Source organism: Chiloscyllium punctatum, chromosome 43 (genome assembly GCF_047496795.1).
Source record: "Chiloscyllium punctatum isolate Juve2018m chromosome 43, sChiPun1.3, whole genome shotgun sequence".
Lineage (NCBI taxonomy): Eukaryota > Metazoa > Chordata > Chondrichthyes > Orectolobiformes > Hemiscylliidae > Chiloscyllium > Chiloscyllium punctatum.
In genome coordinates, this window is record NC_092781.1 from 18,237,673 (window position 1) to 18,309,761 (window position 72,089).

Genomic DNA, 72,089 nt, shown 5'->3' on the forward strand with positions numbered 1-72,089 from the left:
AGCTAGCGGAAAATTCTCCGACATCTTCAAACTCTCTCTTCTACAAGCTGAAGTCCCAACCTGCGTCAAGAAGACCACCATCATCTTTGTAAGTGAGGAAACAAAACTCATGCATTGTTCCTTAATGAATGCAGACCAGTGACCTGAGCACAATAATCATGAAGTGCTTCGAAAAGCTGGTGAAGGCCCACATCAACTCCATTCTCCCAGCCTGCCTCAGTCACTTAAAATTTGCCGATTAAAGAAGCAGGTCCACAGTGGGTGAAATATCTCTAGCCCTGCACCCCTTGAACATTTGCTCAAGGACACTTTTAACAGAATCTTGCTCATTGACTACCCCTCTGCCTTCAATACTTTTATACTCTCCGAATTGAACTGAAAATCCTGTGACATTGGTCAGGATTCTATCCTCTGCAACTGTATCCGCAGCTGTCTGACCCACAGATACCAATCATTGAAGATCGGCAACTGCACCTTCTCCCGAATAACCTTCACCACTTGCGTCCCCAAATAATGAATGCTCAACCAGTTACTGTACTCCCTTTACACCCACGATTTCCGAAAGAACACCATCTACACATTCACAGACGACAGCATTGTAGCAGGAGGGAAATTTGACAACGATGAATGAGAAGAGAGAAGGGAGATAGAGGGAACATTGACGTGATGCAATGAGAATACTTTCTCTCTCTCTCTCTCTCTCTCAATTTCGGTAAAATTAAAGAACACATAATTGACTTCAGAATGAAAGGAGAACAAAACGCTTCCATCTACATCAATGGGAATACGGTTGAGTGAATGGAAAATGTCGAATTTCCTAGACTGACCATAATGGACAAACTTTCCGGAACATACCATGTGTTTGTGCCGTTGGAAAATATACAACAATGCCTCTTCTTCCTCAGAGAGCTCGGATATTTTGGCATGTGCACAAGGACACTCACTATCTTCGACAGTTAGACCTTTGAGCGCATACTGTCTGGGTCCAGAAGGTCAGGTGTGGCAACTGCGAAGCTCAGGGTCATAACAAACTTCTGAAGGTTGTGTGCGAGTCCCAGACCATATGGAATCGAATCCGCTATCTATGAACTCTACTTACACATCTCGCTGCCATGAAACGGCAGGCAACATCATCAAGGACCTATCTCACCCCGGTAGTGTACCCCTTACATGCATTCCGTCAGGTATAAGATACTGAAGCTTTAACACATCCACCAGCAGGTGCAGGAACAGCTTTTCCCCAGATGTGATTAGACGGTTCTGAGACTCTCTAGCTCAAATCATACTGATCTTCCTGACATTGAATTTGCCTTGTGTCCACTCTCTACAATGTACCATTTGTCCAAGTCTTTTGTGATCTCCTCATCCTCGCATACGATCATGTGCCTCTATTGCTCATAAACAAAGGGTTTCACTATTGTTCGCGACACGTTTCAATACATAAATCAAATCAAATCCGAACCCAGTCACACCGATGTTCACAGATTCCGTGTAATTCTGATAAACCTGAAAAGACATTTAGACTAAGAGCATTAGTGTGAGACGGTGTTCCAAATGAATGTAGATGCAAACTGGCTATCGTTTTTCGATCAATATGATTTAATGTGGTTATATTTCTGTCAACACTAGGGTCAATGTTCTTCTTCCTGGGCTTTCAGTGCAACTGGTAGCATAGAAGGACAGTGGGCAAAAAGGCATGGAAACCTGGTTTCTCTCAGTGAACAGAATCTGATTGATTGTCAGGAACCACATATTGGATGCTATGGTGGAACCGCATTGCACGGCTTTGAACAAGTGATTCGATTTCAAGGCATCAACTCTGAGGAAACTTACCCTTATATAGGAAAGGTAAATCCCCAAGACTTCTAGTAAGATTGTGGTGGAGTCTGGGTTCATTCTCATTTCATTTTATTTCATTTCTTCGGTCCTGTCTGCGTTCACTTGTAAGTTTTCTCGGAGGTTATTTTAATTACCTCTTGGTGAAGAGCAACGCTACCTGTGAGTGTGTCGAGCAGCATGGAATCACAACTGAGAGAGCCTAGAGAGTTTGGGTTCCTGACGGCTCCTGTCCTGACGCCAATTCATGGCTGCTCAGGCGGTGATGAGTCTAGGTCCCCGGCAGTGTCCATATCCAGTACAATTTCGTGCAGACAGAAGATGAGCTCTGTTTTTGTTCAAGGCAATATCTGTACCTATCTTAGATTCACAAAACTAGCTCTGCAGGTGAGTCTTGGATTTTGGCAGCATCTGCATCCAGCACACATTCATGGAGGTAGGGTGCAAGTGGGTTAGTTTTCTGTTAGTGTCTGTATCCAGCAGAGGTTCAGGGAGGCAGAGAGGAGGTGAGTTTTGTTTCCTGTCAGTATCTGTATCCAGCTCGGATTCATGGAGGCAGAAAAGGTGAGTTTGGTTTCCTGTCATTACTGCATCCATCATCGATTAATTGAGGCAGATTGAAGATTAGTTTGGGTTCTGTCAGTGTCGCTATCCAGCGCAGATTAGTGGAGGGAGGGGAAAGGAGTTTTCAGATTCCTGTCATGATCTGTATCCAGCACAGATTCATGGAGATGGGGTCAAGGTGAGTTTGGGTACCTGTCATTGCAGGACACCATCACAGATTCATGGAGGCAGCAATGGAGCTTAGGCCCAGTCCGAGATCCGGCAGCAACTGCAGTGACTGCATTAGACAGCGATATCTAAAGCAGCCTCCTGGTAACAACAGAATCGTGTTTGGACCAATGTCATGCCCAGCAGCATCAGTGCCAACTACTTTCCTGAGGTCCATCAAGACCTCCTTGTGACCAAGGCATCAGCGGAGTCAAGATGCTGCCAAAGATTGGGCGACTTTCCTTCCGACGGTGATAGAGAAGGGGACACATGCCTGACCAGCATGTCCATGATGGAGCACTTAGCAAGGACTATGAAGTTGGACATTCTCTTTATTTCTCCATTTCTTTCTCCTTTATTTTGTATGTTGTGATATCAAATGTGTTTTGAGATGGTGCTGCAGCGTGGCAACACTAGACAACACATTTCCCTATATGTGCAAAGAATATGCACGTGACACTAAATAACTCAAATGAAAATTCTTCGGTGCTTTTCAGAAGCACGGACTTTTTCCAACATCCATGGTGTTAGACCCTGAAACGCAATGCTTTTCAAATGGGAGCTGCCATCCTGGATCTGTGTCAGTCCTTCCCTAAGAGTCTGCCCTCAGGTTTCTGAAATTGTCACTGTATAAGCACCATTAAGGAGGCTGAGAGAATAAAATCTTTCAGCACTCCCACTCATCTGAACCTTATCTTGGAAAGCTCTCCTGCATCTTGACACAACACCTCGTACCCTCAGACAATGTGTCTGAGGAGTTAAGAATACTTCACTTTCTGTGAATTAATGCTCACCATTCCCACAGTTCAAAGATGTGGAGGTTAGGGGGATTGTCTATGTTACCTAACCATAGTGCGCAGGGAATTATAGGTTAGGTGTTTAAGCCATGGGAGATGCAGGGTTACAGGGATAAGGTAGGGCCGAATGGGCATTTTCTATACTCTGGGAATTCTATCATACTGTGAGTTAGCATCTGGATGTGACGTTCGGCTGAATCAACGGAACATTCAGCATATTCTGTCCTTCAGACTGGGACGTGCGCCATCCACTATAACAGTTAACATCCTAACACAGCGATGGACAGATCTGAAGAGTCAGGAATGTCTGTCTGCTTCTCCCATATGCCCCAACGGGCTGGTCAGTCACTCTCATATAATCTGCAATTTTACATGAAAAGGAATGTGAATATGTTGATTTGTTAAGAGAGGCGTTTACTCTTTAGGAATGTCATTTACCATGCGACTTGCTGGGTTGACATTTGGCATATTGTGGTGTAATTAAGAAACTTGGCTTGAATCGATACTCAGGAGACGTTTTTGCGTAAATTGCTTTACAGTTGATGTTGTTCCTCCAGAAGCCGTTGTTGTCTGTCGACACGTCACAATTGCCCCGAGTCTTGGATTTGATTGGGATCAGCCTCTTGCGTGCAAATCCCAGCTCTTTGTCTCAGTGTAACACAGTTTCACCTTGTTCTTCAGTTCATTCTTCAAGTCCTTACCCCAGCTCTTCCACACTCTCATGTCTGGACTCATCGTAGATGACTTGCGCGTTATTATGCAGGACAGCAATTGCTTTTGTTTTAGGTTTGTGTCAACACTGTTTAATTGTTCCTGTGGTAATGTGAGACCACAAGCAACGCAAAATTTAAGTTCATTGTCTGCCCATGCTCTCTGCTTTCCAAAATCCAGCGTTTCATTGGCCAAAGAAACAACTGAATGAAAGAAACACTCTCGTCATATGACAGGCGTACATGATCTGGTGACTGGGCATCACTCTACACTAAACCTATTCTCTGGCTATGTTTTATGGAGGTGATGACCTCTCACGCACTGGCTGGCGAGTCAACATTAACAGAGTCTCCTCTTTTCATGAAGCTCCAGTGTAGGAATTGTCACTCAGGCACGAGCTGGACGAGAGAAGGGCTTTGCACAAATGACAGCGCCAAGGAGTGGTCATTACCAGACAAAGGCCAGTGGCGCTGCTCATCATGAAGGCAGTAACATTCAGTACAACAACCTGAGGGCTGGTATTGATCTTGGGTAACAGACCAACAGTAAGTGACTGAGTGAGAGGAGTGGAGGTGACGATCACAACACAGCTTTGAGGAGGGGTGTGTTTGGCTGGGTGGGGTGTGGTGCAGTGGGGTCTGATAACAGCAGGGGTACCCTTTCTCAACTGGTACTTGATATTTTCCCGACCCCTAAATCTACAATCAATGCAGAACACATTTGCATGTCGTTGTCGTCTCATGTTGATCACCTCATTCACCCCTGAATGAATTATATTGGCATTGGGATCAGAACTGCTCAGTATGATAAATTGCCAATTTGGCAGCCTCAGTTTGGACTCCAGCACGAATACTCGGCTTGTGATTCATTACAACTTTAGTCCCTAATTTACACTCCATAGTTGGGGAAACGACCTGATATCAAGCGTAAAAGCGAGAATGACACCCCTTTCCATTCAGGCGTGACGTGACGTCAAGGAGCCCAAGAAAATCTGGAGTGAATGGAAATTGGAAGAAAAAAATCTTTTGGTTGTAATTATATCGAACACACTGGAAGGTGTTTGCAGTTATTTGATGGCTTTCTGCTCGGGACATGTCGATCGGAGTTCCTCAGTGTAGCCTTCTTGGTACAGCCACCTTCAGCTGCTTCGTCAGTGGCCTTCTATCCAAAAGGTAAGCAGGGGGAATATCTACACGATTGTCAGCACCATTTGAATTTATCACATTTTGAAGAAATCTGTGTCCAATGCGGCAAGGTGTGGACAATATCTCCACTTGCGAAGATAAATAACAAATGACATTCTCACCAGACAAGTGCCAGGCAATGACATAATCCAACAAGTGAGGTAATTTAATCATCACTGAGTCTCACATTTTCAACATCTTTGAAGCCTTTCCATCAACTAAACAAAAGGCAAGGATATGGTGGAATACTTCATCATCCCTGGATGACTACAGCTCCGACAACAAAGAAAGAAACAGTTATTTTATTGGTTGTCTACTATAGACATTGGACAGATTGGACAGTAGATCTTGGAAACGTGCAGATATAACAGAATTGCTGATAAGGGTGATTTGAAATTCCCCAATATTAATTGGAACGTCTGTGGTGAAGATTATCTGGATGGAGATGATTTTGTTGGGTCTTTCCAGGAAGTATTCCTGATACAATAAATAGATAGGCCGACTGGAAGAGGCCATATTGGATTTGGTGCGAGACAATTCGCCAGGCCAGGTGTTAGATATCTCGATGGGAGAGCATTTCGGTGACAGAAAGCATAAATGCCACAAATGTGCAGTCGCCGTGGGTAGGAATAGAAACGGACTGTATGAGAGGGAAGCCGAAAATGTGTTGCTGGAAAAGCGCAGCAGGTCAGGGAGCATCCAAGCAGCAGGAGAGTCGATGTTTCGTGCATGAGCCCGTCTTCAGGAAGAAGGGCTCATGCCTGAAACGTCGATTCTCCTGCTCCCTGGATGCTGCCTGACATGCTGTGCTTTTCCAGCAACATATTTTCTGCTCTGATCTCCAGTATCTGCAGTACTCACTTTCTCCTTTATGAGAGGGAATTTAATCTGGGGACGGAATGTTTTACTACTCTTCGACAGGTCCCGTGGAGTGTAAATTAGGAATAATTCTTCTATGGAAATGCACAATTAATAGAAATGTGTAGCATTTTTTTACTGTGTTGAATAACTTTGTCCCAATGAGACTAGTGCGGAATTGTAAAGGAAATGAGCCCTGAATGACAAGAGCAGAAGAACGGGATCTGGCGAAAATTTTGTCGATTACAGCGTCGAAAGGAAAGAACTCAAAACTGGACGAAGGAAAACTGGTTGGGGGCATGAGAAAGCCATGGCGAGAAGGATTTGAAAATATCCGAATGTTTTGCACACGTACATTAGGAATAAGAGAATGATCTGCGAGAGTCTAAGCTGGATCCAAGCCAATGGAGGGAACTTAAGCATCGAGCGTGGCGAGATAGAGAAGGATCAAAATGAGTTTTTTTTTTGCTGTAGTAGTCGTGAGAGAGAGGGAGCTTGATGATAGCGAGAATACTGGGGAAGAGCTTAATAGGCTTGAACTGATTGATATTTAGAATGTGGATATGGTATAAATTGTGAAAAGCGTGAGTATGATTCAATCTCGAGGGCAGGATTAGATATATCCACATTTCCTACGAGAAGTGAGAAATGAGATTGCTGCACCTCTGGCAATGATCTTTGAATCCAAGATCTTCACAGGAGTAGTTCGTTATGTTTGGAGGGAGGAATATATTGTAATTCTCTTCAAGGAATTAAATAGAGAAAAAAAAAACTGGGAATTATTGTCTAAGTAGGTTTACGTCTGTGGTCAGCAAGGTACTGGCAAAAGTTCGCAGATATAGGATTTTGGATTGTTTAGATAATGATTTTTGATTAAGGAAAATCAATATGGCTTTTTGATGAGCATGTCATGCATCACAATTCGTATGCGTTCTTTGAGGATGTGCTGAGACAGGTTGATGAAGGTCGAGCAGTGGATAGGATGTATATTGATTTCAGTAAGGTATTTGATGGGTTCCCCACGGCAGGCTCATTCAGCAAGTTAGGAGGTTATAGGATCTACTGAAATTTGGCTGCCTATATACGGAATTGGCTTGCCAAGAGAAGACAGGAAATGGTCGTGGATGGGATGTCATTCATTTGAAGGTCGGAGACCAGTGATCTCCTACAGGGATCTGTTCTTGGGCCTTTGCTCTTTGTTTTTTTTTATATAAATGGCTTGGATAAAGAAATGGAAGGTAACCAGAGACGTTTATCCAGGAAAAAGGCTGTCACGAGAGGTCATACAGTTATGGTCACTGGAGAAAGTAAAGGGAAGATACCAGAGGTAGGTTGTTTCCGCAGATGCTTTGATGCGTGGACTCCACTGCTAGCTTTGGAAGTAAAGTTAGAGACATTCACACCATTTAAGCGACTGCTGGTCAAGCACATGCACGGCAACAATTGGAGAGGTGTGTATTTAGGTTGATCTTAGATGAAGATAAATATTTGTCCCAACATTGGGGTCCGAATGGCCTGCAATTTGCTGCACTGTTCAGTGTTCTATGTTTTGACACTGAGTAGGTTTGACACCATCCAGGACATTCACTCAATTTGTCTGGCATCAAATCCACAAATATTAATTCCCTCCAATATCATCACAAAGTGACAGCAGTATATACAATTCACGACCTACAGCTGTGAAGTTGACTGATGGACTGTAGACAGAATCTTCCAAACCGAAGGCCACTTCCGCCAAGGAGGGCAGGAGATACAATTAACACCACTCCCTGCAACATCCCCTCAAATCAGTCACCATCCGGACTCAGATATTTATTGTCATTCCGTCACCGACTTTGGGTCATAAGCCTTGAACTCCCTCTCGAACAGAATAGTACCAATCAAAAATTCTGGAAATGTTCTGGAAGGCAGCTCATCACACCTTCTCCAAGCCAAGTTTGAATGAACGTTGACACAGTCTGCCACAACTACATTTTATGCCACCTTGGAATTAAACCTAGGTGAATGTGGCAATCCCTCCTGCTACACACAGACACCCATTCCAATATCACTCCCAGTATCAATCTCACCCCAGAATTGGCATCATGTTCTTCCCTGTGTCCTGAAGCTGAAGTATCTGCAACATTGATGAGAAGTAATTGAAAATTATTGACCAGAATCTTCACTCCATCAGACAGTAGCAACACTCTGAAAAGTCACCACATTTATAATTTTCCAATTTTCGTTAAAACACGGGCATGGTGGCCATACTTTAGACAATCAATATACTCCATCATTTCCAACATGCAGGAATTTACAGAGAGGCCAAGTGTGCAGGTGCATAATTCCTTGGAAGTGGAGCTGAGGATAGATAGGATGGTGAAGGAGGCACTTGGCACAGTTACCTTCATTGTTCAAATCATTGGTACAGGTATTGCGACGTCATATTGCAGCTGTACAGGACATCGACGAGGCCACATTTGTAAAACTCTACACAAGTTTTGTTGCTCTGTTAAAGGGACGATTTTTTAAACTTTCACAGGGTGCAGAAAATATTGATGAGGATGTTGCTGGGATTGGGTTTCAGTTATCGGGAGAGACTGAATAGGCGGGGCTTTTCTCCCAGCGGAGGAACAGAGGCTGAGGGGTGATATTATTGATGTTTATAAAATCATGAAGTACATGGATCGGGTGAAGAGCCGAATGGTTTAGCCATGGGATCGGCGTTCAAACCTAGAGAGCAGAGCCTTAAGGTGAAAGGGGAAATATTTGAATAGGCTCTGAGACTAATACTAATTAGTTGTAAACCAATGACTCTAATGTTGCAAGTATTGACGGTTTGGGAAACGTTTATCTGCATGTGAAGATTTGAGTTTACTAAAGGACGATCACAATTTTCAGATGAGTCGACCGAAAACACTGAAGAGGCTTAACTCTTTCTAGTCTAGTTTCGCTATGAGCTAACGAGGGAGTGAGCTTGATTGGGATATTGAATTGTTAAGACAAAGAACAATGTTCTTCATGTACTCACATTTCAATTCATTTGCAATACCATTGCTTGGTCTCAGTGTAGAATATTTCGAATACATTTAGCAATAAATATTAATTTTGACACAAGAAAACCCTAAAAATGATCTGATTTGTGATTGTTTCGCGCCAAGGCTCATGTATGTATGGAATGACCTGCCTGAACAAGTGGTGGAGTCTGGGGCAATTACAAAATTTAAAAGGTACCCAGATGGGTATATGGATTGGAAGTGTTCAGGGCCAAATGGTCGCGAATAGGACGACAATACGTCAGGATATATGATCGTGGACGTGTTGGAACAAACGGCTTGTTTTCATGCTAAGTCACTATAAATGTATATTTTTCGAAAAAAAAGTGAACAAATATCACACAGATTTGGTAAAATAAGTTGGCTGCCAAAGTAGGAATGCAGAAAAGTATCAAGAAAAGAAAAAATAGCTTTATTATGAACTTAATGAGCGTTCCTTTTCAACATTTTATTTAAACTATAGGATGGCGGCTTCTGCAGATTTCAACGAGATAAAATTGCTGCTAAAATCACTGACTACAAATGGGTTTGGGGAGGCGAGGTAGCATTGGAACAAGCAGTGAGAGAGATAGGACCGATGTCTGTTGTGATTAATGCAAGTCTGAAATCCTTTCAACATTATAAAGGAGGTAAGTCGCAGAGCACTGAATGATGTATTTGAATCAGATTATCGACTGTTCAAGAAAAGGTATTAGAAATCATAAATCTACAGACACATTTACTGTCACTATTTTGGTATTAATATTACTGCAAAGTTCACCATGGACCATGACCCTTCCCCTTGTTCCTCCCTACACCCCTCCCGTGTTACATGCCGTCCAGTTCTGTCAGATATCATCTAGTTAAAGCTAGACTATGCTACAAGGTGAGCTCATGAATGGTAATGACAAATGGACCTGCTCCCATTCGGAGTGATGCAAATAGCTCAAAACATTGTGCTATAGCTAAGAGAACTGACGGTGAGGTGTAACTGTCCTGATGTGCTGCTGAGTACCTGCACATGTCAGCGTTTTATTAATTGTAAACTGAAGACGTGACAGTCACTGTATCTGGATTAAGAGGAAGGGCGAGAGCTTCGACTTGAAATCTCTTGGCCTCGTGCTGAGAGTCCTTCACTCTCTGCTCCACCTCTTCTCTCAGCAGCTGTTTCTATTCTGTTCTTGATCTCCTCTCGTGTGGCGACTCGAGATGACTTGCAAAGATGGTGGTCTGAACAGGGAGGTGGACGCCTGCACAGCTTCCTTGTGATGATGACACAGGTCGTCTCCATGTGCAGAACTATTCCCTATTGACTCCGTCGACATTTCAAATCACAAAGCACTTCTACTGTACAACCCACAATTGGAGACAAACCCGAAAAATACTGAATGCAGAGTGGAGCTCCTTCATTACCCCAGGTGTAGGATTTTGTACGTTAACAGAATGTGTTAACACACATGGCAGCAAACCGATATTCCACACGGTCAGGTACCATGGTCAGTGTCTTCTGCACATGTCTGGGAAATTATTTCTACACCGAAAATAATTTCAGCAAGATATAAAAACAACAGCAAAAATTATTAAAAAATGGAAGAATGTAATCAAGGTCGGACCTTCAATTGGAAAACAGATAGTCTGTGATTAGGTGGAACAAGGGAATTAAATAAGAAAAGGGATGGTGGTCCAGTGCCAGCCGGAATGGACAGGAGACAATTAAAGAAAGTAAATAAATGTATGCAGAAAGTTTCAGGGCCTGAGGGAGTGTTATTTTTAAAAAAAAGAGACCTCGGGGCCCGCGTGCATAATTCCATGATTTTGGAGACACACGTCGACAGGGGAGTGAAAGCAGCATTTGTCAGTACATTGAGTATATGCTTTGCGATGTCATGTTCCAGCTGCAAAGGACATTGGTAAGGCCAGTTTCAGAATTTTATGTTAAAGTCTGGACTTTCTGCTGTAAGAAATATGTTGTGAAATTTGAAAGGATCCAGAAAATATTTACAAGGACTTAGCAAGGGTTGAAGCATTTGAGGGTTAGAGTGAGGCTGAATTGAGTCTAGCTTAGAGTTTTGCTGGAGAAGCACAGCAGCACAGGCAGCATTTGAAGAGGAGGAAAATCAAGTTTTGGGCAACAGCTCTTCCTGATGAAGTCGATTTTCCTCCCTCCTCAGATCCTGCCTGACCTGCTGTGCATTTCCAGCATAAGTCTAATCTGGACTCTGATTTCCAGCATCTGTACTCCTCACTTTCGCCCGAGGCCGAGAAGGCTGCAGCCTTGTTCGCTGGTACGACAGAGATTTAAGGGTGAGCTTGTGGAGGTTCATGAACAATAATGGGTATGGGACGAATAAAGAGGAGGAGAGTCCAAAACTAGAGACCGTACATTTAAGGTGAGAAGGAAAAGATTTAAACGTTAACTGAGGAGCAATGTTTTCACACAGAGCATGGTACATGTCTGGAATGAAATACCAGAGGAAGTGGTGGAGAGTGATACAAATACAACATTAGAAAAGGCATCTGGATGGGTAGATGCATAGGAATGGTTTACAGGGATATTGGCCAAGTGCTGGAAAATAGGACTAGATTGGTTGAGGATATGTGCTCAGCATGGACGATTTCCATCGAAGCATCGAAGCATTTCTACACTAAAAAGGTCTATGACTCTGAAGGATGTGCCGAGAGGAAGTGAGAATGGCAGAGGCGATGTCATTGGGAAACATTGATTAAAGTCAACAGACGTAAAGGTGAGGAGTGAGGACGATCAATTTGAAGACAGTTAGTAAAAACAGACATGTCAGTGTTCATTAATCAAAGCTAAATTAACACTAATTAAATATTTCACAGATAAACCATGTAATATGTTTCTCCTTACAGGAGTTTACTATGATGAAAATTGCAATGGATATGTAACTAATGACGTGCTGGTGGTTGGTTTTGGAATTGAGGATGGAATGAGATATTGGCTGGTTAAAAACAGGTCCGTACTCTTTGAAATAACAAACACCTGATCACAGACGGAGAAGGGACAGTGGCATGGAATGAATTTCCTGTCTCTATGCTGCAACTTTTGTATCTGTTCAGCGAGCACGTAACTCTGTGTTTATCTGGAATTGAATGCTTAATGGTTGTGCTGTCTGAGATGATATCTAAAAAAAAAGTCAGAGGCAGGTCTCCCATCACCAAGTAACGCTGCACTTACAAGTGTACGGTTCTTGTCTGAAGTATTGCTTCGCACAGAGGCAGGCATCAGAGTGTCATTAGCCCTGAATCACAACCAGTTTTTAAACTTACCAGTACAAATTACAAACATATGGTTAAAATTAACAGCTGTACACAACAAAAGAAAACAATTTCCTGGGGAAGTGGGCGGCAACGTCATATCTCAAACCCAACTGTACAACCTGTTCACAGGGAAACAAGGACAAAGCTCTAATCACTTGTCACTAGGACACTGATGGGATCAGATTAACAGCCCCAATTCTGGAACGTAGAACATAGAACTTTACAGCCCAGTAAATGTCTTTTTACACTCGATGTGCAACCAATCTGAAGGCCATGGAGCAAATACTATTCCATTCTCATCCATATGCCTGACCAAAGACCATTTAAATTTTCTGAAATGTGGCAATACCTCCACTGATGCAGGCAGAGTTCCAAGCCCTGACAACAATCTGAGGAAAGAAACTACCACTGACATCTGTCCAACGTCTATCTCTGTTGATTTTAAAGCCCTCCTGCCAGCCATCGCCATTCAAGGAAAAAAAGCCTCTCACTATCCAACCTATCAAATATTTTAATTAACTTATGTGTCTCAATTAATTCACCTGAAACTTTATCCTAACGGAAACAGCCTTAACTCCCTCAGCTTTTCCTTTTGCTATCTCCCTCCATAACTGGCGATTTCCCAGTAAATCTCATCTCAACCCGTTCCAAAGCATGCACATTCTTCCTGTAATATGGTGACCAGAAGTGTGCATATTACCCAGAATGTGGTTGCGACAGAGTTTAGTATGGCTTGAAGCATGATATCCTGTTCCGAAACTGAATCCCCCAACAATCAAAGCTAACACACCATATGCCATCCCAATAACCCTATCAACCTGGGAGGCAATATTCAAACATCGATGTACCTCGACACTGAGATCACTATGCTCATCTGCACAAGCACGAATCTGACCATTCGCCCATTACATTGGATTCTTTCCAAACTGAATCACCTCACACTTTACCGCGTTAAACTGCATTCGCCACCTGTCGTCATAGCTCTGCAGCTTATCTACTTACCTCTGCAATCCATACATCCTTAGTAACTGTCCACACCTCTAACGAACTTAATGTCATCCGCATATTAGTCCACCATCCTTCTCTTTCATTCAGTTCATTTCTATAAAAATCGACTAACAAAAGTAGATCCGAAACTGATCCTTACGGTACTTTATTAGTAACTGAACTCGAGAATGAATATTTTCCATCAAGTACCACCGTCTGTCTCCTTTCAGCCATTTATTCTTTGAGGCATCGCTGGCTGCCGTCATTACAATCACGGCAGTCAGGTTTGTAAGAAGCAGTCACATCTTGAGGGCCAGATTGGATACAAAATGTTTGATTAAACAAGTCCAGTGGTTCTGGTGAATACACACACACACACACACACACACACACACACACACACACACACACACACAGACACATTTCTACTTGATTTCCCAGAAGAAACATTATGTGGGTAGCTTATAAGAACGTACACATTGTTGTGTAATAAGGTAGATAGTATTACAGTGTAATGGGTGCTGGAATAGTTTGGTAAAGCTTGGAAATGTGATTTGGGCAGGGTAACCGGATATGGAACAAATTCTAAGGCCGAAGTATGGTTGCAGTTTAGGAGACACGGGGTAACCTTTGCCCAAATCAACCTATGCTCTGCACAGACTATATCCTGTGGCAGGCAACCTCAGAACGATGTTGGGTGAAAAAAAACCCTGAGAAAATCTCCTCCACCATAAGGCAAGAAAGAAATCTCCAGGAGGCCATATACACTTTCACTCGGCCCTATTCAATTAGAACTTCGTGTCTACTCCAGCTGCAGCCTATCCCTGATGATGATCTCATCCCATTTGAATTGTTGCAGTGAGTCTATACGTAGTATAAGGAGCAGCAATTGATGTTAAAGAAAACAATTTACTCTTTCCACCCTGATGCACCTTATTCTTTACAACTCATTGTCTAGCTCAGTAATTCCATAATTCAGTCCCGAAAATAATTCCAATCATATACAAGAGTGAAAACAGCTGCTTCTCCAAACATGTCTCTTTTATCAGCGTTTTGATTCCAACACCAATGGATTTTCTTATTTTGCAGCTGGGGAACAGACTGGGGTGAAGACGGGTACATCAAAATTGCTAAGGATAGAGGGAATCACTGTGAAATTGCCAGTTTTGTGCGGTACCCTATCGTGTAACGAGACAACTGATAAGACAGAGCTTCATCAATCCCAGCTGAATGAAAACCCGGACCATTTCTGTTAATGCTGACTCAGTCAAGGACATTGCTTTAATTGTCTGCTGCAAAGTTAAAAAGTGAAATAATGACGATTTTTGCACATTTCTATCACTTCATATAAAACCAATGGCACTGTCTGATTGATACGTATAGCCACCGTAAATGATAGAGTGAATATATTCTCCAGCTTGGAGAAGACAATAATCTGCCTGTACTGCTGATGACCAACAATATAATAAAGGCTGCCAGCAATCATTTTCAGAGTTTGTTTGTCCAAACGAACGTATTTGTTTTTGTGCCTAATGAATTGCCTTGTCTGCTATGAAATCTATTGTCAAACCATGTTGTAGACAAATGCACAGAAAATTTGAAGAGTCTGCGTTTTTTTGACACCAGCACAGTTACTGAATAAATGCAATGGGGTTGTTGAGGACAATAAGGCTTAATTGAACAGAGTCTAACCAGAAACCCTCCTGGAAACAGGTTAAGCCGGTCAGACTGTAGACTGGGAGTGTCCCGATGAGATTCAGTTCAGACAAATGCGAATATGTCGTTTCATCTACTAATTGTCACTGAACAGAAAAACTGGAAAACCGAGTATTTTATGTATGGCAAAGCAATACTTGTGGAGAATCGTAAATGACAAAAAGAGGTCAAACACAGATCTTGTGAAATAGACGAATACTGGTTTATTTCTGACGATATCATGGGCAAGAGAAATTGCTAGGAGTGGTACAGCATGGACACACTGCACAGATAATTCCAGGATTCTCTATCCCGTGCTGCAGATACAAATAGTGTGCATAGTGTTACATCCGTGTTCTGGTGCATTGTTAATTCCAAGACAATATGACTTAAATTATATTGAATGGAAAAAAAATTATAATTCTAACAGGGGTGTCCGTTCCTCGTCTAGTGCAGGTGCTCATCTCCAGTTTCCTCGTTTCAATGCTTATGCAGGGTGGTGTGCAATCTTCCGTCGTATCAGGTGTCACTCAGTCTCAGTAGGCTTTGTGGGGTTATGTACTTGAGGAGACTGGGGATGGCCTCACATCACAACGCTTCTATAGAGATGATGCTATTGTGAGCTAGGAATACTGCTGTCAGATCATCTCAGGAGGGCATTCATTGAGTCTGGAAGCTGTTCAGAAAATGGCTTGTTTTGCTGTTTTGTTACTGAGCTGGTTGTAGACAAGTTGAGGTATTTTGCGTATGTTGTGTTTAGTTAATAATCGACACGGCTTCTGCAAACAATTAGTGGGCACGCAGAGTAGTTCATTTTTTTCTCTCCGACAATTCCTCCTTGTTTTGTTTTTGTCTGAGAACTGAGTTTGAGGTGAAGGGGGTGTGTCGCAAGAACCGGGGGGTAATCTGACGCGGTCGGGCGAGAATCAGTTGGTTAGTATTTGGAGTCCGAATCCAAAGCTGCATATTCCTTGTCGGTTGCAAAGTTATTGTTCGAGTAGGCCTTTATGATGCATGGTAAGGCGGCGGGGGAAGCACCTTGGAGGACAAACGCTGGGGATTTAAACACATTTTAATAGCCATGCAAGTCTTGCGATGTCGACAATGATAGTAATGACGAATATGAATCCCTATAGCAAGGCTATGCTCCAGGTAAACTGTCGCAGTTCTTGCCCAGTTCCATCGGTCCCATTTGTTTTTGCGGTAGCACATTGGATATGCCAGGCTGGGTTACTAATGTCCACACTGGGGTTGGGTAATTAAGTGCAACAATCGGAAACGATGAGGGTGCATGCGCCCACTTTCTCGAACAGCAGATAATCCTGGATCATCCTGTTTTGCAGGGTACCATTGGGGATGCCAACAGTTTTGACATTCACCTGGTCGTTGGCTACCTCCTCCAAGGTGGGGGCCAGCTGATAAGTTTTTATTTTGAATCGAGTGGTTGCATATTTGGGTGAAAGGATAGAGAGAACCAGGTCAAGATCGGTGAGACTTCGCTTCCTGTGATATGGTGGTGTCGTAAAGGGAAATACCGGGAATGGTATGCAAATAAGACTGCACCGCATATACAACATAACAGCTCCTGGGTCAGGATAATGAAAGGTAGGCTTTGGGGCCACAAATAGCATAGATACCATTATAGATTCTCAAATTGTCGGTCTGGAACTCTCTCTAGGGTTTGGTGAAGGTGGTGTTTTGGCTGGTAACGTTGAGGACGTGAAGGATCAGTAAACTGTCTTCTCCTGTGGACCACCTTGCTGTGGGAGTGAGGACATACGAGTTTGTGCACTGGCGCCAGCCGGCATTCCATCCGATTGGATGGCTGTTTTTGAGGCTGACAGATTACAGGGGTTTGCACTGTCTGGTCGCGTCTGTGAGGGGTATTGCTGGGGTATCGTTGGAAAGGTTGCATAAGCGAAGACCCATCCCTAAAGTTTGTTTAATGGCTACCCTGCAGTTTTCCAGTGGGCCAAACATTTACACCCGTATATTTCCATTCCCGGTGACAAACTGAGAGAGGTTACTTCGGGGACTTGTCGCGTTCCAGCCGCCATTGATTTCTGATTCGTTGAAGGGGATGGGTTTCAAGGGAATTCACTCTTGGGAGTGCATGGAGGCATGAGCGCAAACACAACATCTAATCTGCTTGACCCGTAACTCGTGAACACCTAAAATTTCTCACGACCTGCCCCCAGTTCCAATCATCCCGTGGCAGGATGATCAGGGTGAGGAGATAAATGATTAGTATAGCGGCGGTCAGCTAGAATTTCCTCAGGGAGCGGAGCTGACTTTGGCTGTGTTTCCTGTTTGTTGCTGTTTGCGGTGGAGCTCGCTTGCAGCAGGTCTCATGCTGGTTTTCTATTCAATTTGACAGTTTTCCGGGTTGTCAGAAACAGCAGTTATGGGTCTTTCTAATTCGATGAGAAAATCTTTTTCCAGTGAATTGATCATTATGTCATGAGAAAGTGAGTACTGCAGATGCTGGAGATCAGACCAGAAAATGTGTTGCTGGAAAAGCAGAGCAGGTCAGGCAGCATCCAAGGAGGAGGAGAATCAACGTTTCGGGCATGGTCCCTTCTGTCGGATTGAGGAGAGTGTGCCAAGCAGGCTAAGATAAAAGGTAGGGAGGAGGGACTTGGGGGAGGGGAGTTGGAAATGCGATAGGTGGAAGGAGATTAAGGTAAGCGTGATACACCGGAATGGGGGTGAGGGCGGAGAGGTGAGGAAGAAGATTGCAGGTTAGGAAGGTGGAGCTGAATTCGAGGGTTGGGACTGATACTAGGTGGGGGGAGGGTAAATGAGGAAACTGGAGAAATCTGAGTTCATGCCTTGTGGTTGGAGAGTTCCGAGGCAGAAGATGAGGCGTTCTTCCTCCAGCTGTCGTGCTGATCCCTTGTGGTTGGAGGGTTCCTAGGCGGAAGATGAGGCGCTCTTCCTCCAGCCATCGTGTTGATCCTTCCATATCCGCCACAAATTCACCTGCACCTTCACACACATCATTTACTGCATCCCCGAACCCGTTTTGGCCTCCTCTATATTGCGGACATAGGCCGCCTACTTGCGGAACCTTTCAGAGAACACCTCTGGGACACCTGGACCAACCAACCCAACCACCCTGTGGCTCAACACTTCAACTCTCCCTTCCCCTCCACCAAGAACATGCAGGTACTCGGACTCCTCCATCGCCAGACCATAGCAAAACGACGCCTGGAAGAAGAGCACCTCATCTTCCGCCTAGGACCCCTCCAAGCACAAGGAATGAACTCAGGTTTCTCCAGTTTCCTCATTTCTCCTCCCCCCACCTTGTCTCTGTCCCAACCCTCGAACTCAGCACCACCTTCCTAACCTGCAATCTTCTTTCTGACCTTTCCGCCTCCACCCCCACTCCGGCCTATCGCCCTCACCTTAACCTCCTTCCACCTGTCACATTTCCAACGCCCCTCCCCCAAGTCCCTCCTCCATACCTTTTATCTGAGCCTGCCTGGCACACTCTCCTCATTCCTGTAGAAGGACTCATGCCCGAAACGTTGATTCTCCTTATCTTTGGATGCTGACTGACCTGATGTGCTTTTCCGGCAAAACATTTTCAGCTCATTATGTAATGCCCAGGTTGGAACGTATGAACTGACTCACGGTGGAGTGTCGGCATTGCTGCCTTTCCCAAATCATGGTTAAGGTTAATGGCCCTATTAAGGGCTTGAACGTAATCCAGCGGGGTCTCCTGGGTCAGGAGTAGCGCTGTACCTGTGGGGGGTTTTGTGAGCCTGTCACTGTCAGCAGGGGTCTTCCCGGAAGAACTTCGAAAGGCGTGAGCCCTGTGCTCCAGTTTAACTTGCCACGGATTGTGTAAAGGGCTAAAGCAAGGCATCTGGCCAGGACAGACCTGATTCCTGGATAATGTTAGTAGGATAGTTATAAGCATGCCATTTCATCTGATAACTGGTGCTGATATGGAGCGTGATGATTCCATGATGCTCCCAGGTCCACTCGTCCATTTAAATGTTAGCCTGGACTCTGAATATGGAAATAACACCTTTCGTCCAAAATTTACACGCTGTCCTCGCGTCATCATTGTTCATGTTGAATGCTTGCTCTTTCTTGCGTAACATACCAATAATCACCAAAATATATTTAAATCCTTGTTTAGGAGTTTACTTTTTAAAGAAAATGACTTCTAGGTGGGTGAAGGGTCCCTCAGGAATAGGTAGGTCGTCATATTTGGCTTTCGGCTCACCCGCAATGTCTTGGAGCCAAATCATACCGCGTGACAGTAGGGTTGGGGCTACAGCAACAAATCCCATCGCATACGAAGATTACCTGTCCGCATGTATCATCCCCCCCTTCGCTGTGTGGTCCATGCTGTGGGCTTCCAGATCTAGTAGATGGACGTGGGTCTTGGGTTAGATAAGACCGCCTTATGGGGTGCATCAGTAGTTGTAGAAATGTGATTCCCAAGCCCCCCGGCGGATCCAACTGTCCTTATCCACCATTCCAGCAACCTGTTTAGCGACTCGTACAGTGTCAGTGGCGTCAAAGTGATTCTGGAAATTCCCGTATCCTGCGGGTCTCCAGTACGTTTGTAGTGGAGTTAAAAATACCTTCTAGATCTGCTGTGTCAGCGGAGGTATCTCCGTGAGTGATGGAGTCACTGGCCGCGATGTTATTAACACAATATATAACAGCCAGGACAGAGGGTAGGAGGATTGCTTTCAGCAGGTTGTCAATTAACTGAGTGTGGTGAAATGGCTGATGTAATAAATCCTTTGCATTCCAGAGATTGCCGAATTCGTGGACGACTCTGAATGTATACCTGGAGTCCGAATAAATGTTGGTTGAGGTGTCTTCAGAGATAATAAAGGCTCTGGTAAGAGCGAACAGTTCCACAGCTTGTGTCGATGTCTGATCCGGTAGTGCAGGCAGACAGGAGAGTCTCACAGGGGATGTAGATGGCGTCCTGTGCCAGTGTCTGATGGTCTGAGGTTCTGAAAGAAGACCCATCTGTGAAGTGGAACAGGTCAGTCTTATCTCGTGGTGTCTCAGAGAGATCAGGGCGCGGAGTAACAAACGGCTGCACTCAGTCCACACAATCATTGTTGTCTGCAGAACTCCTGGGTGACCCGAATGAATGTTTTAAAGCAGGGACGTTCTGAAGGGAGAGGTTGGTCCAAGGGAGCAAGATGACCTCGGAGCCTGTTCGCCCAGTGGCTATGAAATGTTGATTTGATGCTGTGTAAAACAGCAGGGAGACCAAATCGGGAAATAAAACAGTGCATCGATAGTCCAGCATAATTGGGCTGGCAGTCCCTAACTCTACCGCAGTGGTTTCCATAGCTCTCAATCAGGCCTGTATTCCCCTTACAGCTGGTGGCAATTGTACAAAGCTCTCGGGCGCCACAGATCCCAATTAACCTTTTTCAAGATGGCGAACACATGTCCCACTTTCTCAGTGAAATGGCTGTGTTTAGTCAGCGAGACCCAGAGCACGAACTGAGATTAGCTGTTATTTGAGGTCTGTGAATGCCTCTTCCATCGTAGGTGACGAGCGCCCCTTTGCTGGCTACTTTGGTGAGGATTTCGTTCATAAGGGTGAATCAACGACACAGTGATCAGGAATCCAGTGCCTGCAATATTGAATCATCCCCAGAAAATCTGGCAGCTGGATCCGTTTGGGGAGAGCTTAGTAATGGCTGTCACCTGCTCCTTAGACAGTGCTCTGAAACTGTGTGACAGTTCATATCCCAGGTATTGTATTTTCTTCTGACAGAGTTGCAGTTTGTCCATGCAGACTCTGTGTCCATCCTGAGTCAGGCAATGAGATAAGAGAACACTGTACTGTCTGCATGAATCAGTGGAGGTAAAGACCACGAATAAATCGTCAGCACACAGAAGGAGCTTGATTTGGCTTGGCAAGTGGAGAGTTGCACGTGTCCGTTGTATGCAGAGGCATACATAGTGGGGTTCTCCGTATACCTTTGTGCAAGCCGCGTGCATGTACACTGGCAGCGACGGGAAGTGAAGGAAAAAAGGGTCCGCGCTCTCAGGTGATAATTACATGGAGAAAAAGGTTGAAAAGAAGACGATAACAGAGAGGCAAGTGGCCGATGCAGTGATACTGTTGAGAATGACATTAGTTTCAGGAACCACCAGCGAGCAGGGAACAACGACAGAATTGGTTTCCTGTAGGTCATGAATGAAGTCCAATATCCCTGACCTCGTGGTTTTTAGTATAGGCAGCACAGGGATATTGCAGGCGCTGGTCGTAGGCACTAAGACGCCATATTGTAAGATGGAATCAATGACTGATTGGATTCCCACTGTTGCCGACGGTGATAGATTGTATTGCCGTACTGACGGGAGGACACTTCCCTGCTTGAGCGTTATGGTATGTGATGGGGAAGATAGAACTTGGCCTGCATGATTTGAGTTCTGTGTCCACACCGAGGCTGGAAAGTTGGGAAGCAGTATGGGTGCTTCGTAAAAGTGGTCAGCAGCTGGGCTCTGTTTGTAGAAGGTGGCCAGCAACGATATCAGAGCGCAACCCTCGCAGAACTCATTCTGAGCTACTTAGGCAATCAGAAGTGAGGGAGTTCTGACAGGGTCAATGTGGGCAAATTGCAGTGGTCGCTGTTGAAGCCGCACTGTCAAAGATTACCAGATCTGGGGCAGCGAGGGGCTCTAGACCATGGGAGGAACATGCAGAATCTCAGCCAGATCGTAACAGAGCAGTGCAGTCTGCTCTGCACTGAGCTAGATTTCTGCTGCAACCTCCTGTCGTCCTAAAAAATGTGGTCCGATCAGGGCCAGTGGGATTGTCAGAGCGAGATGAAAGTACACAAGCACACTGTAATGTGATGTCTGCTCTTGCGGGCATGAGGCAGTGCAATTCAATTGGCAAAGGCAGCTCTGTCAATACCACTGAGCTGATGCAGGGTGCAGTGGGGGATAGAAAGGTTGTTGGCAAGAGGGAAAGGAGGGGGTCAAGGAGGTCACGTTCAGGTGAGTGTGAACATGATCAGGCACAGATGTATTCTGAAGGCGTACAGGACACTGGGCATTTGGAAGTGGCAGCCTGAAGCATGGAAAGATGTGTGTCGTGGATTTCGAGCGAGACACCTTGTGGAGAGCAATGAAATGCTAACTTTACATTCACACAGTTTGCAGGCCCAGGAAGGCTACTGGGCATGATGCAGATATTGTTGATGTATCCGGGACTGTGACAGAATCTATGCAAAAGTTGACAAATCAGATAACGACTGTAAAATGGGTACTACAGAGATATCGAGGCAGCCTGCACCCGCTCCTTTGCGAGGCAGCCCGAGGATTTCGGAGTCTGGGGAAATGGCTCAGCCACAGTGTAGGCAGCTGTTTGAGGCTGCCACGATACAGGAATCCAGTTTTGCTCTGTATGGGAGGGCTGGGAGAGAGTGGGCCGATTTGTGTATTGCTGGCTTGAGGCTGCTATATATTCGTCTGCCCAGTGGCCTGGCTGAAACTGATCACTAAATCTGTACTGATTGCGCTGCACCTGTCTGGAGATTTCAGGGCAGCAGTACCTCCCTGCGACAGGTGTGAGCGGGTTTGGGTGCCGGTGTTAGATAAGGCTGCTCTGTGATTGCCATGCTCTCTATGTGGCTGAAGGTAACCAGCAGACACCTCGTTTACCAGTGAGTCCGGTTCTGGAGTCACCAGCGAGAATTTACAAGGAGACAGTGAGATCAGCAGATGCTGGCGATCAGAGTCGACAGTGTGTTGGTGGAAAAGCACTTCAGGTCATGCAGCATCCGAGGAGCAGGTAAACCGAAGATTCGGGCTGGAGCCTTTCATCTGGAGGATATGGGAGAATTGGAAGGAGAGACTGTTGAGAGTGAGGACCAGTTCAGCAAAACGAATAAGAGTGTCAATGGAAGGATATTGGTGAGGAAATCGGGAGAGGAAGAGACGGAGGGCTTGAAGGCTCTGGTCTTGGCGGATGGAGGTGTAGCAGAACTGATTGTCCATGGTGAAGATGAGGAGTTGGGGCCGGGGAAACGGAAGTTTTGGAGGAAATCGAGGGGATGGGTGGTGTCCCGAATGTATGTAGGGAGTACCTGGACCAGGGGGTTAGGACAGCATCGAGATAGGTGGAGGTGAGCTCGGTGAGGCAGGAAAAGGCTCAGATATCAAGTCAGCCGGGGTACTAAGACTTGTGAATCTAGGGTAGGAGGTTGAATCAGGTGGTGTGTGGATCCCGAGCTATGATGTTAGAAGCTTTGGGTGGGAGATACCGGGAGGTGTTGAGCTTGTGTATGGTCTAGGAAATGATGTTTTGGTGATGGGGCTTGAGGGCATCGTAAGGAGAACGCTAGGAGAATGTGTCTTCGAGTTGGCGCCTGGCTTCAGCGGTGTAGAGGTCAGTGTACCAAACTACTACTGCACCCCCTGTGTCCACTGGTTTGATGGTGAGGTTCGGGTTGCAGCAGAGGGAGTGGAGGGCTGCGTATTGTGAGGGTGAGAGCTTAGATTTACTGAGGTGGTTGGACAAGTTGAGGCAGTTGATGTCACGGCGGCAGTTTGAAATTAAAAGACCAAGGGCAGGTACAGATCAGCACGGGGTGTCGAGGTAGATGAGGTGTGTTGGAGGTGGGAGAACGTGTCTCGGTTATAAAAGTGAGCACGGAGGAGGAATAACTTCAAGGTCACAGCGTGTTTTCACCTCATTAATCTGGACCGTAGAGGGGCAAACGTGCAGCCTTTACTGAGGACTGAACATTTATCCCCTGTGAGGGTGATGTCCAGGTGAATGGTGAAGGCATGGCAGGGATGGGAGCTGGGATCTGGTACTGGATTAGAGTTGGGACCAGAGCTCGGACTTGCAGTGGGGCTGGATATCGAGGGCTGTAGCACGAAATGTCGATCTTCCTACTCGTCCCTCGTATGCTTCCTGACCTGCTGTGCTTTTTCAGCAAAACACTCTTGTAGCAAGAGGATCTCCTATTTGAATTGAAACATACGTTTTACTTTGGCAGCTTTGTGACCTCCGTGAAAAAAAAAAATCATTGGCTGTGGTCCATTCTCACTGAGGGAGAAAGGCAGAGCTGTGCCTGTGGGCTGTCTGCTTTCGCAGAGTCTGGGGTTCTGTGCACTCATATCCCCTTCAGTGACCGCAAGCAAGGCAGGCTGCAGCACCAACAAAGCCAGACACAAACAAGACAAACAGTTCGGACCAAACACACACCTGTGGGACTGATGGACAGTACAGGACACTCAATAAATAAATAAAAATAGCAGGCTCCTCGTCAACTTACCACGATCTCAGAACATCATGGTCAACAAATTCCAGCCAGCAGTCTTTCCAATTGTCTGTCGTGCAAGGCACGTGACTAGTCTGCAGACCAGCATTTTAACTCCGGTCGGGATGACGCAAAACAGACGAAATGTGAGTGAAAGTTAGATTGAAAGATGTTTTAGAAGGCGCCCATCTTCCCTTGCCATCTGTCTCCAGGAAGGGCGAGGCTCATGGTTCAGGTGAGGAATGCAGAGTCTATATTAGTGTGGTGCTGGAAAAGTACAGTAGGTCAGGTAGCATCCGAGGAGCAGGAAAATCAACGTTTCGGGCAAGAGCCCACCATAAGGTGAGGAAAGCAGTTGTGAGGGAAATATAGGACAACTTATTATAATAAGAATCCTGGCCCCCTTCAGTGTCTACCTTCAGCCTGATCTCCACACTTACCTTTCAGCCTGGCCTACTGAGTTAGTTAGGAGCTGAAAATGTGTTGCTGGAAAAGCGCAGCACGTCAGGCTGCACCAAGGAACAGGAGAATCGAAGTTTCGGGCATAAGCCCTTCTCAATTCAACTAATAAACCCAGAAGTAAAGGATTGAGGGCAGAGATTTGAAGACTCTTCTGACAGGACACATGGCCCGAACAGCCACGATAGTCCACGATCCTCAGTAAACTACTGGAGGGTTACCTCTCAGAGGGAGAAACGTTGAAAATGAAAGTCCCGTTATTCCAGAAAATTGTCATTGATTTGCACATTAAGTGCACGAATTTTCTCAATTCACTGATCAATTGGACTTCGTTCGACACAGAGATCGGAACAGATGCCTGGAACCACAAAGAATTATTTAAAGACCTGTAGCTGCAGCTAAGTCTTCATGACCCGTCAAAATATAAGCATTAAAATGAAAACACGAACTCCTGGATAACGACCAGCGTATGTATTGGAGGCAGGGGTTGCTCATTTGCGTCAGTGACTGTATGTGGGAGAGACTGAGCGGGTCTTTCTGCATGTCTGATAGAGCACGCATGTGACTACATTTGTGTGTGTGAGAGAGAGACAGAACGAGAGAGACAGCGTGTGTGACTTTGAGTTCGTGTATTTGATACAATGAGAATATTTGAAAAAGTTTGTGTGAGAGTATGTGTGAAAACACGTGTGCATGAGTATTCGTGTGTGTATGTGTGATACAGTGGTTCTGAGAAAGAGGGTTCGCATACTACTGTGTCTGAAATGAGATTAACTTCTTCAAATGCAAAATAACTAACTACTCAGTATTACGTATAAAGCCTTAGCAGTCAATTAAACAAGTATCGCCAACTTTCTCTGAGGATTTCGTATAGTCCTTCTATTTTGCAAATTAGAACCTGGACCAGTACAAACAAGGATTAGCACATGAACCAATCCAACTTGTCTTCTGCCGTTACTGTACAGATAAATATAAGGCTGTCTGGTACAGCATAAGGGTACAGTTCACCATGTATACCAAAACATGATGATGAACCAGCAAACCAAATGCAAGGAAAGATAAAGCAAATCAGAATACAGGAAACAATTCAAGAGAATAACGGAATATTTAGATATTGGCGTGGTGGGGAAATTGTAGGGAGTCGTGTTTCAACGTGAGACAGCCATTATCCTACCCGATTGTCAACCTCGTTGATCTGCATAAGAAGTCTGTGATCAGAACAGGTGGATGACCTCGTTATGAAGGCATATGGTATACGTGCCTTTGTTAATAGGAGCGCAAAAGTGATGCTGCAGCTGTATTCAATGCTAGCTATGTCACAGATGATGTAATATATGCAGGAGCGAAATCAACATTATTATGAAGTGGAGGTTGAACCCGAACTACGAACTAAAAGTGTTACTAATGTTTGGAACAAATTTCCTGTCGAATCCACTCAATTGTAAAACTCGTAGTACTTCCTTCTTTGAGGATGGGTTTGCGAATTCCTCGATGGCCTTCACCTTCATGTTCCTCAGTGTTATCACCAACTTCCGTTGCTGTGCCCGAAGAATGCCATTTCCATTTCCACAATTCCTGGTTTTGCAAGTTTATGATCAACGTCCCCTGCCATAGACTTTCATGGAACATTTTCAACATCTTTCAGAATTGCTTGATTGACCTGTTGAAGCAGGTTTGTAAATTTGCAAGTCACATTCCTGGGCCATATCAATTTGTTCAACATTCCTTCTCTGTCTTCGGATTATATTCCCTTACTCCTTACCCCCTCCCTCAGTCTATCTTCTGCAGATAAGCTGACCGAGGAGCCAACAGTTCTGAGGAAGCATCAGTCGACACGAAATGTTAAACCTGATTTCTCTCCACAAATGCTGCCAGACCTGCTGAGCCTTTCCAGCAACATCTATGCTTCGTGTTTCTGATTCACAGCATCCGCAGTTTTTTTAAATCGTTTTTTATTCAATGATACCATTGTCATCAATATTACTGATGCCTGGTTCATATCTCAGAGTTATAAAGTACATTTAAGCCTCCTCTTTGATATGTATATATTTACAATCAGCCTGCCTTCAAAATTAGTGTGGACGGTTGGAATTATATTGCAATTTCACAAACCTATATTTAAACATTGTCTCCAGGCCTGTCAAGTTCTGTTCATTCCAGCAATTTGTCCTCTGAGGCAGCAATTTTCACAAAAGTGCAAGACGATTGCAACCACATAAAACAAACACTCTTCACATGCACACACGGAAACATACACTCAATTGAAAATCTGAATCTACTTCTATGACATCAACGCATTCAGTATCTCTACCTCATGCAGCACGGTGCCTCAGTGGTGAGCACTGATGCCTCACAGCTCAAGGGACCAGATTCGATTCCAGCCTCAGGCAACTGTCTGTGTGGAGTTTGCACATTCGCCCTGTGTTTGTAGAGGTTTCCTCTATGTGCTCCAATCTCCAATCACAACACAAAGATGTGCAGATTGGATTAATTTACCATAGTGTTCAGGGATGTGTATGTGAGATGCATTAGGGGAAATGTAGATAAATGGGGTCAGGAAATGGGTTTGAGTGGAATACCCTCCAGACGGTCGTTGTGGATGTGTTGGGCCAAATGACCTGTTTCCACAGTGTAGGGATTCGACGGAAGTTCGAGGCAATTAAACATTTCAAATGAACTTCAGTTCCAAGAAGCACATGTTGCAAACAATGCAGCGTATTCGACTTTTGAAATAAGTGCAATTAACACAAATGATCCCAACACATCATATTGTAAGTTGAATGCCCAGTCCCTCAATCTAATATATAATGAGTAATATCATCCAAAAAACAGACACTCTCCAACAAGTGCTTGAGGTTCAACTCCAGATTATCTCCCAATCTGTAATGATTCACCGAACAGTAGAGATTCATCAATGGTATAAACTATTCTACAAAGAAACTGAAATTGAACCACCTTCACCTCGAGCTGACATGGTTCTGTGAGGTATGAATTCCAACAATGGGTTAAAGTTCAACAGACGTTTGGCCGTCAACGAACCCGGTCCTCCGAACAGGTTGTGCAAATCCAGACGTTATAAATAGTGCAGGCATGTCATCTAATGCAAAGATCTATCTTCCAATGGCTTTAGACCTGGCAGCAGCAACTTGTATCAATCCCATTGTTTAAAGTATTGTTCAGGGTGACTTGCACACTGACCAAGTCTGCACCAGCGCATTGCTGGGGAAAGATGACAATTACTTGATAAAGAACGTGACAAGATCAGTTTGTCCAATTTTTTCCCATTAATAACATGATCGGAGGTCTCATCAAAACAGATGTGACATACCATCCTCTCAACTATGCTCAATTTCTGCAGACCTTGCTGAAAGGAACAGATTCTGTTCCATTTGGCTGATATCGATGAGCGAGATCAGGAAATGCACATACTATGGCTAACTACCCATGATCTGGAGTAAGCTATTGAATAATCACAACATCGAAGAATCCAAATGCATCTTAAATCAATTGCAGCCAACAGGAAGTCTCAGGACTGTCAAAGCAGGAATCAAACAAGATTGTTATTCTTGATAGGGATTACAATTATCACACCTTGCCAATTCAGGTGTTCCTCAGCCCAATGTGCTCAGTCCAACCATACCAAGTGACGCATTACATCTTAATAAATGAGGAATTATCACATTTGTCCATCTCGACCAGTGATGTTCAAAGGTTGTACGATATTAGTGACATCTCAGAACCCAAATCAACCATGTCCGCGTGCTTAATGAGCTGCACAACTTCCAGATTAGAAGTGATCATTTTCAAATAAATTTCACACGACAAAAGTGACAGAAAATAATTATTTCCGACGAAGCCAATAATGCTCTATATACTATTGATTATAAGTTGCGGCTACGATTGTTAATCATCCCACTATGTTGATTCTGACATTTAACTGTGACCAAGAAATACATTGATTTTTATGTTTATACGCGTAGGTGAAATGTATACATTACCACACACTAGAAATGAATAATTTAATTTTCAATGAGTAACTCAAAACCTATTATAGTTCACAATTTTCTACACACATGACTGGCTTCCAAAGCTGCTTCAAAGACCATTTCAGAATCAACCGGAATGTTTATATCTCTTTAATGACATGTAGACCACGCCCGGTAAGATATGCAAATTTCCTTCGAAAAAGCATGTTCGTAAACTAGATGTTATTTTCAGCGGTTTAAATAGTTACATGATATCCATCAAACTAGTTTAATTTTAATTAAATCTAAACTAAATTGTAGATTTTATTGAATTCAATTTGACGCTTTCCAAACTTACTTCAGATTTCCTTTTTCATTTTGGATGAAGTATTAGATGGGATAAATACCATTTGTACCTGAAAGTGACAACACAAGTGCATAAGGTGGTAAAGAAGGCAAATGCTATGCTTTTTGACATTGGTATGATCCTTCACTGCGATAGTTGGCCAGTCATATTGCAAGCATCTAAGATTTGAGCCACATTGGAGTATTGATTAGATTAGATTACTTACAGTGTGGAAACAGGCCCTTCGGCCCAACAAGTCCACACCGCCCCGCCGAAGCGCAACCCACCCATACCCCTACATTTACCCCTTCCCTAACACTACGGGTAATTTAGCATGGCCAATTCACCTGACCTGCACATCTTTGGACTGTGGGAGGAAACCGGAGCACCCAGAGGAAACCCACACAGACACGGGGAGAACGTGCAAATTCCACACAGTTAGTCGCCTGAGGCGGGAATTGAACCTGGATCTCTAGCGCTGTGAGGCAGCAGTGCTAACCACTGTGCCACCGAGCCGCCCAATTGCGTGCAGTTCTGTTTCAAATTTAGGAAAGGATATGAAGTCTTGGTTTCGCGTGTGAAAGAGGTTTACCAGGATATTTCATGGATCGGAATCCATTAGTTATCAGTCGAAGAGGGATGTACTTGGATTAATGACCTCAAGAGGTTTCAGAGGCCAAATGGAAAACCTGATAGATATGCAAAAGGTTGGGATGAATTAATAGGGTCGATAGTCAGAGCCTTTATCCCAGGGTGGAAATGTCACGTAATAGTCTGCATACTTTTAAGTTAGTGGGGGAGGGGGGGGGGTGGAAGACGGTGTATGTTTAGAACGACGACATGGACAGCACGCACTCAATGGGCTGAAGGGCCTTCATGTGTTTTTGTACATTAGATTCACTGTCGTGTGGAAACAGGCCATTTGGCCCAACCCTCCAAAGAGAAACTAACCCAGACTCATTTCCCTTCATTTAATCCTGACAAATGCACCTAACACTACGGGTAACTTAGCATGGACAATTCACCTGGTCTGCCCATCTTTTGGATTTCGGGAGGAAACCATTGCAGCCTCAGGAAGATTGTGTAAACTCCACACAAATAGTCTCAGGAGAGGGGAATTGAACCCAGCTGCTAGGCACTGTGACGTAGCAATGCTAACCCCTGAGCCATCATGCCAGCCCAAGTTCTATGTTTTATATTCTTCTGTGGAATAGGCCATGAATCTGTTGTTTTGTTTCAGAACTTACAAATTTTTGGGAGGAATGAAATGACGAAAACTTTGATGAAACGGAGCTCTCCGTTGACCAAGGAGGAATTATTGCCAAGTGACTGCATGGTATCTGTAGAAAACCAAAGGTTATGAAAAATGTGTTTTTGAAACTGGATTTTGAACATCTCAAACATTTTCCTGTTCTAGTGGGGATTCATCAAGCTGAAATGCAAAAAGATATATTTTATTCACAACATCACTGAAATGTGTGCTGTTCCAAGATGCTGGCCAGAGTGCTGGCCACCTTCGCAAGATGTTGTAATGTCAACTGTGTGATATGTATTACGTGTTGAATAAATTATGTGCTACATTAAATATGAAGTATGATACATAACTTCCGTGTGAGCTTGGGTTGCTGTGATTTCAACGAGTAATATTGTAGTTTTCCACATACCTGAAAATATAATTGACTTGTAACAATTTTTATTCTTTTGCAATCATTAATGACGTGAGGGGTGCTGTACCTTTAAGACAGTTGAAAGCTAGCAAGGAATCAGAGAGGCACAGAGACAAGAACAAGATAATAATGCAACGTTTGTTCAGAACAACGAGCACGGGCTGACCTGCTGTGAGACAAAAGCAAATGCAAATTCAACCAGTCAGTGTGCATTATGCCCAAGACACCAAATTCTAATCAAATTTGAATTTAGTATTTTGCCAATATTAAAACCATGAAGTGATCCCATGTTTTGGGGTATAAAACCAGAAAAAAAGATCAGTTGAGAGAGAATTGCCATAATACCAGCAAATGTAGGCTGCTGTTCAGAACTCTCTGAGAGTTACCTGTCTGGAGATGGAATTTGCACAATAAAAATAATCTACACCGACCCGGAGAGCAAACCTACAGAGGAAGATGCCAAGAGAAGATTCAACAGCTGGCTGTTTTTTTGAAATTTGAATTTTTCAGCAAAGCTTAATCAGGTGTTTTTTCAGACCAGTATTGTAGAGGGGAAGGTAATCGATAGGGTAAGATAAATGAGTTGTAATCAGTTGTTCGTTCATATTCCCTGATAGACATTTTAAAAAGATGCTAATTTTTCCTTGAAATAGTGACTTTTGGGATAGTTCTTTGCACCTCAAATGTTCATATTAACGCATGGGGTAAATCTTATCTGTCTTGCTCGTTTAACTTATCGAGCCGGAGGGGTGTGTGGCGGGTGGAGGGAGGTTTACCTAGTGTCATAAGACATAATCATCGAATCACCCACTAAATAATAAGGCCTTTGGACCATCGAGGCTACTCTGCCAAAACTACGGTCAATCAACTCTTCCCACTTTTGACCATGTGATCCATAGACTTGAATGATATGGTTTATCTGATGCTCATTCAAGAATCCTTTTTCTAAGGATTGTACAGTTGGTCGGCTGTTCTACTAGGATGGATATTCCCCCGACCATTCTCATCAACCCCCCTCTGATCTCTCACATCCTTTGAATTTCTTTGTATTACTCATGGATTTTATTTATATTTGTCTTAAATTGTTTTGCAAACCATGAAAGCACATCATAGGTCTTTCACGATAAGAATAAATATTGCTTTTGTTTTTAGTCTGCATGAAATTTGTCTTGATAATTTTGCTTTCTGGGACATTGTGACAATTGTTGGTCAGGTCGTAGCAAAGCCATACTAGTTGTACCTTAAGCAGAATGAGAACTGAATCCCTCCGGTAATGATTGCTCATTCTGTTGGTGCAGGATTAAACTAAGATGGTTGGGGGAGGTATCCCGAGGGATGAGTCATCCGGGGGAGATACAGATTAAGATCGAGAAAACACAGTCCGGAAATAAATTAGGAGGTTCTAATAAGTAGAAATCCAGTCACGGTGAAGCGAAATTGAGATTGTTAAGATTGAATGATACATATTTTCAAGCAATGTGTCTGAAGAACAAAGACAGAGGATTTGATATCACAAGTTAAGAGAAAGGGATTGAAGTCATTAATGTCACTGAAGGCCAGCAGAGGGATGGGTAAGTCAATTTTCCAGAATGTACAGGCTTCAAGCGATACAGAGAAGCAGTAAAAATTGGAGGGCAAGTCATAATAGTGATCAGTGATCAATTTGCACGAGTACAGAATGATAAAGCGTGAGGAATTTCCTCAAGTGAAGTTATCCAATTAAAAGTAAATAAAAACGAACCCAAAATGAGCGATTACATCACTATGGAATGTACTATATGCCCTCTATTACTCCGGGATAAACAAATGAGTATATATGTCGGTTATTTTCCAGGAATTGTCAAATTCATATGGAGCTGGTTTGGCGATTTCAACTTTCCGATTATTAAGTGGAATAATGATAACGTGAATGGCTTAGAGGCAGGAGAATTCTTAAAGTACATCTACTAGTTCACAGATCCACTATAATCAAGGAGAAAGTGAGAACTGCAAATGCTGGAGATTAGAGACTCCGTTTTAATCAAGATTTATATGGAAAACAAAAGACGAGAATCGGGTTGGAATCGAAGTTCTAAATGAGGGGAATGCCGCATTAAATAAAGTCATGTGAGGTTTGGCCAGAGAGGACTAGAAGAAGACTTTTTCTCGACAAGTCTGAAAGTGTCAGAAAGTTTGCACATTCAAGAATCCTTATCGTCAATACTGTGCGCTGAAAATAGCAGAACTTATAAAGGAGTACAGAATGAACAAGGGATAACTTAACAATAAGATACGAGGAAAACACAGACATGAAAGAACAATGTTGAGAAAATAAAGGAAAATCAATGAACTTTATTAGAACTTTCAGGAGACAAGCAAAACCAGAGAAACACAGATTGCATTCAGGACCACAGTGATAATTCGTATCTGAAACCAGATGATGGCGGTAGTGGTCTCAATGGATGCTTTGATTAGCAGTGGTCAGATGCACTCATCAAAGGTCTCATTGTCATTGTCTTAAGTGATGAAGATCTCATCACTTTTGGTCTCCTTAATTGAGAAAGGAGGTACTAGCGCTGGGGAGGGAGCAGAGGAGATTCATTTGTTTGATGCTGGAGTTGAAGGGATTGACCTATGACGTGAGGCGGAGGTGACTGGGAATGTATAATTTGCAAAGAGGCAAAAACATTGTCTGCAGATGCTGGAAACCAGATTCTTGATTCTGATTCCTGATGAAGGGCTTTTGCCCAAAAGGTCGATTTCGAACCTGCTTGGATGCTGCCTGAACTGCTGTGCTCTTCCAGCACCACTAATCCAGAAATATATAAATTGCAGCTTAGAAGAATAGTGGGGGAATCGAAGAGAAACATATCAAACTATGAGGTGAATAGATAGTATCAAATTAGAGAGAATGTTTTGCATGGCAAGTGAAACTGGAACAAGAAGGCATAAAACTCAACGTTAGGGGAGCAAATTTGGGACTGAATTGAGGAAGAACTTCTTCATCCACAGGGCAGTGAATCTATAGATTTCCTTGCCCAATTAAATGGTTGAGGCTTCCTCATTGAATGTCTTAAAGCGAAGATAAATAACGTTTTGGACAGTAAAGGAATTAAGGGCTATGGTGTGAAGGTGGTAAGTGGGGCTGAGCACCTGAAAAGATTAGACATGATCTTATTGAATAGCTGAAGAGGCTCAAAGGGCCAATTGGACTATGTGTGCTCCTTGTTCTTAAGCTGTTATTGTGGTTTGCACTGGATCTGAAAATGGTAATGGGGCAGGTTTAAGGAAGGACCTCTGAATGAACGATCTTCTCAGATGCTGCAATTATATCATGATAGAATATAATATTCAGTTTGGGAGTGAGCAATTTGCATTAAAATCAATTGTGTTCAACATATATAAAGACAATTATAATGAAATGACTGTCAGAACAGCGAAGGTAAACTGGGCAGATAAATTAACAGGGAAGGTAGCAACTGAGGGTCAATATTGAAGGAGTGCTGCATTGTTGGAGGGTCATAACTAAGGAATCACCGTAGTTTTGGAGGATCAGTACTTAGGGAGTGCTCTACTATCGAATGTTTAGTACAGTACTGTCTCAGGACAGGAGAGATGCAGTGCCGCACTGTCAGGGGTTAGTATTGAAGAAGTGCCGCAGTATTGGAGTGTCGCTTTCCATTTTTGTCGAGCTCTGCTACACAGGTTCCGTATTGAATTTGTTTGCACTGCTTTTTCAGGGAGAATGTTCGAGACTCCAATCCCTTCATCAACCCTGCCTCCCTCACACACTAAGGCAGCACGTTTCAGGCCTGAACACCTCGATTGACCCTGTCTTACCAACACTCTCAGGCAGAATGTCCAGACCCTAAATACTCGATCGAATCTGCTTTCCCCACATTGTCAGGCAGCATGTCCAGAAGCTAAAGCCTCGATCGACCCTGCCTGACCCACACTCTCAGGCAGTGTTTTGTGAACCCTAAATCTATTGTTCCATCAGGCAGCATGTTCATACCCTAAATCCTTGAGAAGCACTCTCATTCAATGTGTTCAATACCTTAACCCTTCAATTGACAACATATTTTTTTTAAAAATTTGAACAAATACATGGATAGGAAAAGTTTACAAGGATCCGGGCCAGGTCCAGGGAAATAGGGTAACAATGGATGGACAATTTGGTCGGCATGGACCAGTTTGGGCTGAAGGACCTGTCTTCGTGCTGCACAACTTTATGAACCTGCCTCGGCCACATTCTCAGGCACTATCATCCTGATCCTAAGCCCTCAATTGACCTTGCCTTCACCACACTCTTAGACACATTGTTCCTGTCCCAAAATCCTCAATTCACCCTGCCTCCTCACCCACTCAGGTGAAACGTTCCAGGCCCCAAAACAACAATTGATCCTGCCTGGCCCACATAAAATGAAGCTATCTTACTGAGACTTGGTGGGTGGCACTAGACTGGATTGATTTGTTTCTACCGCCTTTACTGCCATTCGCTTTAAGTCTGTTGCTCAATGCTCTGACAGGCAGACACATTTTAGTGATCAGTCAAGTTTGCAAGAGGCTGACGGTAGAGAACAAGGAGAGAATCAGAGATCCAGAGATGGAAGGCAGAAGGAAGTCTGTGATTTTGCTCTTCACCATATCTCGGAGCTTCAACTACCTGTGTTTAATCGATCATTTACATTTCTCATATTATGTCTTTCAAGGATTTAATCTTGTCGATTACCTGCTGATTCCATATGACTTTATTGTAGTTGGTTTCATGTCATGAAGCGTACGTTGCTGTACAAAGACATGATTGTTTAGGTGCACAACGAAGAACGGTCATGAAATAAAATAACTGGTCACATGAATTCCTTCAATTATGACTAAACGAAACTCCTCAGTGTAGTCCACAGGAGGTCCCCAATTTTTCCAGATTTTGAAATAATATTTTTTATTCATTCGTGGGATGAGGGCATCACTTATTGTGTCCAGAACATATTACACTTTTTTTTTTAGAACGTGGATGTGAGCTCCCTTCTTGAACTGCTGTAGTCCACGTGCTGCGGATAGACCCACAATGTTGTTAGGTAGGGAATTCCAGGATTTTGATGCAATATCACCAAAGAAGATGTGATATATTCCCAAGTCAAGAGGGTCAGAGGCTTGGAAGGGAACTTGCAAAAAGTTGGTGTTAGAATGTGTTTACTGCCCCTGTCCTTCTTTAGAGTCCACAACACATTCTAGATGGAAATGCACGCGTGGTTGTAAGGTACTGTCTGCGGATTTTGCATGCCAGTCTGCAGTCCATCTTGTCGATGGGACACACTTCTGCTCATGCGGGTCAGTGTTGGGGGAATGGATGTTTGTGCATGTGGTGCCAAACAAGCAGGCTAGTGTCAAGCTTCGAATGTTTGTTGTAGTCGTACAAATACAGGAGTATTTCATCACATTCTGACAGAAAGTTCTTATCCCACTTTAGAAGTAGAGTTTAGCTTGAAAAACAATGAATTTCCCATCATGGACAATTCATTTGGATTGTACAACGGAAATGGATTTTCCTGCCGGGTAATTCCTATCAGCTTGGAATCCTCTGTAAGTGTCCAATAACATGAAATCCTTTTGCGTGTGTTGATGAAATTAAACAGAATAGTTAATCAGAATATGTTTCACTATTAAATACATTGTCTCACTCCCCAGTAATAATTATCAGAACACACTGACCAGCTAAATGATAAATAAATGTCTGGGCTCCTTACTTTTCAGCCATTAAGTTTCTCAATTCCCATTTCAATCCCAATGCAGTCTTAAAAGCAATTTCCTGTCATACAGTGAACGTTCGAAATAGTGCAAACAAAACTCTTGTGTTGAAAGTGACTCAATGTCAATCTCTGCTGGCCAACACACTATTGCAAATGGGGTGTTGAAGGATGAAAACACTCAAAGATTCAGTCAGGGAGGGAGAGGAGGAGGGCAGCAGCTCACAACACCATCTAAACTTACAACACTGTTAATGCAAATACACATACACACACACATACACACACACTCGGAGACACACATACAAGACAGTTGTGGAGAGGTTTGCAACTCGACGTAGACGTTTCAGTGTGGAACATGGTCACTGGGGGAAATGTTGTGCTCCCTCTTCAATTGGTAAATGATTCGTGTTTGTGCAATATTCATGACATTATACACATTATATAGAATGCTTCCACTGCACCCGATCCAAATCAGAATTCTGAGTTTTCTTCACAGATGCTACCAGACTGCTCTGCTTTTCCAGCATTTTCTATGTTTGTTTCTGATTTATGGCATCCACAATCTGTATGATTTTTAGTTTGCAATGTGAGATATACCCAGACTCTGATATTCCCGCCTCAGAAATCTGCTACTTACGCAGTGATGTGGCTGTCCAGTACAACGTGGTATTTTATCACTCCAAGCATAAGCTGGACAGAGAGAGAACATGAGAGAGGCAGACAGGATTCAGTCCAAATATAATCGAGAACCCATTCACAGAGACACTGACACGGAGAAACACACAAATCTGAAAGAGGGAGAAAGGGAGGATAGAGAGAAAAGATGGATAGAAGGACAGAGAGAAAGGATAGAGAGAAGGACAGAGATGGCGGGAGAGAGAACAGAGAAAAACAAGGACGGCAGAATGAAGGATGTTTCTCGCTATCCCAGTTACTCCCAGCGCTTTTGATATTTTCTGACACTCCTCCTCTCCTGGGGTTTACTTCTGCCTGGAAATGTATCAGCGTGTCTCTACGTTTGTCACAGAGTCATAGTTGTACAGCACAGAAACTCTGAGGTCCAATTTGTCCATGCCGATGTAATAACAGAAATTACTCTTATCCCATTTGCCAGCACTTGGCCCATATCCCTCCAAATCCTTCCCGCTCACATTCCTATCCAGATGCCTTTTAAATGTTATCATTGTACCAACCTCCACCACTTCTTCTGGTAGCTCGTTCCATAGACACACCAAACTTTGCATAAAAATGTTGCCCCTTAGATCCCTTGTTCGTTTTCCTCATCTCACCTCGAAACATGCCCTCTTGTTTTGGACTCACCCACCCAAGGGAAACGACTTTGGCTAATCACCCCATCAGTGCCCCTCATGATTTTTCTAAACCTTTATATGACCACTCCTCAGCTTCCAGTGCACCGGGGAAAATAGGCCCAGCCTATTCAACATCTCAATGCAGCTCAAACCTTCCAAATCTGACAATATCCTTGTAAATCCTTTGTAAAACTTTCAGGTTTCACAACATCCTTCCTTTAGCAGGGAGACGAGAATTGCACACAGTGGCCAAACCAATGTCCCCAAATATTATGCCAAGCCCACTCCCTGAGGTAGAGTTAAGTGAGTCTGCGTGGACTTTAATGCTAAGCAAGACCCGAGTGCCAACATTACGGAAGCTCACGTCACAATGGCTGTCCTCTTTGACTCCTCATTAAATGATTCTGGTCCCGTGCGATTGCTCAGGATTTTCCCCGAATGGCCTCATTGACTACTCTTTCTGTGGAGACCACTCCTTCATCCTGTCCTACATACTGCATCTCGTGCTTTCCCCTCCATCTCTCCCATACAACAGACCCTTCCTTCCTCCCTCCCATACCCCCATAAAACACTCCACTCTCTCTCATTCCGATCCAGCCGTTTCACTGACCACATTAATTCAGTGCAATGTTCCAGTCTTCAGCCGTCCTGGGCACACTGTCATCAGGAGGTCACTTCATGCCCCTTCCACTCCACCATCCACTGTTTTGGATAATAGTGGTGGCAAAACGTGGGAAAGAGGCACTTTAAGGAGGATCCCACTGGATTAACTGCACAGCTCTCTGTGTCACTGAGTTCAAGTCTTCCAAATGCTGCCTGTACAGTCAATAGGACAGAGCAGAGGAGTCAAGGGAAAAAAAGCGTTAGAAAATGCAAGGAGAAAATGAGAGAAGGACCAACAGATAGAAGGAGGGAGTGCGAGACTGAGAGAAGGGCATAGAGAGAACGTGAGCGAGAAACCGACAGTGAAAACCGTGGGGGTTTATTTGGGGAACAAAGCATAATGTCAGACAGGTATAGGATTGAAGAGGGGATGGAGGGAGGGAAAATACAGGAAGAGAACGAAAGAAGGTAAGACAGAGAGCTGGACAGAAATCCCAAGGAGAAATATAGAGCAGTGAAACAGAGATTTGCAAACACTGAGAGGTCGAGCTAAGAGAGTGGGTGTGCCACTGCAGTGCAGACAAAATGGTCTACAGACACAAACACCAAGGTTCCATAGAGCTGAGAGAAAGATGCAGAGAGACATGAGCAAAGATGTTGGTTTTGAAGGGATTGAATGAAGAAGCATTCCTGAAAAAAAAGGATGGCGAGGTGACAGGGAGGCCATAAGTTGTAGGAAAGGAATCTGAAAGGAATTTGAACAATGGTAGAGAAATAAAGACGGTGGGGTAGGATGGGGATTGAAGAAAAGATGCAGGAGAGACTCTGGGAAAGTGGAAATGGAGATGAGAGCTGTAGTGACAGAGGGAGTCAGTGATAGTTGTTGGATAAGACTCTGCAGCAGCCCCTGAGCGATTTTTTTTTGCTATTTAACACGGCCCAATCGGGAGTCACCCTTGGGGGTAAAATCCCAGAGACAGCCTAAACCCCTCATTTCTCTTCGCTGTGTGTTTATGAACGACAAGGAAAGAGGAGGTGTTCAATTATTCTCTCTGGTTCCATCTCTTGTCTGATGATTCTCTCTTTCGCTGTATTGTCAAAGTTTCAACTCCAATATCTGCCCTCTTCTGTTTCAATTTGGAATGATCTTATGTTCTTAATGCAATCCTCCAACTCTTGGCCCAAAGATTGCTCCACTCTTCTGCCAGTTTCGGAGTGAACCAGCCTTTTCGGATTTGAGTTCAAGATTTTGAGTGAGAAGTGAAATCTCTTCGAAGCTGCCCTTAGTCTCTCAGTGCAAGGTGGAGAAGGCCAGTCACGAGGAACAAAACAGCAGGCCCGATGTGCTCTCTTCTCCAGCGCAGTTTGGGAAAGACACATGGGAGGGACGAATTTCCCTCACTGGCTTCCCCTGCTCTCCCTTCTGTCTCAGGCGGGGCGGTAATGGGCTTGCTCCTGGCTCCAATCGAGTTGAGAGCTGGCTATAATTGTGTTGTACAAGGGAGGCCCCCTGGAATGAAGTTGATTAGCTCTGTTGGACAGAGAATTCGTTTGTAATACAGTGTGATGCCAACAGTGTGGGTTCAATTCCCACAACCAGGGGTTATCATGAAGGACTCGCCTTCTCAAACTCTCCCCTCACCTGGGGTATGCTGATCCTCTGATCCACCAGCCACCATATGAAATGTTGTTAGACCAAACAGGAGAATGGTCACAGTGATGGGACTGAGTGTGGACTGTTCTTGTCCCCATGGAACAGGGATCATCATAAAATGGAACAGCAGAAGGAATTGATTCACTCCCAAATCCGCTCCACCTTTCAATCAGACCATGGCTGAGATGATCATACTCAACCCAAATTTCCTTCCCCTCTCCCCCATCTAATAACTGAATAAAATTCCTATCCTTCACGTTGGAAGATCACATTTCCAGTTCTCAAAGACGCTTACTTGGAGCAGTCACAAAAATAAATGTGCTGGGAATTTTTCAAGACATCTGATTGTCTGCAGACTAAACTGATTAAGGAGGGTTGCTTTTCCTTCTTGCTGTCAGTTGTGATGAAGGGTGAGTGGATGGGAAACGTTTCCTCTGCTTTAATCTCACAGAAGCTGCCAAACCTGCTGAGTTTTCCAAGGATTCACCTCCAGGGAGCGGCCCCAAGCGGGACCGCAATCCCCATTCGTCGGCACCACTGGATTGACAGAGCTCTTACCCAATCGGAGCCGGAGACTGAACTCGGTCCCGTCTTGTGGGATCGAGGTGTCTCAAGGCGTCGCCGTTTAACTGACACTGCGCGAGGGAGGGGCGGTGCTTGCGCATGCTGAGCATTTCAAGCTGGGACCCATAGGACGGCTACTGGTTTTCCCTCTTCCCCGGAGTTTTAGCTGCACTGGAGTCAAAGGGTTTGTGTCGAAACAAAATCCTTTCACTGATGGTAAGGAAACAGCTTCCATGTTGGTTCACAAACTGTTAACGTGTGTCGGAAGACTGTAGGGGAGATAACATCAAACAGCTTACTTTTCCCGGGCAGGGAGGTCAGACTGGCCCACAGCAGGGAAACAGGCCACAAGAAACACAATCCCCACTTGTTGCAAAAGCTCAACAGCTCTGGCGGAGTTAACCCTTCGGGTCGAGTGAGCCTTCCTGAGAGCTGTCATTGGCCAAACCCTCCATGCTGAGAGCACTCTCTCTGGGCTGGCACCACCTAACCGGCTTTCCTCAACTGAACTCGCTCCATTTGGCTGTGTTTGGCTCCGATCCCTCTGAACCTTTCCTTTAAGGTGAAGTGGTGGCTCAGTGGTTAGCACTACCTCAACACCAGGGACCCAGGTCTGATTCCACCCTCGGGCGACTGTGTCGAGGTTGTATATTCTCCCCCTCTCTGTGTGAGTTTCTGCTGGTTGCTCTGGTTTCCTCCCACATTCCAAATATGTGCAAGTTTAGGTGAATTGAGCAGGCTAACGAACACATTAGTATTCAGGGGCATAGATGTGCGTTAGTTGTGAGATATGCAGGATTATAGGGTTTGGCAGCGATTTGAAGGGGGATGGGTCTGGTTGGGTTACTCTTTGGAGGAATGGTGTTCACTCGTTGGGCACAATGGCCTGTTCCCACAATGAAACGCTCCAATCCAATCCAATCACCTGTCCAATTGGTGTTGGCACTCAGAGGTAGCAGGACTAGATAAGGTGCATCCAAGGATTTTGCGTGGAAAGGAGACATTTTCGAGGCACTAGCCATAAGACTATCGCCTTTACGAGATTCTGATGAGGTCCCAGGAAACTGGACCGTTGTCAACACGAAAACCGTTTTCTAAAACGTGTTGGAAAGCAAATCCAGTTAATTACAGTCATGTCTGCTTAACTCCAGGGAAGCTTCAGGCAACAATTATTTGGAAGAAAGCTCGTAGTTATGTGGAAGAAAGTGGGTTGGTAAGGAAAGGTCATGGTGAAATTGTTCATAACTAACTTGCTAATGTTTTTCAATGGATTAACAAAGTGTTTAATGAGGGAAATGCTACTGATGGAGTTTACATGGATTTCCTGAAGGCACCACGCAACAGACTTGAGTTTCGTTGTCGTTCATAGTGTAACAGGCAGATACAACAGAAACTGTGTGGTGGGAAAGACAGAAGATCTTTTTGGATGTTTCGATGTTTTTCGATCTGCAGTGAGGTTTGGAATAGAGTTTGCATAGTGTGAATATTGGGAACGCCATGTTTTGGGAAGGATGAAGGACAAGGCTGTATCAGGGATGCTTGAATAACAAGGGAAAGTGTAAATTTTGTCCAAGGGATAAAAGAATCATATTTCAGGTTTTTGGATGCTAAAATCAGACAGGGCCCATAATGAACATAATAAGTAGAAATAATTCAAGCAGGGAATTAGTAGAGCAAGAAGGTTCCATAAAATGAATTCAGCAAATAAGGTTGAAGATTATCGCAAGGCATTGTATACAGACATTCAAAATATGAGGATAATCGGGAGAAGGTATGATCAATTGAAGATAGTGGAGGGAACATTCATTGATATTCACCCAGGAGAAGGATATGGAGGATCGTGAGATTAATGCAGAGCATGCGAACATGCCAGGGCATTTTGACATAAGAAAGAAGTGTTGGGTCTCTTGAAGAGCATTAAGTTGAATATGTCTCCAGGGCCTGATAGTACCTACCTCAGAGGAAAAAGAGAAGTTTGCCTGGGCCTTGATGATCTTTGCATCTACGCTAGCCAGTGGACAGATCCTGGAGGACTGGCATGTATCTAATGTTTTTGTTTCTGTTCACGAAGGGCGAAAGGGATAATCCAAGAAACTGTACACCAGTGAGTCTCTCATCAATGGTTGGGAAGCTGTTGGAGAGAATACTGACTATGTATGTGCATTTGTAAAAGCGTGTCCGAATGAGGGGCAATCAACATGATTTTGTGTGGAGCAGATCATGTCTTACTAAGTTTGATTGAACTTTTTGAGTAGGTGACAACGGTGATCAAAGAGGATAGAGCAGTGAATGTTGTCTACATGCTTTTTGGTAAAGCGTTTAACAAGGTCCCTCACAGTAAGTTCATGCAATAGATTAAGATGCCTGGGAACGACTGTGACATTTCCATGACCAGTGGTGTTCTGCACAAATCTATACAGGGAACATTTGTGTTTGTGTCTTGTGCCTTCTTTCTGTGCTATTTAGCTAACTTACTTCCCCAATTTAATGTCCCTCTCACCTCCGACACATAACCTAAATGTGAGATCCCCGACATTCGTCCTGCCAATTTCTGAATAATTAATTCAAATGGCCTCTATCTTCATGCCCAGATATTAATTTGAAGGGAGTCATATGATTAGATTCGTTTAGGAATTCCCTAACGGCAAACAATTCGAATGGGACACCTTTATCCCGATCTGTCACGTACTCCAGACAATAAGCATGGTCTTCCGGGTCTGATGCGAGCTTTCGAAAGCTCCCAGGGATTTTCGACATAACGCAATGGATTTAATTTGCCCTATGACTAAACTATACATGACTTCCTTAAAAAAACTTATCATTAAAATTGTCCTGATTGAATTTCATTGGGTCGGCCATACTGTGTGAAGAAATCTATTAACGCCTCTACTAAACTTTGAGCCTTCATATTCTGTCACTGAATTGCCATCGGAAATCTGGTAGACACATTCATTTTGATTAGCAAGCGCTGGTTCCCACGTTTAGTTTCAATGCAGGAAATGGCAACAACGGTGCTGAGTTTATTAGTCTTTAGATTACCTACCATTTGACATGTGCGACATGTATGGTAATATTTAACCACATCCTTATTCATTGCAGGCCAGTAAAAATGTTTTTGTACCTTTGCCCGAGTCTTTTCTACACCGAGATGGCATCCTACAGGTAGTTCATGTAAAACCCGTGACACTTCCTGCCTATATTCTACCGTCAACACAATCTTGTGTACTTCAGCCTATTTCTCCTCTGCACTAACATGCCGTGCTCTCTAGTTTCGTTTAAGATAATCGCCTTCAGGAACATTCTCTGCCTCCCTTTCAGAGTAGGCATCAACATTTTTTTTCTCGTCTCATCTTTCGATTTTAAGTTCATGAGTTTTTCGGGACTGAGCACTTTTGCCTGACTCCCTTCCTGTTCCGGATTTTCCAAGGCTATTATGTCAAACAAGGTGTCCGTTAACTGAGCCTCAGCTCCGTTTTCTTTCTCTTTTGTTTTTGGGTCGGTCAGTGAGTTGATTGTGGGATCTGGTTTCTCCACTGTCTTGGAAAATTTCAGGATATTTTTCATTTAAGTTCTCAGTTACCTGGTCTTCGTCGGCTTCTCTGCAAAAAAGTGTGTCACTCCCACCTTGGATCCTGCCAAGACATTTCCAAGAACAAACTGACGTTCTGGACTTGACATTCTGTCATTCAGAACTTCCCCAGTCTTGAGTTGGCGCTCCAACCTGACCTTTCATAGCGCAATGCTGAATTTCTATCCATCTATCCCAGAAATTACCACTGTCTCGGGTAACAGATCAAAAAGAGTGCAAATACATTCCTCTCTTACTATTACAAAATGACTCGATTCTGTATCTCCCAAAATTATACTTTCTTTCCATTTTTGCTCTGTTCTTCCTCAGTTAGCTTTACTAACAGAAGCGAATTCTTGATAGATATCAGTCATGAACTCCGACATTTCCTGGGCTGTGCACTGTCCTGCAACTTCTCGACGTTTCTTGCCGTTTTCTTTGCTACATTAATTAATGCCACTAGCTTCGCCTCTTTTACCACATCTTTTCCCACAGGGCTTTTCTTTAACGACCAGTGCTGTGAGTGTACAAGTAATATCTTTGCACAGTGGAAATCTGAGGCCTTTCATCTTCTTTCCACATCATTAGGTTCCTTTTTAAACTGTGGGAAACAATAACCAGTGTTCCCTACTCTTTGTTCCTTACTGTAGGATCTCCCCTTCGCCCAATTTCTATCCCTCACGGGATGCAAGTCTTGCCAGGAACTAAATTTTGCCTTCTGCACCAATCTGCCACGTCGTCTCACTTCTTGAGCTTTCTGTTCATTCACATGAATTCCTGTTGTGTAGGGACATGAGTTTTTCAATTCTCCAAGGGAAATAATCACTTCTCGAGACTCATAGATCTTAACTATTTTTAAGACTTGCACCAATATCTCAAGATGATTATTTTATTTCTCTCAGTCTCAAAATAAGCTTGTTCCTGGTTTCTTCATTAAGTTTCTGAACTGCTGTCTATGCGCATCTGGTACCAATTCATAAGCACTCAAATTAACCTGCTTAACCTCTTAATTATCTTTTGATCACTCAGCTGACAGCACTGCACAGACCTCATTGGCTTTGCCTACGAAATTAGACAGAACTAGCATTACCCACAATTCCACTGACTACTCCATTTGCCTCACCAATAATTCAAATAAAATAAAGAAGGCTTCGACATCTTTCTCATCAAGACGTTATAGTATTTTAACATAATCGTATCTGTCACTAATTTGTCTCTTCATCTCCATCCTGTAACTTGACTTTCCTGAATAAGTCATAATTTCTGAAGTTCAAATTGTCTCTCCTTTTCCATTGCTGCTCTTTTTATCCATCACTTTTTTTCGGTCTCTCTCTTTGCTCAGCTCAGAAGCTTCTCTTTCTTTTCGTTTCCCGCTCTCTCTTTATACATCTGCTAACTCCATTTTTCTCAATTATAATTTAGGTATATTTTTCTAACTTTACTGCACTTGTTTGTTTCTCTGACACAACTAAGTGGTTGAATAACTCACTTACAATTTCAGTTTTACATTTGTCCTTAATTAAACAGAATTCGACCCTCTTCACTAATTTTAAACGTATGCTGTTTTCTTTTGTTTCGAAACGTTCTTGGCAAATCTGGGAGCCATTTTGAAATCCCAGAATATCTTTAGCAATTTTTAGAGCCATTTCTCTCAGTTTTAATGTAACCAATCCCAAGTAACAGAAATTTAAGAAATTGTATCACCTACCTTTTCTTTCAGATGTCGGACACTAATTAGCGTTTGTTTAAATCTGCTGTGATCTTTCCTACCACAAATCTGTCCAAATCTGTCCAAATTTCAGACAGGATCTGATTACTGCATCCAGTTCACGTACCCAAGACCCAAGTTGTTGTGACGCGCTGGCAAACCCTTCTGTTAATTAAAGCAAATACACACAATCAATCTTACTTCGCCTCATAATCTGCTAAAGTATGAATGACAATCAACTGACCCAAATTCAACCACTTCACAAAAAATATTGATTTTATGCTGTCACTCTAAAAGTGAACGTTAAACAAGAGCAACTTGGAACTCTGTGTCTCATTTTTCTAAATTATTTGGTATTTACTTCCAAATTTATAACAATGCACTGATCCAATAAAATCCCTACGAAATTTATAAATACTCAGATTTCAACATGAGACAAGGGTTGTCACTCCCACTGTCGATCTTCCTCTGTTTGTTTATCTGCCTGAGTCGTCCTCAGTCATCTGATGCTTGGGTGTTTCGTATGAAAAAGGTACCTTGGGCAGAGAATGTGGTGAAATCAGTACTACAAGTTGTCGATACTGTTCTTCCTGGCTAACTGTCCAAAACGCCTGCTTTTTATACTCCAAGTATTGGATCGTCTCATTGATTCAATATTGCTCAAAGAGTAAAATTGGAATTCAATTTGATTTTTGTTTCTTGGGACTTAATTTACAATGATTGGCTAATTCGAAATGCTGACAAAGCAATTGAGGTTTGTAGGTGACAGCCAAAGCTTTCCTCTTAAGTTGCATGCTTCAATTATCAGTCATATGACAGGTGCTAGCCAGCTTTCACTCTCTCTTAAAAGTACATTACACATCTTTAACTTCATAACAACGAAGTCTCTGTCTCGGAAACCAAACAATCATTTGGGGACTCAGCTACCTGTTCAGACTCCAGGCAAACGTTCCATCCGCAATCATAGATTGGCCCACTCTACCTCTCATCATTTTCTTATTCCTCACGTCTGTGTCAAACGCGTTTGGCTTTCAGCTAATCCTTCCTGCCAAGGCTTTTTACTGCTCCGACCTGGGTCTACTCAATCCATTTTTCATGTTTTTTTTCAGCGAGCCTAAAGCTGTGCCAGATCCTTGCTTCCTCAAACATAAGTAGGTTTCCTTCTTCCTTTTGACGAAAAACTCCTCTGCTTTTTTCATTCAAGGCTTCTTCCACTTAACATTCCTTACCTGTCTCAGTGGGACAAAGATATGCAACACTCGCAACAAGTGTTCCATAAACAGCCTTTCCAGTTCTGCTGTACATTTCCTTTAGTTCCCAATTTATACTCCCAATTACACTTGTTTAATAAAAGTTTAATGTTCCCTACCACAATTAAAAACATTGCTGTACTGTCTCCTCGTCTCCCTTGCCATTGCTATGATAAACCTGACGCAGTTGTGGCTCGTTTAAGCGAAATGATCTCTCACTGAGCGATCTGACACCCGTCTCGGCTCGGTGCCTGGCACCACATCCAACATGGCCTCCAGTATAGTCGACCTATGTATATATTGAGTCAACAATCCCTCCTTGACACACTTGGATAAAAAACGGTTTCATCCCGGCCATCTGCACTCAGGAGGTTCCAAACAATATTGGAGAAATGAAAGTCAGCTGTAACAACAACTGTGTTACATTTGTACCTTACCTAGTTCTACTGTCCAATCTGTTCTTCTATCTCTCTCTCTCTGTCTCCTCTTATTGTGGTGGCGATAGTAAACATTAAATAAAGTGATTGCTCCTTGGCAGTTGCTGATGTCCACCTGTACTGACTAAGAAGACAAACCCTCCTCGGCAATCTTTTCAATGCAGCTGTGATGCACTCTCTATTTAAGAGCAGTTGCTGAAGAGACTTATCAGGATGTTACCGGTGTTGGAGAGATTTTGTTTTGAAGTAAGCTGGAGGCAGACTGACGTTGTTTACTGCATAGTAGAGGAGATTAGGGTGGTTTAGGTGATTAGATTCACTACAGCATGGAAATAGGTCCTTCCACCCAAATAGTCCACACTGACCCTCCAAAGGGTAACCCACCCAGACCCCTTTCGCTCTGCCTAATGCACCTGACAGTTTGGGCAACTTAGCATGGCTATTTCATCTGACCTGCACATCATCGGAATGTGGGAGCAAACCGGAGCACCCGCAGGAATCCCATACAGACACGGGGAGAACGTGCAAATAGCACACAGACAGTCGGCTGAGGCTGGAATTGAATCTGAGACCTGAGTGAGTTGAGGTAGCAGTGACCAACTTTGACACTGCAAGCATTGCTCACTTGCAAACTTCAGCGACACGCTTGGTCAGTGGGGGATTGAACCCACGGCTTTGGCATTATTAGTGCCACCCTCCAACCATCTGAGTGCAAGAGGAAGGTACGAGCAGCGTAGACGGGGAAATGGAAATCCATGAAGGAGGAATCACTGAACATGGGGTCTTGATTATATCAGGGTGAGGAAGTTTAGAGGTGATACGAGACAAAATGAAACCATCCAGAGAGTGGTAAGAAACTGTAAGGCACTGCCTGCACGGGTTAGAGGAAGAAACCCTGAATACCTAAAACAAGTATTGGGAAATGCACCGACAAGGGCAATATATGCAGCACAATGGCTCAGTACTGGAAAATGGGGTTCGTCTCGTTAAAATATGTTTATTAGCTACCAATATAATAGAAGCTTTATTTGTATATGTACATGTATATATTCGACACAACTAAAACAACGGACACTTAAAATAAAACATTGCTTCGCGATGTCAATCACAGGTTTTATTAGTTATGGTTATTCGTTTGGAGTTGATATACCAGCACACATATCAGGCAAATTATAATCGTCTTTATGCGACTGTTCATTTTTTGAACTTCTATTTTGAAACAGTAGCGCAAGGGAGTGGATTATAATTGTGCAGTATGGCAACACATTTCTAATATGTCAAGAGATGAGGGGCGCTTAAAGGTTTAAAGGTGAATCACTTATATATTCCAGGTTTACCACAGGGTGTTCAGGATAATTAAATATATATTTTCGCTCAGAGAACAGGAGATCGAAACATTTTGGGGTGTTTTGCAAGAGACATAAAAAAAGAAATATTCAATGTAACCACATTACATCAGGAGAAAACGTTTGCCCTTGTTCCTGTCATGTCCTGACTTGGTGTGTGTATATAGAAATCTACTGGATATTGAAGGGTTGAGAATGTCTACGTTTTCAGACGTGCAAGCATTCATATCGCAAAACCTGATAACACAGAGAAGACAGCAGGAATTATTGCGTATGGAAAATGCAAAGATTTGAGTTTGGGCTTTAATTCTCCAGAATTGATTTGGTGAATAGTGCTGGTGTTAAGCAATATTTTGCTTGCTATTTTAAGGTTCGAGCATTCATGTTTCTAACTTACTTTTTATCTTTTTTTTTAACTTCTGCGAAGCAACCTAATTTTTTGTTATTGAAATGATGAGATGTGCCTTTCAGTTCGATTTTTAACCTCTTGTGTTTCTTGAAGAGGTGTGCTGTAAATCTGATACTTTATTTAATGGTTTTAATATCTCAGTACTATCTGTATAATAGCATGTTCACATGTTGATTTTAGTAGGCACATGAATTGCTTTTCTTTAATCTCACCCTTATTCACTGTACAAGGCTTTAAACATTCTTTCCAGGAAATTGAGAGCTTTATTTATCCTTAAGCTGCTGCATGCGCTGCTCATTACGCAGTATCCTCTGCATTGGGGAAACAAAAGCAAACAGGTGTCCACATTAAATTGTTATTCAGCAGAGATCATGTACGAAGATACAGAAAAGATAATGCCAGATAACATGTTTTTATTCTGTAAGTTACAGTCTCAATGTTTGAAGGTGAGGACGGGTGAGACAAGGAATGACAAAAGCTCTTCAAAAGGAGTGAACATGATTCCGAGATTTAAAGACGGTCAAACCATTGGATGTACAATAAAAAAAAATCTGTTGTATTTGGTACATAACTGAGCTGTACTCTGTTAACAGCAACAGAATCAGCCCCATGACCAGAATTAAATTTGGAATTTAATTTGCTGCAAACAGTGGCATAAATCTAATCCCACAGTGAAAAATACTCGTCAGCCTTGATTGTTGATTTCCTATCAGTTTAATGTCCCAACCACCATGGAATTTGAAACCATACTCTTAGGAATACAGTGAAACAGTTCCAAACATGACACTGTCCTGAGAAGAGTTACTGGATCCGAAATCTGGTTCTCTCCATGAATGCTGCAAGACCTGCTGTGCTTTGCCAGCAACTTCTAATTATGACAACGTTTGTAGCGCAGCTTCTCGTGGTTGAGTGGTAAAAGCCATTAGATTTAAACATGACTTTTTAACGAGTTGGGGATTTGAATTCCACTGCTACCCCAAACCATAGTTAGGCATAGCAACAGCAGTTACCGTGAACGAGCTGCGAAACTTTAACACTGCATTGTTTTCTTTCCCTCTGGGTCTTTGCGGCCCCTCAGGCCTCTGGCATCCCCCTTGATGAAACTGGGAAAATAGGCGACGAGCACTGAAAATAGTGAGAGCTCCAGCTGTCCAATGGTCCTTCAGATTCCCGATATTATCGGACTTTGAGGGATTTTGCAACACTTGATGGTGACTGTCTCTATTGTTCAATTGGTCAGTATTCATCCATAAACTGGATGCTCAGTGGTTCGAGACCACCAAGGAACTAATTTCAGTTATTTCAGGTCATTCAATTGCACCAACTACAGACTAACATCTATCTGGCAAATATCGATGAAGACATTGGATGCATATACCATCAATGACTCTCTGTTCCCCACTCTACACGGAGTGAAACAGGGTCAAGCTGCAGGTTCTCTCCAATGCCTTGCTGCAAAAGGAAACGGGTCAAATCAGCGCCTTCTGACCCAGTCCTGTCACGCAACGTGTTCCTCATGAACGGTCTTCTCGTATGGATTGTGCAACGATCTTGTTCAATTTGGCAACGGCTGCAACCGATTCTTGTTGCACTTTGAACATTTTGCTTTAATCAAACTCCTGTCTCCTAATCAGAAGGCGACAGTGTTATGAGGGTGTAGAAGCGCACTGTACATTTAAGAGAGTTAAAAAGCTAGCAGAACTTCCTGACACAACACAAAATGTCCTGAACAAGGTAAGAAATGTAACATTTGGTCGAAAACCTAGCAACAGCTCTGTTGCTATGAGGCAACAACAAATTTCAAATTCGGCCCCGAGAAACTAAAACTGATTTTAGTATTTGGATAATGTTAAAAGCAATGAAACGATCCGACGTTTGGAGGCATCTGACATTTTGTTCAGATAGGTGGACCAGTAAAGACAACTGCCAGAAGATGAACAGATGTAGGCTGCTAGTCCGAGCTCTCTGACTGGTGTCTGTCTGGAGAAGGAGTTTATGCCAAAAAAAATCTAATTTGACCTGGAGAGAGATTCTACTGAAAAAACCTACAAACGACACTCGGCAAAGCTGAGTGGTCTTGAAACAAGATTTTTTTTAAAAAAATTATTAATCGAGGTTTTATTGGACGAGTATTGTGAGGGGGGGGGGGGGGGGGATTGAGTGAGGGGGGAAAGATAGGTTTAAGAGAAAGGAGATGCCAATACTTGTTATTTAATATTCTCTTTCAGATTTATATCCGTTTGCACGGAAATGGAGATCTACTGGAATCCAGCGACGAAACACAGGGGCACAGTTCGAATTAAATTTGGCGAAGGCTTCTGTTTGGTACATTGAAGGATCACAAAACACGTCATTTTAACTCTAATTTCCGTCCAGAGATGCTTTTGAACTTGCTGAGTTTCTCCAACAATTTCTGTTCATAAATTTACATAAATGATGTAGCCGAGATTACCTCTCTCTGTCCTTCTCTCTTCCCACTGGAAAACGATAATATCCAGCACCAACCTCACGTACATCGTGTCCATTCGTCTCTGAGAACCTGTTACTTTCTTTATAAACAACGAGCATACCTGAATGGTGCTGTCTAAAACATACAATTCGGTCTTCTCTCGGTTCTCCAGCACCTTTTGTAAAACAGAAATGTCAATCCTCAAGCCATTTTGGTCATTCTACCATTTAATTAGTGTTCGTCATTGTTGGTGTATGTCAACAATGAACAATTGAAGGAATTTTGTTGCTGAACCACTTTTCTTGAAATTTTCCAAAGGTATTTGTAAAGAAAAATGCCATGTTTCCCATAATGCAGACATTTGCTGATAAGGTACTTCTAATGCTGTCTACATTTATTTTTAACTCTTCAAGCTGAAGGCGAGCTTTTATGTTTTTTCACAAAAGATAAAAGATTAGAAGTCTTTTCTGCACCATCACTACATACATGCATTCCTACAATTCACAACTCTTGTCTTCCTGGAATCTCCGTTTGGTGTGAATTTCGAAACATGTTAGTCCAGTTTTTTTTTCCTGAAGTTTTATTCATGAAAAATGTACCTTCCCCCGTGGGACTTTTTATAGTTCGACTGAACTCTACGACTTCAAATCAGGTTTTGCTGAAGCAGTTCACCAAAGATACCTTTTAAAGTGCTTATACGATGCACATTTCTTGAAATGTTCACACGAGAGTTTTTTTTTTCAGTGTCAATATGTAGATGCTGCTGCAATATACTGTGCAGCGTTGGCCCTATGTCTTCCGAATGGAGCAAACAAATGCTCGAGGGAACACACGGCTCGCATTCGAGTAAAGAGCAAGCGCAAAACCGTCCTATTTGAGAGTCCATTTGAAAAGGATAAATCCTATCTACGCATATTGCGGCCATGTAGATTTTATTAAAGTAAGACAGGGCTTAGCTAAAATATACGTGAAAGCAAATCAACAGGAGAGCAGGGGTGTGTTCAATGATTACTTGCAGCAATTTCATTTACCATAAAACAATGAAGCAACAAGCCCAGAGCTGCTGCATTACATGATATATTCAGGGGAACGTCCGCAGGTGTTGGAGTATCAGAGTTGAGCGCGTATTGCTGGAGTGCACAGCAGGTCAGACAGCATCCGAGGGGCATGAAAAATAGACGCTTCAGGCATAAGCCCTTCATCAGGACTTCAGAACTGGGAGAAATGGGAATGATGGGTGCATTTCAGGAACGAAGGGAGAAAAACAACGGGGTACCATAGAGAATGCAGGTGGTGCAGGAAGAATTAAAATAGATAAGTCCGACTGGCCCGATGATAACTACCTCTGGTTAGTGAGGGAAGCATGAGAAAAGAATACTGATGGCTTGACCAAGATCTTTACATTCTTGCTCGCCACCGAAGTGGTCATTGAGGAGTGTCGAGCAGCTGATGTTGTTTCTCCGTTAGCTTCGGGACATAGCGATAATCCAGGCTACCATCCACAGGTGAGTATCACATCAACGTTTCAAAAGCATTTGGAGAGACTTCTGAGAGAAAGGATTCATGTGCATTTGGGAATGCATGGCTAAATTACAAAGAGTCAACATGGCTTTGAGGAGGGCACCTTATATTTTACTGCCATGAAATAAATTTTTAAGGCGGTGCAAACATGATTATTGTGCAAACAGTGTCTGTTGTTCGTAAGGCTCGTAAGCTCGTAAGGCTTTTGAAAGATCCTCACCGTCGGCTTATTCAGAATAGCAACATGCATGGGATCCACGGTCACTTGGCTGCTTGCCTTTCCAGTAGAGTACAGTAGGTAGTGGCGGATTGCTGTTTTTCTGGTTGGAGTCGCGTGACTCATAGTGTTATGCAGGGACCTGTACTGGGACCTCTGCTCTTTGTGATACAGACATACGCACACATGCACACATATGAATGCATTGGAAAAAAAGTGGATGTGTGGATTAGAATTTTTGCAGAGTAAAACAGTTCAGTTAATTTATGAATAATTTAGAAGTTGATCAAAGTATCCAGTGATTTAAAGATCAGTTCCAGATATTGGCAGAGAAATGGCATACGAAGATTAATACAAATAACTGTGTCTTGCTGCTTTTTTACAGATGAAATGTTCAGTAAAAGTATACACTTAATGGCAGAACTGATTTTCAGGGATCTGGAAAGCACTGATATACAGGGATCTTCTGGTTTGTGACTATACCTCCCCTGAATATGACCACAGCGGTAAAGCAGACTTATGGCTTGATCGCTTTTAACGTTTGGGGAATTAAATAGAGGATTCAGATTTTGCATGTTGCAACTTAATAAGAATTTGAATTGGTCAAACTTAGAGTATTGGGTTCAGTGCTGACCGTTTCGTTTCAGGAAGATGTGAGAGCTTTGGAGTGGGTGGGGAAGACATTTGCCATTATGTTTCCTGGATTGGAAAATATGAGCTTTATGGAGAAGCTAGAAACATTGGGCCACTTCTTCTGAAGCGGCGGTGGCTGAGGCAAGACTTCTTCCAAAACCATAAATTGGTCAGAATCATTTTTCCAGAGTCGACAGATCTATTATTAGGGAAGGGTAACATTTCAAACGAGACGGGAGGGCACTTTTGTTACAATAGAATTACCAGAATATGCTGCCAAGGTAATGGTGGAGGCAGGTCCACTTGGGTCTTTTAAGGTACTTTTAGATAAGCACATTAATATGCACGGAATGGAGTCATATGGCGTACAGACAGGCAAAAGAGATTAGTTTCATTTGGCGTCAAGTTCAGTACATGATCATAGGCTGAAGCGCCTTTCCTTTGTGTTTAATTGTATGTACCATGTTGATGAGTGGGGAACATGGGGTTTGAATGCTCAAGGACACACTTAGAAGAGAAAATTGCGATCTGAGAACATCCTGGCAGATAAGATTAGGGAAAATCAAAAATGTGTTGCAAGGATAAAAGAGGTAAAAAAAAACTAATGAGGGAAATATTAAGGTCGATGAGGGACAAAGGCCTACTCTGTGGGTGAAAATCAACGACATTGGCAAACTGCGAGTTGCATACTTCACACGTGTCTTCCCTCCGGGCAAGGAAGATTTAAGTGCAAACCGTTACCACGTTACGTGTGAAGGTCATGAGCAGATTCAGAGAAAAACACGGAGTTTTAGGTGGTTTGGGTAGATTTAAAATTGAACAAACATACCCATCTCAACACGAGTTGTATCCTAGACTATTGCAGGAGATAACGAGTGAAATGCTGTACTGCTGACACAATTTTGGACTTATTTCCTGCAAAAAAACAATGGTAGGAAAGACTGCATGTGATTGGGCTACTGGGAAAACATACACAAATTTCAATTTGAATTCCATTTAAATTTCAGGATTTGAATGCTTGTCAATATGTAATAGACCTGAGGATCCTGATGCTGGAACGGTTTTGTTACTTTGGGAATGTTATTGGAGAGGTCTGGAAGAACCCAGAGGAATTGCTGTTTATATTTGATGGTTTGGAAGAAATAAAAGACAGTATTGGTATTTATGATGTTCTGAAAAATAGACCCTCAGTTCATGTGCACTGAACTTGAATGCTGGTGTGAAAGTGTCTGACCCTGTGTGTAAAGTTTAATCCAGCACAAGCTGCTCCAGGGATCTTCTTGGTCAGCTGTCCCATTTATTGGAAATAGCTGAGTTTATTGCCTGGCCTGAAATCCTGGGATTTGTTTATGATGAACGGAATGAATATTTCATCAGAATTATTGAAGATCAGCTGATGGCAGCGGCTGTTTTCAAATACGTGAAAGAGAACAAGATCCAATATACCATTGGCTACAACCCTTCGTACTACTGGATCCTCGATCTGTTATTGAGTCCCTTCTTCAGAGAACAAGACGGGAAACTACAACAACTTCGAAGACCATCACCCAATCATATTCTGACTATAGTTACAACATTGTGGAAAGACCCCTGTGCTGTATTACTGAAGCTTAGTGAGATGGCTTTCACAGGATTCAGATGAAGAAGGTTGTATTCAGGAATGACCTTCCTGTCTGGGTTCCTAATGGAACTATTGGTGAGAGATTAGACTCTGCACTGTGTGGTTTACACGCTCCCACACGTTGCCAGCCAAGAGTTTGTCGCTGCACCCGCACAATGCCAGACCTCAGATCCCAGGGACATTGGGAAGCACCGCAGTGAAGCCCTTGGGGAGGAAAAGGAGCTTGATGCGTTGAGGCTGGCTCCTGGTGGACTGTGGAATGTCAGTGAATTCTATGACACTATTAAACACCGCGGTGTACAAGGCAATTCTGAAGGATTCCAAAATCTGGCCCCCGAATGCCAAGTATTGAGGTAATTTTATGTTGGTTCTTAAATCCTTTCTGAATCTTCTCGAGTTAAGTAAGATCCTTCCTGTAGCAGGGTCGCCAGAACTGCCAGATGGGAGGGTGATGTTGTCTCATTGTAACTGAGATTAGAATTAAAGAAGAAACAGAAATAGCGCAAATTTTGCTGTCGTGATCATTAAGATCATGGAGAGTATTTCTGATCAGGGATTTAGAATGAACTGAGGAGTATTGAGAGGTTTTGATTATGACGGTACATTTGTATAGATCTTCTGAGCTGAGATGAACGCTGGGATGTTTTGGAAGATCTGAAGCGTGGACTTTGGTGTGAATTATCCATGAACTTTGAACTTGTTAATGTGCAAGTTCCCTTCTACACGTGACTCTCTGTAACTCTGGGCTAGAGCAGAAGGGTTCTGTCAGTTCTGAAGCATTTACTTGATGAGTTCTCCAGAAAAAAGATAGTATGAAGCCTAGTGTTAACTCCTGTGAGATTGTAAAACTGAACTCACAGTCATGACATGAACACTCTATCGCCCCAGAATCTTGGAATCATGGAGTCATGCAGCATTGAAATAGCAGACCTTCTTTCCAACTGATCCTCGCTGACCAGGTTTCCCAAACTAAACTAGTCCGATTTGTCTGCAATGATTTATATCCCTTTGAACCTTTCCGATTCACGTACCTTTCCAGATAGGTTCGTCTGGCTGTTCATTCTGCATACAAACCACCCTCCGTGGAAATAGTTGCCCCACACCCCCTCCTCACCCCCTCATCTCTCGGTCTCTGCTCGAAACACTGACCAGACTTCCACCATTAACTGATTAAATCCTGACCTTGTTAACTGTTCAAAAATGCAATAAACTCCATCTGCCGCTCCTCAGCCTATTTTCCCAATTGGTCACGATCCCTTTATAATCACAGCTAACCTCCTTCGCTGTTGAGCATACTCACAAAGAGATTGGTGTAAGGAAGGGGCTGAGCGCTTTTTCCGAATCACTAGCATGGACAGTGGAATTAACAGGACCAGGAAATGGCGAAGGGGTGTGGAGCATGAAAGGTATCGGAGTCTGTGAGCTTATACATGCAATTGCCTGAAATGGAATAGGAGAAAGTGAAGGCAGGAGGAAGGTACCACAGAAGGTCCACCAAATAAAGGGCATTTGTGTAAACTGAAAAAAAGGTGTATGAAATTTTCTCCATATCCAGCTGATTGAAGGGGATGGCGTCAGGACAGTCATGACAGTACTGGCTGTAGCAAGGCAGCTGAGTGAGACTGGAACAAAAACGAATACACAAAGGCAGCATCACCAGGGCGTCCTAAACCAACACGATTTAAACGGGGATGCTCCAGTGTTTACGCTCAGCAGCCACACAAACACCCCTTCCAACAGCACACGGGCTAGGAGCAGGAACAGTGTTGTTTTTTTCATTTCCTGATCAGAACTGTTGTTTTACAGAGGAATTCCAGCAAAACTGTGTGAATGAGCTGCAATGGATTAAGTCCAAATAGGGCTCTGGGACCCACACGAGATGGTTGAAGGAAGCTGAAATGGATATTTACTGTGGGATCCTTCTCAGGGAAGATCCTAAGCACTGATAATTTTATTCAACTCCTTTTAACTGAGCATTACACGAGTTAGAGGAATTTCAACATGGGAGTTGACCTTTAACGCAAACACACAAAACTAACCCACAGCCTGAAGGCACCCCTTCATCAGTCTTGACTAGTCCTTGAACTGACTATCTCGTGATTCAAACTGACTAATTTTGACTTACCTCTTTAACCTGCCACACTCTGCATCCACCACCCTCCTAACGTGACAATCTAGCCATTTGCCTCACCCATATGCCTACCGGGCTCTTTTGTGAATTAATTCACCAGATGAGAGCAATTATCGCCCATCCCTAGTTGCCCTCAGGAGGTTATTTGTGTTCTATCTTTTTGAACTGTTGCAGTCCATCCATTCACTCACTCACTGATTCAGTCATTCATTCAGGCACGCACACACCCACACGCCACACACCAGAACGGGTTAAGTCTTCTGCTTCCTTTGAGCCTACAGCATATCAACGAAAATATCCAAGGGATGCTCCACTTCTCATTTCTCAAGAAGCCAGGCTGAAAAGACATTGCTTTAAAGAACATCGAAGTATGTAATAAATGCCAAAAGAGGTCATTTGCAAAAGAAGCAAAGGTGAAGTGAGGTAAAATTTCTTCACTGAGCAAATTGTTGGTGTATGGAATGTGATGTCTGGGAATATGGTGGAGGCAGGTTCAATCGAGGCATTCAACAAGGCACTGGATGATCATTTGGATATAAATGATGTGAAATGATATGGGGAGAGAAAAGCAAGAGATTAACACGAGTAATGCTTCTCATTGAGAAGGCAGTGCAGGCACAATGGGCCAAATGGTCTCTTCCTGCACTTTTGCACTTCTGTGATTCTGCGGGATATCAAACCTCACCACAGCATAAGACCAGTGATAGTGAATTGACAGCGAGTTTTCTTTGTTCTTGTTTCTCTGTTCCAAATTCCTTGGGAAACGGAAATTCCATTGAAAGTGAAAATCGGTGATGTATATCTCCAGTAATGGGGCTTTAGTCAAATATCATTGTTACTTGTCATTTATTAATTGCAGTAGAACATTCCAATTTGTTCTGTTGGATTGCATTTTTAGATCAAAGAAGTTCTCATTTCACTTTATCATGTTTCTCGAAATATTCGAGACACACATGTTGCATAAATTTTGGTTTGACCAAATACTTGTCTCGCAACTATTGTTTAGTTTCTAGATCAATTACCCGGGAGATTCATGAATAAAATTACATCTGTGGCTCCGAGAAAACAAAACTGCACAATACAGGGACTGGAGTAAGGAGGATAATGTGAGATGTTTATAATGACTAGATGTCTGACACTGTACTCTTAATAAAAAGTGATCAAGTTTAACCGTATCAGGAAGGACATTAATACCAAACAGTGGAAGTGAAATTGAACAAGAGTGGAAAGGTAAAACAGATGGCATTATATTTGCCAGTTCTTGCAGGCCCACCCAGTAATCAAACTCTCAATTGAATGAAACTAAAATCGGGCTGAATAAGGTACGGAAGAACCGGGCAATCTCCTGTATTCTGTGTCTGTACCGTTGTCCAGAACATTGATGAAGCATCTTCTGGAATACTAGGTCCGGTTCTAATCGCCCAGTCATAGGAAGGATATTATTAAGCTGGAGAGGGTTAAGATGTGATTTCCCAGGATGCTGCAGAGTATGGGAGGTTTGAGTTACATAGAAAGGCTGGATTGGCTGGGATTTTTTCCACTGGATCACAGGAGGTTTGAGAAGTGACTTGATAGAAGCTTATTAAATAATGCGTTAATCTTGTAGGTTTTTTTTCCGAGGATGGGGGATCTCGAGACTCGGGTGCATATTTTTAAGGTGAGAAGAGAGATTTTATCAAGACTTAAGAGCATTTTTTCCCAGAGTGGTTGGTTCCCATGTGGAATTACTTTCCTATGGAAGTTGTGGATGTGGTTACAATTGCAATGTTTAAAAGACATTTGGATACGTAGATGAATTGGAAAGGCTTGGAGGGATTTGGGCCAGGAGCATGAAGGTGGGGCTAGTTTAGTCTGGGATTATGTTTGGCATGGACTGGTAGGACTGAAGTGTCTGTTTCCATGCTGGCTGACTCAATAATTCGCCCCACAGCTCTCTATGGCATGGAATTCCAAAGACAACCCTCAGACAGGAAAATTCTCCTCATCTCTGTCATAGAAAAAGGTGTGCTAATTGTAAGTCTATGTCCTCTGGTTCTAGACTTTCCCATGAAGGGAAATCTCCTCTCAGTATTTACCCTGTCAGGCCCGTTAAGGATCCACTATGTTTTAATGAGATCACCTCTCATTTATCTAAAGTGCATCAAGTAGTGTCACAGCCTGTTAAACCTTTGGTCCTCAGGCAATCTCCCCACACTACAGATCATCCAAGTGAATCATCTCTGAACTGCATCCAATGAAATGAAACTTTTCCCTAAATAAAAAAAAGCAAAGCTGCTCACAGCACTCCCGATGTGGTCTCACCAGCATCTTGTGCGACTGCAGCAAGACTTCCTGACTCTTGTCCTCCAAGCAACTTGAAATTAGATCAAACATTCCATTAGCATTATCTACGGCACCCTGTCTGCTCGCTTTGTGTTTCCTGCACAGGTTCCCCTCAGTTTTTGTGTTGCAGCTTTCTGCACCTTTCCTGGGAAGATCAGTAGTGTAACTATTTACCCCAAACTGAAAAATACAGACATTTTGGTGGGGGCGGGGGGGGGGGGGGGGAGGGGGTTGGTGAGAGAAAGAAGTTCTGGACGTTTATTCAGAGCAACTAGGTGGCTACAACTGTAGATTAAGACTTGAGCCATATCATTTGCATCATTGAACGTGCTACTAATATAATCAGTGAGAGATTACTGCAAAAAATGATGCCATTCAGAAATTGTGCCTGCTTTCCTCACAAACACCTGCATAGTTTTATTTGTCCCCTTTCTCACTTTTCAGAAAATAATCCCTTGTCGTCTTGGATGCCTCAGTTGAATCAATCTCAATACACCCTCAGGCAGAACATTCCAAATCCTACCCATTTAATGCAGGAAATTCTTCCTCATTTTGCCATTGCTTCTCTTACCAATTACCCTAAATACATTGCTTCCTGGTTCCCAATTCTATCACCATTGGGAACATTTCTACCCAATGTACTCTGAGTTAATGGATGCACGAAGTTCTGAAAATATTTTATGCTTTCTACTTAATGTTAGAATTGGTTCCCTTCACTATGCACAGAATAATCAAGAAAATTGAAATATATCCTCTGAATTCAATCTGACGAGATTTAAGAAAGGTATTGATGTAACCTTCGTTACATTGACGTGGCCGTCAATGTTGACATTTCTAAGTTCTTTACTGTTGGTAATGCAGGCATTTTCTGCACTTAATCAAATATTAACTCATTTTGATTTTAACACTTTGAGGATAGAGAACTAAAGTACTTTCTTCAAGTGGGACTGAGGGCTAAATATCAATCTCAGTACATGTTTCTGTAACCTTGTGCACTTGATTGCCACCTACAAGCATCCCCAGTCCCTCTATTTCCAATGCTCAGTAACAGCAGTGTGTATTATCTACAAGATGCACCGCATAAATTCATCAAAGATCCTTCGTTAGCATCTTCTCAATCCATAACCACTTCCATCTTGAAGGACAAGTGCTGCAGGTACATTGGAGCACCTCCCCTGCAAGTTCCCCTCCAAACCATTCACCATCCTGAGTAGGAAATATCACTGTCAGTGAGTCTGATTACTGGAATCTCCTCCCTAAGGCATTGTGGGTCAACCCACAATGGACAGTTAGACAGCAGCGGTTCAAGAAGCTCATCCCACCTTTTGAATTTGGCAAGCAGGAATGAGCAATAAATGCTGGCCCAGCCAACGATGCCCGATTCCCATGAATGAAAAAAATGAGAAAACCTCAATTAGCAATTGTGATTTATTGCTCTTGATGTCAGGGAAGGCACTACATGAGTTCTGATGGGATGCTCCCAGGCTTCTCATTGTCATCTATGTCATTCAGGACCGAGGAACATTCCATCTGCTTCGTGTCTCCAGTTTACTGGAACAGAATATCCCATATTTTACAGTTATGTCTGTGTCAGAAATATTGCTGTTAATAAACTTTGGTTCGTGTTCTTTTTATCTCCCCCCTGGGTCCGTAATGCTGCCTTCTCTGTGTTTTGTGCTGAGAATCTTACCCTCACTGTCAGAAAAAAAAGTCATTGATGGAGTTGTCCATCTGATTAAACATCTTAACCGACAATTCTGTCCCCTCATTGTTCCTCCGTGTACAAACTGAATCATCTGCAATGGATCAAGTGAGTCTTTATGAGCTGCTTTAGTATTAGATATACAAAATAGATTAGTTTCAATATGTTTATATATTTTTTATTCAGCGCTAACACCAGTCTTCCCGTTATTCACATCGTATTTCCATCTCGTTAGTTACTGTTTAATCTTCAGCATGTTTCAGATTGTGGGGAAATTAGTTCACTCCAAATGGTGAAAGAAAAGACTCTTGAACTCACTCTGATCCAGACTGAGGGGGACTGTGTCAATCTTGGAAGTTATAAGCATCACTGCGGTCATCACGTGAACATTTTTGGTTGATTCTGCATCCCACCTGCACATCTTTCAACCGGCTGTGCTCAAGGTTGAAATTCAATTAACCATTTCCCAGATTCCACTCCAGCTGAGGGAGGGCCATTTCTCATTGTGAGGTCAGAGGGTCACGAGACACATTTGCCTGTTCTCACAATGTGGTTTCTACAGGATATCTCTGCCTCAATGCTTCCTGCTGGGGACATGCACAGGCACGAAGGAGCCAGAGTGGGACTCTGTCTGGGCTGCAATGGAACAGTGAAAATTACACTCAATATTCGTGGGCCTGTGAGGTACGTTACTCCAGAAAGCTGGAGGTTCAGATACCAGTTCCCAGTGAGCCTGCTGAGAGACGAATCTGTGCAGGAGGGAAAGGGGACTGTGCCTTTCAGCTGAGAGGGACTCCTCTGCCAACAACATCCACTCTCTCTGGGTTCACTCAGAGTAACAGCCCTGCTTTGGATATTCCTGGGCTTCTACTTTCCAGGAATCAGACTCCACAATCGAGCAGCTCCATGGAGAGAGAAAGAAAGGATAAGCTTGTGAACAGAACAGTGAGCACAACATCCTTGGTAACTGCACAAACCAATGTATCCACAGGAGTAAACTGCAGGACTTTCCTGGGAGTTATTTCTCACTGAGTGACAGAACTTTCCAACCGAGCCCATATCCCTCCAAACTCTTCATATTTATGTACTCATCCAGATGCCTTCTAAATATTGCAATTGTACTAGCCTCCACCACTTCCACTGGCAGCACATTCAACACCCGCACATCCTCTGTGGGAAAACAAGTTGCCCCTTCTGTCTGTTTTTTTTTATCATTCCCCTCTCACCTTAAAGCTATGATCTCCAGTTCTAGACTCCTCACCGCCAGGGCAACGACCTTGTCTATTTAGCCTATCCTTGCCCTTCACTATTTTATAAACATCTATAAGGTCACACTTTATCCTCCGACGCTCCATGGAAAACCACCCCAGCCTTTACAAACTGTCCGTATAGCTCTAATCGTCCAATCCTGGCAACATTCTTGTAAATCTTTTCTGACTCCTTTCAAGTTTCACAATATCCTTCCGACAGGAAGTAGATCAGAACTGCACATAATATTCAAAAAGTGGCCGAACCCTCATCCGGTATATCTGCAAAATGACCTTCCAATCCGACACTCAATCTTCTGACTAATAAAGGAAAGCATACCAAACGCCTTCTTCATTATCCTATCTATCTGCGACTCTACTTTGAAGGAGCTATGAACCTGCACCCCAAGGTCTCTTTGTTCAGCACCACTCTCTCGGACATTACCATTCAGTGTATAAGTCCTGCGAAGATTTGCTTAAGCAAAATGCAACATTTCTCATTTATCGAAATTAAACTCCATCTGACACTATTCAGCCCATTGACCATTGGATCAAGACCCCGTTGTAATCTGTAAACCTCTTTGCTGTCCACTACACCTCCAATTGCAAACTTACTAACTATACGTTCTATGTTGACAACAAAAGTATATATATAAATGCTGAAAAGTAGTGGACCCAGCAGAGATCTTTATCGCACTCCACTGTTCGCAGGCCTCAGTCTGAAAACGAATCCTCCACCATCAGGTCTTCTACCTTCAAACCAGTTATGTATCCAAATTGCTCGTTCTCAATGTATTCTATGAAATCTAATCTTGCTAACCAGTCTCCCATGGGGAACCTTGTCAAACACCTTACTGAAGTCCAGATAGTTCACGTCCACCGGTCTGCATTCATCAATCATTTTTGTGCCTTCTTCAAAACCTCAAATAAGTTCATGAGACATAATTTTACACGCACAAAGACAGGGTGACTACCCCGAATCAATACTTACCTTTCCAAATACGTTTAAATCCTGTCCTTCAGGAATCCCTCCGACAACTTTCCTACCACCGAAGTGAAGCTTACTGATCTATAGTTCCCTGGCTTGTCCTTATCAACTTTATTAAATAGTGGTATCACGTTCGCCAACTCCAGTCTTACGGCAACTCACCTGTGACTCTTCATAAGACAATTAGACAATTATCTCAGCAAGGTGCCCAGTAATCATTTCCCTAGCTTCCCATAGAGTTCTAGGGTACATCTGATTCGAAGAAAGTGAGGACTGCAGATGCTGGAGATCAGAGCTGAACAATGTGTTGCTGGAAATGCGCAGCAGGTCAGGCAGTATCCAAGGAGCAGGAGAATCGACGTTTTGGGCATAAGCCTTCCTGAAGAAGGACCTATGCCTGAAACGTGGATTCTCTTGCTCCTTGGATATTGCCTGACCTGCTGCGCTTTTCCATCAACACATTTTACACCTGATTGGGCCCTGGGGATTTAATTATGTATATTAAACTCTATTTGCCATTTGTCTGCTCACTTGGCCAGCTGATCAAGGTCCTGCTGCATTTTCTATAATCTTCCTCACTGTCCACGATACAACCCTATTTTAGTGTCATCAGCAAAACTGATTACTCATGCCTTGCACAGTCTCATCCAAATCACTGATATCGATAGCAAATAGCAATGGGCCCAGCAACCACGCCTTAGGGACTCCAATAGTCACAGGCCTGCAATCAGACAAGCATCCTTTGCCAATTACCCTCTGCTTCCTACTGTCAAGACAATTGTGGATCCAATTTGCCAGCTTGCCTGGGATTCCATGAGATCCAACTTTCCAGAACAGCCTACCATGTGCAACCTTTTCAAAGGCCGTAAGGCTCTATTTCTGTTTCCCAGTTAGTTTGTCCTTTGTGGGAATCACAAATTTCATCATCCCTTTGAATTCCATTGTAATCCCAATTTCCGAGAGGATCTCTTACTGTGACTTGACTCATTTACTCAGCTTCATGATGCAATGCTGCATCTCCAGTCAGTGAACAATGTTGTTGTTCCAACAAAAACTGAAAAACGTTCCACAAACTCCATCCAGAGTACATCTGCCGCCCTGCCCTTCTCAACCTTGCTGGTCACTTCATCAAAGATGTCAAACAAATTTGTGAGGCATGATCTTCCATCCACAAAGCCATGCTGACTGTTTTGAATCGAACCCGATCTTTTCAAATGCATATACATCTTATCCCTCACAATCCTATCAAGTAATTCACCCACCATCGACGTTAGGTTTATTAGTCTATAGTTCTAAGGAAATTTGTGCCCTGGAATTAGTAACTTTCTTTTTATATTCCACCCAGAAATTAGAGGAAACATTAATGTAATATCTGTGCCATTTAACCTGTGCTCCCATATCACCAGGTTTGGAGGGAGTCGGTTGATTGGCGGAGGTCTGTGGGTCTATACACCCCGCCCCTCCCCCACGCTATCTTCAGGCGCGCCGCCAAATCCAGCTACTCCACGTCACCGCGGCTCGGGGGGAATCCCGCGCGCGCACATTCGAACTCCCCACCGTTGGCCACCAACCGCCGCACGTTGTGTGTGTGTCCGACATAAATACAATTCCCATGAGGCCCCGCGTCCGGATCCTCCACCACACCAAGCTCATCATGCCCTTACTGCGCAGGCGCTGTCTCCCAGGCAGCATGGGTAATGAAGTCCACCCAGAGTGTTCTGTGGGAACTGAGTTGCTGAGGGAGGTTTTGTGGAGAGAGAAACAGTTAATGTGTTGAACTTTATCAAACTCTTGTTCAGAACTGGAAAGGAGTTCCCGGAAAATGCTGGGGTTTGTGATGTAGAACGAGGGGAACAGATTCAGATAGTGAACAGAGCTAAAGATAAGGCCTTTTTGTTGTATATTTGAGGCTGTTCCTGCACATGTTTGCCCCGGATTATTTGCAGCCAGACATTTCACTGTTTCCCTGTTTATCTCGGGGAGTGCTCCCTCTCAGATTCATCTGCTTCTGGTCCCCACTTATTGCTTGTCCTTTGTGGGAACACTTTAAAACTTCGTCATCCCTCTGAATTCCATCTTAATCCCAATTTTCTGGAGGATCTCTTACTGTGACATGACTCATTTACTCAGCTTCATGATGCAATGTTGGATCTGAAACAGGTACATCCCCAGTCAGTGAACAATGTTGTTGATCCAACAAACACAGACAAAAACATTCTACAAACTCCACTTCGGGATCAATCTTGCCAATGTGACTGACCCAGACGACATGAAGATTGAGGTTCCCCACAATCGCTTCCTTGTCTTTTCACGAATCCCATCAGTTTCTGTTTAAGTCAGTGTCTAACGATGCAGTGCTATGCAGCAGGCGCTAAACTGTTCTTCCCTTTGCAATTCCTGGCGCATAGTCTTCCAAATTGCTTTTCTACTGGCTTTATTTCATAACCTGAAGTTAAATAATTTATCCGTCTTGCTTTTGTTATTCCTAACTAAAATATTCCTCCCAGCTGTATTCCCAGTCTGTTTGCAAAATTAGTACTCCAGAATATTTATGTCCTACCTTTGGTTCACGTTAATCAAGTCTCCCTGGTGATCAGATCAGTCATTCACTGATGTCCATTTGTCTTATTGCAGATACTATGCACATTCAAGTCGAGAAAGTATAATTTTTACTCTTAACAAAAGTTAAATTTGTCCTTCCCGTTCCTTTCTGCTTAGCGTCAGCCACATGATCATGTTATTCCCATATTTCAATCTTTCCCTTTGTTTTCGGAAATATCCACTGACCTGACACCCTGCTCCTGTGTCACCTCTGTCAGCTTACATCGCTATCCATAATCGTATTCATATGATTGGCCAGGACACTGATCCCAGCACTGTTCTCGTGGAATCCATCACACTGGGATATCTCGCTTTTCCTGAATACGAATGCCAGAACCCCCTCATGAATCAAAACCACTTCTGAAAGTGTTGTTGATTCCCGAAATCTTTGTTCAAGCTTTTGGGATCACTCTGCATGTGGTATCGATCACTGTGTGTGTGTAGCTGCTGCATGCTGGAGATGAGATTAGGGTGGTGCGGGAAAAGTACAGGAGGTCAGGCAGCATCCGAGGAGCAGAAAATCGACATTTCGGGCATTTTCTCCTGCTCCTCGGATGCTGCCTGACCTGCTGTGCTTTTTCAGCACCACTCTAATCGTAGCTGCTGCCTCAGTCTGCCACTTTCTGTTGCAGCTGGTCTGAGATCCTGGGCCCGCATAATTTTCCACTCTTGAGAGAAGAGCAGAAAGATGATGTAGTACAGGCCAGGAATGGAGATTGGGGTTTTCCAGATCTCCATGAGACTCAGTATCATTACATCAATGTAATCCTCACAACGTCAGTTTAATTTCTGAATTTGTCTATTTCTGCATCTCCTGTCGCTGCTCGGAATTCCTGACTTAGCAGAATTTCCAACTCTTGTCTCACCCAACACCACATTAAAGGCATTCAACCTGCCAGAAAGATGAAGGAGAGTGAGATCTGCAGCCTTCAATAAATCCTACAGGTAACTTCCCTTGTGTTGGATAAAGTGGAGATGAATTAGAGGGCTCAAAGCTGTAGGCCCACAAATGTGACACTGCTAGAGGGATGAAGTGGGAGCACAAAGGCTCCACTGTCATTGTGTCAAGAGAGGCCTGCTTTCACCACTGCTTTACTGAGTTGAACTGAGACAGCACATACCAGAATTGAATACTGGGATGTTCACAGGCTGTTTTAATGAAGCTCCGTTCAACAGGTGAAAGCAGGCCTCTTATGAGAGGCTGGTAATAAACTTTGCGATCTTTCTATTCTATTCTGTTCTCTGTCTTCAACCCGGTATTTATGTTATGTCTTTTAGTCCTGTGTGTTTCATCTTTCAAAATTCTATAACAGCCCTAATCTCTGTCACCTCCTCCAGTGCCGATTACTCTCCCTATCTCTGTACCTTGCGCCAGTCTCTAAAACGTGACCTATCTCAGCAATCTCGTCTTCCAATCACGGCAATAGCAACTATCTTTCCCATCTCCTTCAGTCTCTGCAACCTCCTGCAACTCTCCTGATCTGTGCACCCTCCTCCAGTCAATGCAACACTCCTTCCTCTCATCCTACAGCAACTCACTACTTCTATAATCTCCTATCATTAATACAAACCTCCCGACCTCCTTAAAGTTCTTCAACACAACATCTTCCCCTCCATGTGTAACTTGCTCCAGTCTCTACTACACACATTATTCATGTGACCTCTTGAAACCACTTTGACCCTCCCCATGGCTGTCACCTCTTTCAGTCTCTTCAATCTTCTCTATCTTTCACCTCCCCCGGTTGCTTTAGTGTTTCCGATCTCTAGTTCCTCCAGTCATGACTAGCCTTCCTCATGCTGTCATCTCCTGCAGCCTCTAAAACTATCCATGTTCCTGTAACATTCTCTTGATTGCTGTCATCACCTCCAGTCCCCGACAGCTGTCTTTTTGTCACCTCCTTAAGTCCTCCATAGTCTGCAGCCCTCCATGTCGTGAACCTCATCCAGTCTTGACAACCATCCCTATCACTGTAATCTCCTGCAACCTTCCGATTGAAATAACCTTCTTCCATCCTTCCAATAAACACTAATTTATTAACTTCTTGCTATGCTCCATACTATGTCTGCTTCCTCTTCCTGTTCCTGCAACCTATGTGAACTCTGTAACCTTATCCGGTCTGTACCTTTGTATCTAATTGTCATATTGTATCGAAACAGTTCCTTGAATCCATGATGTCTCTGCAGACAATTGGCAGCAAACTCCACCAACCTCATTTCCCTGCACTTGGTGCATAAGCTTCTTAACTCTGGCATTTTAATTACGCATCCAGATGTTTCTTTACTGCTGTGAGAGCCTCTGCCTCCACCACCCTCTCAGGCAACACGTTCCAACTATCTACCATCCTCTGAGTGAAATAAAGTACATCTCAAAACTCCTCCAACTCATCTGCTCCTCACCTTAATCTTATGCCCTCTTGTGTATGACAGTATGCAATGTGGAAGAGATTCTCGTGATCTACTCTGTCTGTATGTCTCATAGGGTTGGAAACATCACTCAGATCCCTCGCTCAGCCTCCTCTCCGCCAGCAAAATAATCTCATCTTATCAGTCACCCCTCATAAGCGAACCTTTCATCCAAGGTAACATCCCAATGAATCTCTTTTTCACTCTCTCCAATGCAATCATGATTTTCTGACATTGAGGCAAACAGATCTGGGAACAGTACTCCAGATGTTGTCTCACCAATGTTTGTAGAAAGCTTCCTTACTCATTCATTCCTGATAAAGAGCTCATGCTCGAAACGTCGACTCTCCTGCTCCTTGGATGCTGTCTGACCTGCTGTGCTTTTCCAGAACCACACTCTCGACACTTGATAATGAAGACAAGCCTCCCAGATGCCAGCTTTGTCAACCTGCACTTACCCCCTTCATGGATCTATAGACTTGGACGCCACAAACCCTTAGTCCTCCACAGGAATTAAGCATTCATTGGGTATGCCCTTAATTTCCATTTGCCAGTGCACTGCCCAATTTACCAGTTGATCAGTATCTGACTCGGACTAACCTCTTCACTATCAAGAGCACCACCGATTTTTGTGTCTTCTGCAAACTTGTGAATTCCACAGTCTGTATTCACACAGAGTCAGACAGTAATACAGCGTGGAAACAGGCCCTTCAGTCTAAGCTAGGCCATGCTTACTGTGACGCCCACAAAGCTTATTTCAAGTGCCCACAATTCTTCCATATCCCTCTCAACTCTTCCCATTCCATGCACCTACAAAAATACATTTTTAAAAATATTGCTTTGGTACCCGCCTCAACCATTGCCTCTGGCAGCCCAGTTCATGTCCGCACCACGCTCTGTGTGACGAAGTTACCCTTCAGGTTCGTCGAAAACCTTTCCCCTCCCACCTTAAACCAATGCCCTCTAGTTTTCAGTTCACCATCCCTTGGAAAACAACTATATGCATTCATCCTATCTGTGCCCCTCGTGATTTTCTTCGCCTCAGTAATTTACATGAATACGGATTGCCCTAGAGACTGGAGCAAGTTACACATGGAGGAAAGGATGTAATGTTTGGAGAACTTTAAGCAGTTCAGGAGATTTGCATTAATGTCTGGAGATTACAGAAGTAGTGAGGTTTTGTAAGATGGGAGGAAAGAGTGTTGCAGGGGCGGGAAGAGGTTGCACACATAAGGAAAGTCGTAAGATTTTGAAGAGATTGGAGGCAATTGGAGACGACTGGAATGACTGGAGGATGAGATTGCTAAGATCGGTCATGTTTTAGATACTGGAGCAAGTTGCAGAGATAGGGAGATCAGTCGCGGATGAAGGAGGTTACAGAGATTGGGACTGTTATAAAAGTTTGAAAAATGAAACAGACAGGATCATAAGACGTGACATAAATTCTGGGTTGAAGACAGAGAACAGAATAGAATAAAAAGATATCCGACATTATTATCAGCCTCTCCTAAGAGGCCTGCTTTCACCTCTTAAATTGAGCTTCATTAAAACATCATGTGAAAACCCCAGTCATCAACTGTGGCCTGTGCTATCATCGTGAATCTCAGTAAAGCAGTGGGGAAAGCAGGCCTCTCTTGGCAGGATGACAATGGAGCCTTTGTGCTCCCACATCAGCCCTCTGGCTATTTCAAATTTGTGGGCCGCCATCATTGAACCCTCTAATTCATCTCCGCTTTGTACAACACAAGTGAAAATACCTGCAGGATTTATTGAAGATTGTAGGTCTCACGCTCCATCTTTCTAGCTGCTTGATTGTTTTCCATGTGGTGTTGGACGAGACAGGAGTTGGGAATTCTGCTAAGTCAGGAATTCCAAGCAACGACAGGCAACACAGAAATAGACAGATTCAGAAATTCAACTGACGTTGTGAGGATTACACATATGGAATGGTACTGAGTCTCACGAAGGTCTCGAAAATCATAGTCTCCAATCCTGGCCTGTGCAACATCATCCTTCTGCTCTTTACTTGAGCGCGGAGAGTTCTGTGAGCCCAGGATCTCAGAGCAGCTGCAACAGAAAGTGGCAGACAGAGGCAGCAGCTAAACGCACGCACTGATGGATTCCACATGCAGGGATACTGGTCGATCACAAAAGCATGGCAGAAGATTTCAGAATAAAACAACACCGTCAGAAAAAGTGCTTTTTATTCATGTGGGACTGGCATCAGTATTCAGGAAAAGCAATATATCCCATTTTGATGGATTCCCCGAGAACAGTGCTGGGACCAGTGTCCTTGTCAATCATATGAATATGATTATGGATAGCGGTGTAAACTGAGAGAGGTGAGGCAGGAGCAGGGGTCAGGTCAGTAGATATTTCCAAAAACAGATAAAGATTGAAATGTTGAAATATCATGATCATGTGGCTGATGATAAGCAGAAAGGAACAGGAAGGGACAAGTTTAACTTTGAATAAAAATGTCAATTATACTTTCTCTCCTTGAATGTGCAAAGCATCTGCAAAATGACAGATGGACATGACTTGGACGTGATCACCAGGGAGACTAGGTTAACACGAATAAAAGGTGGGAAATAAATATTCGACAGTATTCTGAATTACCTGACCAGGTCCTGAGGACATATCTACCTTTAGTGATGTTCAGATCTCCAGCACCACCTCCTCTGTAAATATAGCAGCTTTCAAGACATCACTATTTATTTCCCCATGTTCTCCAGCTTCCAAGTCTTGTTGAGTTGCTGGTGAATAGCAACCCGAGGATATTGAGAGTGAGGGTGTTAGTGATTGTAACACCGTTGAATATCGAATGACAAT

At 43.3% G+C, this 72,089-nt stretch overlaps 1 protein-coding gene across 1 annotated transcript; it reads left to right on the forward strand.

Moving 5' to 3' along the window:
* The first annotated feature begins 7,388 nt into the window (after positions 1 to 7,388).
* On the forward strand, positions 7,389 to 14,629 carry LOC140466535 (cathepsin J-like). The gene is made up of 4 exons (XM_072562008.1): positions 7,389 to 7,484; positions 9,656 to 9,821; positions 12,046 to 12,148; positions 14,530 to 14,629. Exons 1-4 carry the CDS (start codon positions 7,389 to 7,391, stop codon positions 14,627 to 14,629), a joined length of 465 nt encoding a protein of 154 aa, XP_072418109.1.
* Positions 14,630 to 72,089: the final 57,460 nt, after the last annotated feature.

Coding starts and splice junctions, on each gene's coding strand:
- LOC140466535 (XM_072562008.1), top strand. CDS start 7,389: ATGGAAGGTAACCAGAGACGTTTATCCAGGAAAAAGGCTGTCACGAGA. Junction 7,485..9,655: donor GTAAAGGGAAGATACCAGAG/GTAGGTTGTTTC, acceptor TTTAAACTATAG/GATGGCGGCTTCTGCAGATT. Junction 12,149..14,529: donor TATTGGCTGGTTAAAAACAG/GTCCGTACTCTT, acceptor CTTATTTTGCAG/CTGGGGAACAGACTGGGGTG.